Here is a 71,080-nt window from a genome sequence, read left to right as displayed (position 1 = left end):
ACTGACAGCTGTGGGAAACAGCTAATGGCTCACTCCAAAGTTCACAAATACAGCTATATAACAGCTAATATAACACTTCTAAAGCTTACTGCATACTTACAAAGCCAAGTTAGGTGCATCAAGTCTTTATGCTAAGTTAAGCTAACTGTCTCCTCACTCCAGCTCTGTCCTGAACACACAGATATGTAACTCTTGGCAAGAAAGTGAATATATGTATTTCTCAAAATGTCAGATTATTCCTTTAAGAGTGAAATCCTCTTGGCTGTAACTTCAGCAGCCAATTGGTCCTCATCTAAGCTGAGTGGCATACCAGAGCCCTCTACACTGCAGTTGTGTAGTTTACACCTTCCCTGTCACACCGTGGCCAGACTGTGTGGTTTCTGTTTATTTATGTATGAAAAATGCAGGACTATATGTGAGCTGAATTAGAAAGACGGAGGCCCTGCAGACCCACTCTGAGGCCACCAGCAGGAGAACCAACTGGGCCACAGAAACCCTCCATTACACCACAGATTTATTTTTAGCCAACATTCTTCAACTCAACAAAGAAGTCATTCAAGTTAAACCAGTGGTGAATAATTCTTAGTCACTTATAAAAAATAAATCATGGCATTTATTTATATTTATGCTACCGTGCAATCTTACAATCGTTGTGTGCAATGTGTGTGTTACATAAAGGCACATAGTGAATCCTCACATGAAGTCAGTGGGATTAGGAGGAGAAGAAGGTCAGTGCAGCCTCTTCATAAAGTATCCGCTGAAAGAAAAAACAATGGTCCTGCTCATTGGATACGGCAGCTCCGCTACTTCAACAACATTAGAACATTCTTCAGTGGCATTAGAAAATATTTGGAGAGGGAGGGAGAAAGAGAGAAACCCAAGACATAAACACGTGGAGCTGGGAGAGCTAACAGGCACCAGAGGACAACCTGCCAACAGGAGCTGCGGCTTCCAGGAATGTGCACAAACACACCGCTTCTCTATTGCGGGGTATCATCTGTGCCTTCAGTTTCTCTCTCTGTCTCACCTGCAACTTGCAGACGTTTGAAAGCTGAAACTGATATTTTTGAGCTGGAAACTGCTGATTGCTGATATTTTATGTCAGTGTTTGCAAGTTTTATCTGCCAAAATTCTAAAAAATACTTTGCCAGAATACATTTTCCACTAGAATCGTTAAGAAGGGCCTCTGACATAACACATGAGACACTATAAACTCTGAAATAAATCCCATGAAATTCTTTTTAGTGGGGCTATCAGAGCCATTCAACGCTGCTCTGAAAGACTCAGCCATCTGAAATAAGTATGAAATAGATTGAGAGTCAACAGCCATGCTGGAGCCTGAGTGACTGTACTTAGGGACATTGGTGCTTTGAGCTAAATGCCAACGTCACCATGCTAACATTCTTACAATTCATCCTGTAGAGAGACATGAATGTCTGAACCAAATTTAATGGCAATCCATCCAATACTTTGAAACATTTCACTCAAATTGCAAATGTCGACCACACGGTGATGCTGGAAATCAGGGGATCACCAAAGCTATTGAGATTCATCTTCTGGGAACCATGAATGTCTATTCTAAAGTTGAATTATTCTGGCAGATGTTGAGATATTTCACTTGATAAGGTAAAATTTTTACCTGCTGGTGGTGCTAGATGAAAAGGCAGGTTATTACTAAAGTCATTGAGGTTTATCCTCTGGGCAACATAGATATCTGTAAAGACAAAAACCAAAAATATCAACCTCATGTTGGGCTTTACAGGAAAATTCTGGGGCTCACCAACGTTAATATGATTCATGCTCTAGGGAGTCTGAATAGTTGTGCAAAAAATCATGGCTAGCCATCCAATATTTTTTGAGATATTTCAGTCAGGGCCAAAATGGTGGACAGACTAAGGCCATTGCTAGATATTACTAATTTCTGGCTTTGATTGTTAATAAAAGACTACATTTCCCAAATATTTTGGCAATCCAAACTTGGCAAACTGGTCTAACATTGCTCCTCTTGTCCTCTTAACTAAGTAATTACCATTTCTGGGGCAGAAGCTGTGATGGCAGTGTGTTGTTGTTCCTGCCCTGTTCACTTCACCCTGATGGCTCACCAGCTGCTCTCTCAGCAGTGAAGCAGAGTCGACAGCACAGACAGCAGCTTCGTTTACACAACCCCCAATTCCAATTTTTCCCTCCATCAAGTTTGTGTAATTTATTTCATGCATGCCAACCTCGTCAGTATAATTTTCTTCATCACACACCACACTAGACTTTTAGTCACAGATGGTCACGTGCTGCAGAGCACATACACAGATTTAGACCTTTGAGGAGTGATACTGTACAGTCCACAGTTTGTCTCACGCTGCTGCATCACACCATATAGTAGGTCCTGTTGTCATTGTATGTCAGCCTGACCTTTTTAAACTCATGCTTTTCAATATGATTCTGCACCAATGTCACCCAGCTAAACTCTTGTGTTGCATTTATTAGATTACTGCAGGGTATTCAGAGGTGCAAGTCAGAACACTGTGTCATCTGATGTTGCACTTATGCTGCTATCAAAGCCAGGAGCCCGGGAATGCTGCCAAACACTTGGTTCATTAAGAGCTTTGTTACTCCAGGAGCAAAAACAAAATAGTCAAAGGAATGATTTATGTCAAGGTGTGTTAATCATTGATATTGCTCCAGGAAAATAAAATGGTATTTTAAAATTACAGTTCACATGGAACTATTGCATGTGTCATCAAATTTAAAACCACAGTGGTTTAATTGTTGAAATGCACAAAAAATCAGAATGGAAAGGCATGTATTTTGTCAATCGTGTAGACACACTCCATTTAAATTGTTTTTTTGATGAATATAAACTGTAAGTGTTTCTGGCACGGTGTCATTCATGGTAATGAGTTTGAGTGAGTGGCAGATAAAGGCTCTTTTCATTGCACACTCTGGGGCACTAGGGTAGGCTTGTCATAGAGTCTCAAGGCAGAACTGTGCCCTTGCCTGAATGAAAATACAGCATGGAAAGAATTTCCTGAAAAGAAACTCAATCTCATTTGCCACTAAACAGCAGAATATGCACTGGAGGAATCATCAGCAAAGTCTCGGGTTTGAGTGGCTTGTTCCTGAGTATTAAAGAATAGTGGCCCGACAATCAAAATTAGACAAGAAAAAACATGCTGCCGCTTCATAAAAAGGAAAGTTCTGTGGATGGAACAATATCAACATTTTATGTAATTCAAAAATGCTCTGAATATTGGTTAAAGATTTTCCCCAATACAATTATTCAATTCTTTCCATCTGAGATGTTGAAATGTTCTGACTTTCGTGGGCCCTTTTTGTTGTGGATGAGTCTTCCTTCAGTGTAGAAGGTTGGACCGGCAGCCAAGGACGACAGCGGCGTTACTGAAGATGGTGAGGCAGTGGAGGCCATAATCCATGGCTTTCCTGTGCTGACTGGCCTCACAGAGCCCAGCTGGTGTTGGGTTTCCATCCAAACAGCTGGGCTAGGGTGTTTTGTGGTCCTCTTCAGTTCTCTTTGAAAGAGGATCGTCAAATTGAGTCCCTCCATGAGGCCCTGAGGACCCTGCCACTTCAGCCACACTGTGTAGAGGCGTCCCTCTTGCAGACGCCTAAAAGACAACAGTCCGGCGGAGAGCAGCTGGAAGATTCTGGCAACAGGTGAACAGAGCACCCGTGTGAAGGAGAATATCTGGCAAGTGACTTGGAAGGTCTTGAACCAATGTGGGAACTCAGGATGTTGTCAATATGGGTGAAGCATGTCTGACTCAAACGGCGGGAAGAAATAAAAGACACTAGTTAAAAAGCAAGTGTTTTCAGTTCAGGAAGGTTGCTCAAACAGGGTGGGGTGCACAGAGCTTGTGAATCAGATCTCCTACTAGGAGAGGCACCAAGTTAGGTGAAGCTTTTCACTTACCCCCACAGAGGAAGTGGACAAGTTTAGGAAGGGCCTTGACAGTGTGTTGATTGGGCCTTTTCGTCAATCTGACTGATCTAGTGTTTCTCGATCTGGGAAGGCTTCGGAGTTGAAATGGTTTCCTTGTATTTTGCCTGGCCACACAGATGGTGGAAAATAGCTCTGTAGTGGGTTTTCCTTGGCCAGGCAGCTCTGTTTTATTTGGAGTCTTGCGCTAAAGGATGAGTAGCCCAGCTTGACTGGAGCAGGCCCAAGACCTTTGGAGATCGCACAGGCACTAAAATCCATATGTGAGACATATAAACAGCAGCCAGTGTTTATTTACAGCATTTGATCCTACAGCATGTACCCCACGCTTACGGGCCCCACACTCTGGCAAGAGGAGCTGAAGTTTAACATACATGGGTTGAGTAAGTGTAAAGAGCACATACAGTAAACCACAAACTGAACAAGTTTTACAAACACTGTCACCATCGATGTAATGTAATTTTATTATCCTGGACAAAAATATTCATTAACAGTATCTTCTTATTTTGCTGCAGATTTGTAGATCATAGCTACCAAGGACTCTGAGCAGCTCCAATGAGTGCCCACTGTTGATTAAAGGAATAGCTTGACATTTTGGAAAATACGCTTATTCAATTTCATATGGAGAGTTAGAAGAAACGATCAACACCACTCTTATATGTGTCCTCTCAATATGAAGCTACTGCTAGCAGTCGGTTAGGTTAGCTTAGCCTACCCTAGCATAATGGAAATAGAGGGAAACAGCTTCCCTGGCTCTGTCCAAAAGAAACAATATACAGTACGCTTACCAACACCCCTAAAGCTCACAAATTCACACATCATATCTCATTTGTTTAATCCCTACAAATGTTTAAGTGTAAAAGCATCAACTTGCAATTTTGTTAGCTTAAGACAGTTTCTAGTCTTTATGTTAAAGATCCCCTCCAGACATGTTTTAAGATGTATATAAAATACTCTACTTTGAATAATAATTTGTGTCTGATATGGTTTTCCCACAAAAAAAGTTTAATTATCTTGTTAAAATCCTTAAAACTACACCTACTCTTCCCCCCTCATTAAAAATCCAGAAACTATGAATATGCAAATATTGTTCATTTCTAAAGATTAACTGCCGGGCACAAGATATCTCCTACTTCACCATAAAGTCTATTCTCAGTGTTTATGCACTGGAGGCTTCGAGTTTCCACATCACATTTCTGTATGTTGAATATTGAACCAGGATTGGCTCCAAACTAGTTGTGATTTCACAATCATGCTTGTAGGCCTACCCTTTAAAATGTGATTTTCAGTGATCACAGACAAACTTTCCACTTTCAACAGATGAATGTGAAAAAAACTCTGCACATACATCATTCTGCACAGTGAAGCTCAAACATCCAACTGTAGGAACAAAAAGAAAAACAAATTTATGAGTGGATGGGAACTGTAACCTTATACCCTATTTTCCGGACAGATATGAGAGTTCCATCAATCCTATCTAACTTTTGGTAAAAGAGCGCAAATAAATATGTCCAACAATTCCTTTAAATGTGAAATACTGGTGGGAGTGGTAAGTTGTGAGCATTTGGACTTTCTCACATTGTGCAGGGCAAGTGGGAGAGTTAATGTGTGTTCTAGAGGCTACCATCACTCTGAGGATTAAACTGGGACTTCTCAGACCCCCAGCAGAAAAAACTGCCAAATTCCAGTACTCTCAGAGCAGTTTTAAAGACACAGAGTTATGCAGGACACCCACAGCGGGGTTTAAGATGTTACTCTGCCAGAGTGTTAGAGGGGTCACCGCCATATCATACAGATCTCATGTATATGTATGGATTCCTCTATGCAAGGATACAATCAGACACAAAGATATTTCAAGCACTGACCAAGCACCAGCAAGTGTTTGAGAGTTTTCTACCTAATGAAAGTTAGGTAGTCTAGACATGCATTATTTGGCACTGCTGATAGCTAAAAGTCCTTGCTCTCTGGTTTTAAGAATCCAGTGTTCTAAGGTCCCTTTTTTGCATACTCCAGCAGTGGTTTTAGGATGGATAAACGTGGGCATGTGAAATAGAGAAGTCAGCAGAATTCTCATCCTTATTGTGACTAGACACAAGAATAAAATATTTCCATTGAAAACAGGGAAAGCCAGTCTCTTGTTTCTCTGGAAAAACAGAGGATCTTTGAGCTCTATCTCGGAGCGGTGATTATGGTGGTGCAGAGTGGATGGCTGAGGTGGTCGAAATAGGAGCCTTGAGGATTTTATGACTGCTCTGAATCCAGGAAAGGCATGTCTGCTTCTTCTTCCCTCCTAGTTGTGTACCAAACTGATAATCCGAGAGGAGTGTGTCCACCACAAACGAGGGGTTTGCACATATCCTTACCACACAAATTGAAGCATGAGTTTATTCAGATAGTGTAGTTGAGGCTATACAGAGACACACTTCTTCTGGTACTCTGTGCACCTGATTTCTTTGTATTGTCTCATGGCCATACCAGATTGCGACTTCAAACACATCACATCTTCACAAACACCACTTACATTAATTTATGAAATGAAAAGACAATTTTCTAACATATGTGCTTTTGCTTTACATTCAATTCTCCTTTTGTTTCATTCTCAAAATTATCTTAGTTAGAAAAATTGGTAGACTTTCAGACAGACTATTCAAAGCTTATTCCCATAATTGCTTTCCTTTGATCTGACCTGTGAATCCTTGTGTTTTCTATTTTATTAGCTCATTTCAACTGAGTTATGTGTCTTATCACAGCATGTCTTATACCAGTATGTGTGGAAGGATTATACCGTGGCACACATTTTTCCTGCTGAGGCCGGCTGTGCGGGCACCTTGAGTTACAGCCACTTCAAAGTCTGGTGTTAGTGGTCCATTAACCACTAGTAATTAAAGTGTCACTTTAAATGGCATTGAGCACACTGCTCTCCCTGGACTGTAAAAACTGCAGAAGAAAAAAAAGTTGCATAGAAAGCATGGTTTCCTGCAGTCCACCCTCATTACTAGAATAAAGGCAGAGACATTTGGCAATGGCAGGGTAATGATTCCATAGCAGGGCTTTCCATGTGGGCTATATGTAACATGTTGGCTGTAATTTCCCTTCTGTGTTCACCTATGTTTTGTCAGCTAGTAAATTTGTCATGAATTAATTGGGAGATACAAAACTGTGTCAGAGAAGCTGAGTGCTGCTGAAATAACCTTTACTTTAAACACCCATTTCACATAGTCTGAACTCCTTATTTTCAAATGGTCCCACATAAAGTCCAGATGCTACTGGTATTCATACTGTAGGTATTGTGTAAGGACTTGAAAGGACAATACTTTCCATACCACACAAGCAAAGAGCAAATCAAAATATGAAAGTCTCTGGGTCCATTTAGCCTTTTTACAGAGTGAAGATTCAAATGTCTTTTATAGACTCAACATCTGGTTAAAACATGATTAGCAGCCTGAATCAGAGGACTGTATCCTGTGTGATGAGAGGGTGATGATGGTAAGTATGTATACTTACGTCCTAAACTGCCCAGAGACCATAAGGTCTCTCATGATGGCAAATTATTGAAAATAATTCAGACACAGTTAAAATGTTACCCAAATGTATTTTACAGTATGATACAGTATATCCAGTATTAAATATATCATTATAAAGTTGAAATAACTTAATTCCATCGCACTGTCAGTGACTTACTTTGAAGTTCACATATAAATGACACATTCAGTTCAACAGTCGAGTGATTATGACTTTCTTTGGACAGACAAATAAAAAAAAAGGTCTTGGAAAATTAAATTGGGTTTTCAGAGTTTTAGAGGCATTTTGCCGTGCCAACCTCAATATAATAACTGTAAAACTATTACAACCTGAGAAGTGTTGGTATTGGCAGCTTGTCAGAGCAGAGGCAGTAAAACAGTGCCATTTGAGACAGGCTCCTATATGCTTAGGTTTCATTTTCAATTCTATGAATTTGACAAGGACCTGTGGTATCTGTTCATAATCCAGCAACTACACCAATAAGGCACATGCAAGAGAGATATAAATTAGTTTTCGGATACTCAGTGATGTGTGATGGATGCCCAGAATTTGTAACAAAAACTTAACAGTTCACTCTTATTACTTTTCCAGCAGTACAACATATGACGTTTTGGGCTTGTGTCCAGCACCCTCACCACCCTCTGTACTGCATCACTTGGAGCATGTCTGAGTGTGTGGCTGAATTTGCCAGTGTTTAAAAGAATGTATTTCCTCGCCTTCTTCATAAAAAATACAATATCAACCCTACAGACGCACCTGGCAGTAAATCACAGGCATATTTATGAGGCCTGCCAGCTTGTTAAAGGAAATCTCACTGCGGACTCCTCAGGTGGGAGAGAAGCATTGGTCAGCATGGGGGAAGGACATTTCTCAGCTGGACACCAGCACTGGATCACCCGCACGTAAAGGCCAAAAAAACAACATCTGTAAACTGGTTAGAGTCACAGGAGGAGTCCAGAGTCAATCCTGCTTGTTTTATGGTTTTGGTTAGTTTCTCACATAGAGATGCTTTACTACCTGTTATGATATATGGAAATCTCTACTAGCAGTCTGTAAGTAAAACAAATCACAAGTAAGGCAGAGGTCTCTGTTGGGGAATTATTTTTCACCTCTCTTATGCTGTGGAGAGGATAACTTACAGTCTCCTCAACTGGTCGGTTGGTTGCTTTCTGCAGGCAGCTGGGAAGCGTGCCAGAAACACTAAAAATAAAGAAATGAGAAGAATTTAATCCCTATCACAAACACGCCAAAGCCAGGGAGAGATTAAAGGCTGCTTCCAAAAAATAACATTTCTGGAGGTAGACAATAATTCCATTTATTCCACAAGTTATTTTCTTTTTACATGTGACTCTTTCTTAGGTCGCAAATGAAAATTGATTCTTTTGTTTTTGGTTGGTATCATTTTACGCAGTAGCTATTCCACTGAGGAATTTCTCTTGCCAGACATAATTTAAGGTGATATTTTGGGTCAGTATGAAAAGGCTACTGTTTTCTGAGTTTTCATACCTCAGATGAGGAAACTCAGCATCAAGAATGCTGATATCACTTTAGATTAAGTTTCTGCTGTTGTGTGACTAACTGCATGGAAAGCAGCCAATAGTAATATTTATTATAATACATTTTGCACAGAACAAATGGTACACATATACAGTAATAAACATATAACTCAGAATTTAAATACTGCAATAAAGTGAATGAATTAAATCTATGGAAATATTTAGAATGTAGATTAGAATAAGCTTTATTAACGTGCCCTCAGTGCACAGACCACACAAACAAAAACAACGTTGAAGAGGACTACTTACTGTGTGAACACACACACACACACACACACACACACACACACACAATGAATGGATTCATTATTACAGGATAGATAACAGAAACATCTTTCCACTGGGCTTTATCTACCTGTTACTACATATTTCTCTCACTAAGGGAGCAACACCACACCTAATTTTATCTAATGGACTTTCATGCTGTCCCGACACAATAGGTTTTGTTTGATAAGGTTCGAAATTTATCACTCTCTGGTTTATTTATTAACAGCAACCACTTCTGTTCCCCACTGACAGGCGGGGTGAAACTGAAAGTAGTAAAAAGGAATTTTACATGATACTGTGCATATTCTTTTTACATTTGACAGCCCATACAAGTCCACACAAACACTTGTTTGCAGTCCAGCATCCGACATACAACACATTTTTTGTCAGTTCTTTACGAGCGCATATACACTTGAATAGCCACATTGGCTGTGTAATAACTAACCTATTTATGTAGATAATATCTATGTGCATAGTTTTCCAAACAGCTTTAAGACAGGAGCAGCTTTTGAAGCCCCACACTGTAGCAGCATACATGAGAATGGGTATACCCTACAAACAAATTAGTAAAGCTTTTATATGACAAATTGTCCATTTATTTTTGGCTATTATAGAACTCAGACATCTCTTAGCATGTATTGCCACATGCTTAACTGTTTGATTGTTATCCTGAAATTCTGGACAAAAGACCACTAGAGAATACAAAACTTGAGTTTAGATACATTTTTAAAATGCATCAGTTTATGGAAAATGTGAAAAATTAGGGATTAAAATGGAAAATTAAAGCAGTAAAACTATTAAGACCAAACACAGTGAGACTATGAGAAAATAGGCTAGATTGATTAAAAAAACGTTAAAGTAATAGTTTAAGTGTAAACTCTTATAGTTGGACTGTGAAAGAGGGTAGTGTAGCGTTTGAATGTGTGAATGTTGAATGAAAGAGATCACAGTATACTGTTGTAGTATCCAACCGAAGAGCAACACTCCCCTCTGCTGTCCATCAGCTGTTCTCTGCCCAATAGCTGACATCCACTTTCATTATTTCACCAGCAGTTTGGCACATAATGAACGTTAAACATGACACCTGAAGTCCCCCTCCACTCATAAATATGTTTTTCTTCTTGTTCCTACATTTGGATGTTTGAGCTTCACTGTGCAGAATGATGTATGTGCAGAGTTTGTTTTCACATTCATCTGCTGAAAGTGGAAAGTTTCTCTGTGCTCTTTGAAAATCCACTTTTAAGATACGGGCCTACGAGCATGATTTGTGACATAACAAATAGTTTGGAGCCAATTCTGGTCCAATATTCAACTTAGACAAGTTCAATGTGGAAACTTGAAGCCTCCACTGCACAAACACTGAGGATAGACTTTACAGTAGAGGACGTCTTGTGTCCCACAGTTAAACTTTTGAAATGAAATATATTCACATATTTATAGATACTGGAATTTAAATGAGGGAGAAGGAGTAGATATTATTTTAGGGATCTTAACAAGATAATTGAAATGCTTTTGTGGGGGGAAAAACATATCAGACAGAAATTATTAATCCAAGTATATATTAATCAGAGTATTTTATATACATCTTAAAACATGTCTCGAGGGGATATTTAAATACAGTATAGTAAGCGTTAAGAAGACATTTTTTCTAGATATTTCACTTATTGCAGTAAGTCTACAATATTCCGATGCTGTCACTAGATGGCGTGAATGCATCACCACTGAACAGGTGTCAGATTCTGTTGCTATGGTGACGACGCTAGTCACTGAAAACCGTAAGCACGTCCCTGACAACCGCTACTTCAACATTTCTTTTCATGAAACGTAAGTAAAATCTGAATCACAGCTCACATTGTACGTTTTGGAATTAATTAATTCGCTCGTGTTGCTATTTTTAAAAATGAAATTAATAAAAAATGACGCAGGTTGAGTCTCTGTGGGGCAGATAATTTCCCCTGGTTTCCCATGATGCATCGCTTTATTTTGTCTAGTATCTCAGGGAGATGAGAGCAGACTGACACAGCCGCCCTCCTCTCTCACCCGACCAAGGCATCACCGACATGCCCGGCAAGGCAGAACGCACTTAGGTTAGCCGGTGTGGCTATAGTCGGTTCAGCGACATATTTACAGTCTTTTTGTTTTCAAATATTCGACGGCTGTGCATTTTAGCCATAAGGTAAGCCCCCCGCAAGAAGATAATGAGCAGTTATATCCTCGCTAGCTGCCCAGCTAGCTAGCACAATTAAAGCCCTTGTATTGATAGATTGTTTCATTCAAATTCCGGTGTGTTGATCTTATCTTAAAACGTAAATACAGTTTATTTTTACGTATTTTAACTGATACTTGTTCAATTCGGCATTCATCCAAGCAGGTTGACTTCAATGATATTCCCGATGGGTTTGCCTGTTATTGCTGTTGTTTCTTCGTCAGAAAAATCTCAAATCGTTGAATAGCAAGGTGGCAGCTGTATGCGCCCAATGTTGCTAAAACTAGGACTTTTATTGAAAGTGAGCGCCGTTTGATGGATTCATCGTATGCCGAATTTATCAGAAAACCTCCACAATGCCCACAAACCTTTTTCATCTTGTAGGGTCGGTACGTTTCCTTTTGTGTATAGTTGTGTAGTATTTGGGTGTCGGCTTGTAAAGGGAGTTTGGTGTGACGTTTTACCAGAGTAGCTCGCGTCGGGGCTAGCTTGTTTGCAGTTCCTGAAACTGGACAGCAGAAATACAATAACATTAGCTGTAAGGGCAGCCTTTGTGATGACCAGAGAAATACAGTGATGGCAGCCCACAGTACATTAACTCATAAAATAACAAGGAAAGTGGTCTGTTTTGAAGACTTAAAGTTAGGCTGTATGAAGCACCGCTCGGCAGGCCCCAGTTTTACGAGCATTAGCGTTTGGATTGATCATGATAAAGAAGGTCATATCCAGAAAGATATCGCTGGTTGAAGCTTAACAATATCATTTTGTGTGAAAGTAATGATCCTCTGGCAGCTCCTGCCAGGACCAGCAGAGGTTTAATGTGCGATGTGTGGGTTTGGGGTGCTGTCCGCAATGCAGGTGCTGAAATTGAAAGTGCCGTGGAAAGTATTAAGCATCCCTGCCGGCTAATACGTAGCTTACTACTCCATTGTAACTACAGGTTAGTATTTGTAATGTTTATACTGGTTATTTGTTTTAGTTTGATTTGATTCAATTAGTTAGATTTGCCCATTATTATGATTATTATTGACAAGACAGGCGTTTAAATGTTGGCGAGGAGCAGATTGATTAGTGCAGAAACGAATGTCCCAAACGCACTTGGCCGCACATTAGTAGTTATAATATTAGTGAAGACTTGCAAAGAGAAGATGTAGTCCACATTGTCAACTCAATAGGTGAATCATGGACATCTGTGTGTAAAGAAACCGCTTTATTACAGGAAGAACTATGACTGCCAAGCTCTTGTTGTGGCTGAGGATGGTAGCTACTAGCTAATGTTTCATGCTGCTGCAGTTCATTGATTATTTATGTATGGGGAAATGTTGGTTTGTGTATTAGGAGAAGAAAAATATGGACAGCATTTGCATGTTTTGAAAAGTAGGGAGACAAGTCATGCTGATTTGAAATGAATCTCTCTTGCATTAACCCGCTACGTTGCCTCTTAAACAGGGAGAGAAACTTTATTGTCTCTCTTTAATTCACTAGAGGCCTCTAAATTCTCCTTTGTTCCGCTGTCACCTCCACCCTGTGGCATGAAGCATGTTGTCAACTTGGCTGAGGTCATAACTTTGCAAATGGAAAGCCATCTAAGCTATTCTAGGAAAGGGCTGGGATGAGAGATGTGCTTGCAGTGCAGGGTTTACCGGAAGGACTCCACATTACTCATCAATAATAGATTATCTCTTCAGCCTTTATGACACACTGCCAGCAATATTTGTGATTATCAGTCTGTGTTTTGGTTATCACATGTTTTCTTTTTCTTCTGTCAGCAATGTACAAAAAAAAAATCCAACAGACAGTGTGTCCAGTGAGGTGTTATGGGATTTATTATTTATGTTAGTGAGCTGATGATGTAAGAGTGAGAAGTTCTGGGATGTTTTATTGAAGCACGCTTATGTATGCAGGGAGAGGCTTTCTCTGCACTCAGGAGGGGTGTTGCAGGGATCAATGTGCTTCAACTCTCAGCCCAGTACAGTTGTCTGGCAGAGGGTGGAGATGTTGGGACTGAGTGATTGTTTCTCTCTCTCTCTTTCTGGCTTGGCTCTGGGGACAAGGACGTCCAGTGAAGGGAGGGAGGAGGGAGGTGGGGCAAGGCAGGCAAGGGAGAAGCCTGCTCAAGACTGGCAGCCTTCATGCCACACCCAGTGTCACTGTTACATTTATCGATGTGTTTGGCTAATCTACATACATAATTTCATTTTTTAGACTTTCTTTAATTTGCCATTTTAATGCCAGTGTAAGAATTGACCTGTATTTTCTTATCTGACGTCTTTGTAAGTTCTAATAAAATTACTAATACGTAGATTGGATTAATCTATATTACATTAGTGTTATCTTTCAGATGTCTGTTTTTGAAAGCTTACATTGCTCACTATTGTTCTAAATCAATAAATTCACACCAGTGATTGGTTGCTAATTACAGTAAGCAAAAACTAAGCCACCTATTTATGATCTCTTTGCGTTTTTCTGCTACAGTCTTACTGTATAATGGATCCAGCTTGATTAATCATGATAGCTTACATACCTTCCTGCATATTAATATGTGTCCATATTAACTGTATCATTATTATGTTTGCTGCTCTTTTTATCAACAGAAAGTGTTACAATTTCTATATATAGTGGGTTTGTTGAACGGCCTCCATGGATTTCATGGGGGTTATCTAATAGTGCTTAGTTCGATATGTCATCTAAGGCAGATTGTCTTGGCCAGTTCGCAGACAGAACAAAGTTGGACCACATCCCAAAACCAAGATGTTTATGGGCGACAGAGCGAGAAGTAATGGCTTGTTTGCCAAATGGGTTGACTCTTGTTTATAGTCTTCCCCTCCTCTTTTTCCTCTGTCTCCTTCTTTTCTGTCATCTGTCTGTCTGGGGGTTGCAGGGCTGGTGTGTGTCTGAACATAATCAGCCATGGCATCAGCAAACGTTGCGTTGGAAAATCAGCTGCACAGTGCGCAGAAAAACCTGCTCTTCCTCCAGCAGGACCATGCCAACACGTTGAAGGGGCTACATGCAGAGATCCGCAGATTACAACAGCAATGCACAGGTGAGCACAAGTAGCTACTGTACCTCTCTTCTGTTCATGCTGCTTTGGAAAATTAAAGAAACACTTACAGGATGTCTCATGAGAACGTATGAATCTTATAACAGCAGAGCAAACAACAAATATTGTCAGTAACGTTATTTGAATGTAGAGTTCATAACAACGACAAATGTACAAACTGAAGGGATATTTGGGACCAAAAGATGCTGTAATGCTGCTCGCTATTAAACCTTTTAGAGAGAATATGATGACTTACAGGAAATGCACTCAAGCAGTAATGAGTACACCCTGATGCAATACAGTGAAACCTGTATTGATCGTACCGCCAGTAATAAATATAATCCTCCACAAAGGGAGGCATATAAAGATGGTTACCCTGTTCAAAGAAAAACAAGACACCGTTTGCCAGAGCCCCGATTTCCCGGATCCTAACCTGTCACTAAAGCTGCCTCTCAACTCTCACTAATCTTGTTAAATGTATAGTCCACCATATGGAAAGCACTGAGATGTTTTCACCAAACAAGCATTGCTGCTAGTTAGGCTGTGTGAGGAGCGTGCTGTTTCATAGCTGACCTGTAGTAATCTCATTTGATGCAGACATGTGAGTAACCCTCTGCTTTTTTCACAGACTTGACATACGAGCTCACTGTTAGAAGCTCTGACCCCTCAGGTAAGCTTCCATCATACTGTACACATCCATTTTACCATTGGCACGCAATATGTAGAGTTAATACTGATGATGCAGAAATTGAATTACTGTCAATGTTCTGGTTTTCTGGTTTGTCAGTGTTGTCCCTCTGTCTGTGGTTTCATCTACAATGACTGTTGTATGACATAAATTAAAGTAGTATATAGACAAAGTCTTTATTGTCCTGCAGGAAATTTGTTTTCACAGTAAATTCCACCCAACACATTTATATGTATCTGCACACAGCGCCACAGATGATTCTGGATCAATACACTGTGTCAGCGAGGCAGTTTGTTCAGTGCTGCTGCAGAAGAGACAAAACTTTTAAAAGAGAGTTACTTTTAAAAACTATTATTTTCCACTTGGTTTGTTAATGATATTCAGATTTGTAACAACACAAAATGCAACTTTATTTTTACACAAGCAGACTAAAATAGTGAAAGTGCACAGCAGTCCACTAAACCCTGTAACAGTTAAGACTGTAAATCTGTGTTTTCTGCTGAAATAAAGAGGTTTATCATTGGACAGGACGGCCTCCGCCTGTTTCCCGGTAACAAAGTCCCACCCAGGAAGCATTGCATTGTGGGACACCCTGCTGTTCATTAGGGCTCCCACTGCTCATTGCCTACTGCCCCTCCCCCCAGCGTTACCATGGCCATGACATGGAGTCACGACACTGGTCTGTTCAGACTCAGCTCCACTGTTCTATACTGAATTGAAATACTGTACAGTACAGGCAGGGAGGCCCCAGACTGGCTGCATACAACTCTAGTTTAATTTATTTAGAGGCTTTAATGACCCCCTGTTCTTCTGTATAACTGATCAGGAAGCATGTTGCATCTCACCAGAGTCACAGCATGTTGCAGGCTCTCTAACATGGCTGGCCTAGATCTGTGCAGTATTGTTAGAGACGCCAGTGAGAGGCACTATCATGTTAGTGTGGGACATCTCAGAGATTGGAGTGCAGGAAATGAGATTATCTGTCACAGCACTAATGCACAGCCTGCAACCTGCTTAGCACAGCAGGGCTCAGCTGCTCTTACTGGGGTGAAAATGCACCAGACCACTTCAAAAATATTAAGGGAAAGTCATCTCTCTAGTTATCCCTGTATTTTATGTTGGGAGGTGTTTGGGAAATGTAAGTGTAAACGGGACATTGAAAACTTGCACCTTTCTAACATATACATATATAATAATATACATAATTGTATTTTATTCCAGGAATTTGCACATACACAGTGATGGCTGTATAGGCTGCAACTGAGTGGGGTGGGGCAGGGTGGGGGCAGCATTAAGCAGGCAGAGATGAAGGTCAGAGCAGAGCAGTGCCCTTGCTGTCCATCAGAGATGTAATGTGAGACTGGAGCTCTCTGCCCACTGCAGATGAGTCTTCATAGGATCAAACTGTCTCTCGCTGCTGACACACTGTCCATAGTCAGTGTCTGAATTTAATGTACTAATAATTGGTCTGGTATGCGTTTATGTGGGTGTGTATTTCTGAATGTGTGCACCTTTGTAAAGAGAAACATGTTGAACACCTCTTTACTACATGCATTTTCTAATACACACGTCTTTACTACTTTTTATTGTGTGTACAGACAGCAGCGAGGTCCGATGCAGGGAGCTGCAGAGGAGGTGTGAGGAGCTGGAGGCCGAGCTAAAGAAGAAGGAGGAGGAGAACACAGAGCTGCTTAGAGACCTGGAGCAGAAGAACGCCATGATCTCTGTCCTGGAAAACACCATCAAAGAGAGGGAGAAGAAGTACCTGGAGGAGCTTAAGATGAAGAGCCATAAGCTGGCTGTTTTGTCCGGGGAGCTTGAGCAAAGAGCGAGTACCATTGCTTACCTTACCTCACAGCTTCACGCCACCAAGAAGAAGCTGTTAGCCGGCAGCTCCTCTGAGGCCAGCCCCAACGTCAGCCCAGTCACCTCGTACAAGCCCACGCCTCCACCTAAGGACAGGCAGCCTGAAACCCCACGGCGCCGCATGAAGAAGAGCCTCTCCCAGCCTCTTCACCCTGAGCTGACAGAGGTGTACCGGCTCGGCTCAGACGGTAGGCGGCTGGTCCTGAGGGAGACAGTGGATGCCATGCCTGACCCAACACCCTTCCTGCAAGCTGGGAAAGAGTCTCCTGAACCGCAGGTGGTGCGAGAGCGGCCTGCTGTTATCCCTCCTATTTCCTCTGAGCGCTCCCCTGTCCCTCCCCTGGGTGCTACGGCCAGCCCTCGCCACAGCCCTGCTCGGGACCGTCAGCACAGGGCTCATGTAGGCGTGGCACACCGCATCCCACATGGCACCCCTCCCCTGGCCCCACCGCAGGCAGAGCTGGAGACACTGGCAGTGGACCAGGTCAACGAGGAGAAGGTTGTGAGGAAGCGTTCTGGAGCCGACAGGACAGTTTAACACTGCAAACACGCACATGAATGCACACACATATCTACTGTATACACAAAACATACACTACACCGCAAGAGCAGGAAGAAGCCTGACCCACTGTGTAGCCTGCTTTTTACGCAACACTGCAATGTGAAAAGAAAAAGAATTTACAAAATGATCATTTTGTTTATGGTGTTCCATAAAAACTTGTTTTTCTTAATGTACAGTTGAAAAGGACTACTATACAGCATGCCAAATGTTTCTTATTTTCAACCTAACGAGATCTTGTATTATACACATCTTGATTTTTTGCTTCGACTTTCACGTCATTCTGTTATATGTGGTGCATACAACAAATTCTCAGCCAAATATCTGCATCAGTGCCTGCTCGGTTCAACCATACACAAGCTGTGTAGTGTAGTCATGGCTAATAGTTAACTCTACATATCTCTGTCTTTTCAACAATAGTCTGGGCATATCAACAAACTACAGTATATAACAAGATATCTGCAGCTGCATAGGCTAGAAATTAAATTATTAAACAAATACTCCTCGAATGTCTTTCATCTTCTTGCGATATGAGTATAATAATGTTACTATAGGTATGAGCTGCATAATGTGCAATTGAAATTTGCTGGTTCTCACGTTGAAAGAACTGTAATTTTACTTTTCTTTTGCTGACTGGCAAAAACCGCAGAGGTGTATATGTTTAAATGCAGTGTGAAATGATGAACAGGTGTTTGTTTGTGTGTGCGCGTGTGCAAGAGAGAGAGAGTGTGTGTTTGTGTTTCGGAGAGAGATGACGAAGGCCAACTGAAAGAGTTAAGTTTTGGCTTGAACAATATTCACTGTTGTTATTTGTGATACAAGGGCATTTTTGAAAACAGTGCTGTAATAGGATTTTGTGATATAATTAACAGTACTTTATAAAGCCTGTACATTTGTATTGAATCCTTTTTTTAATTTATTGTTTAATAGAGAACACAACAGCACCTCAGATATTGAAAGTAGTTAGCACAGCACCAACATGACAGTAATTATTATCACTTAATAACCTGCTTTTCACATTAACATCACTTGTCCTTGAAGTATATAAATCAATACAATAAAGCAATGCTTTTTTTTGGTTTGGCTACTTGGTTTCTCTATATATGGGTGACAAATTAAAGGAAAAGACAACATGAAATGTCTTATTAAAGTGTTGCTACCGTGATCCTCAAGATCAGCTTCAATGCTACTTGACATAGATTTTACAAGTTTATACATTTACAGAAGGGATGAACACCATTCTTTCAAAGATATTCCCCTCATGTGGTGTTTTGATGATGGTGAAAAGCTCTGCCTGACGTCGTGCAAAGTGTTCAACTGCTACAGGATGGCCTTGACCTGTAGCACAGGTGATCAGTGACATCATAACAAGTGGTGTAATCTTTTACTTATCCTGGGGTGTAAAAAAACAGAAATTATATGAGAACCAAACCCTGCTGATCTGCAGCATTGGATCAGCTGGTGGTGCTGTGCCTTGCTCAAGTGCACTTCTGCTCTGAAGTTCAACAGCTGCGCAGTATCACATTCATATATTTACTGTATTTCACAATACAAAACAATATATTATGCACAATAACAACTTGTGAACAACTGTACTGTGTTGAAAAGGGATGTGAATCACGTTCAGTGTGTTTGTAGTTCATGCATTCAGCCACTAGGTGTCCTCCTCAGATCACATGTGTGGTGAGACTGTTGGTATCAGTACAAAAACTGTGAAGAGCAGAGTAACAGTGCATTTTCTTATTTCAGCACAAACTCAAACAAAAATGTAAGATCTGTCGCTCATGAAAGCCTCTTGTCCTTCATGTCAACATATTAAAACGATTGAGAAACAGGTTTGAACATCAAACTGAAGGAAAAGATCATTTACATTGATACTAACATTTTGCACACCTTAAAATAAGGATCATGATATTATCCAGCAGCCACCTTCTCACCTGGCATAAAGGAGGCTTCATCTATGATTTTTACCTGCATCATTCCAAAGTGGGGTTTTTAATTTACTATGTATTTACATACATACTATTTTGTGGAGAAGCAACACATATACCATTTCCAGAATGCTTCCAACTATATTTCAGATATTTAAAAGAGAACTTTCAGTTTGGATTATCTTTTTTGATCAAAGTTTTTTCAATAACATATTAGATTTATTTTACAGCCTTCTGATCTTCTGCTGTGTTATACAACATTCGTGTGAAATATGCATGGTTGAACTTGACCAACTCATACTTCGGTATTTGGGTCACATACACACATTGACACATTTTAGTAGCAGATGTGTTTATTTTCCCTGTTGGCTTTAAAACTTGACAGTGACCCCTGGTGGCCAATGTTCTGTACTACTATTCCTACTAACTGCTTATTCTCCAGGTCATTAAAAATACGCTACTTTTATTCAATATATTCTACAGTAAATTTAAACAGTTCACTTCTGTTTAAGTGTTGACCATGACTAGTTATTTAAGTTATGTAACAGTATGTTTAAGCTGCTGAAAACGATCTGAACCCACATATTACAAACATTCCTCTCTAGAGGAAGATGTCTGCATCATGCCAGGATGCACCAAGACAGAGGATGTATGTTGATCTCTTCTGTATGTTGTAGTCAACACCTGATTTGCCAGTGTCTTCATTAGCATAATTGCCTAACTATGTAAACCTCCTTACCAGACTGAAAATTTGAACATCTCATCCTTTTATTATTTTTAAGACCTTTGAATCACCCAGATTTTGCCCCACAGGTCCCTGTGCTACCCTGAAGTAAATAAATGGTAAAATGAGATTCGTTTCAAGCAAACATGCAAACCAAACATTAACTGATGAATGGAACAATGTACATTCAGTTCATTCATGCACAAAGAGTGCAGTTTGTCCTCAGCTCAGCCTCTGAATAGCGAATGCCGACACAGACATTAATCATTATGTACAATAAAAATACCACTGCAGATGTGATTAAAATAAATTTTATTTTGAGAAACATATTTGGTTAAACTCACTTAAGGTAAGCTTTTCAGTCCTCGTTTGGCAAACTAAATTTACTTTAGTTTAATATTTACAGTTCAGAAGGCCACTTAATACACTCCACAGGACTCTCAATGAGGGACATTTACACACGTCAATAAACACACAATAACAGACAAATACAGTTGTTCTCTTACACTTTGTCAAAAAAATATCACAAAATTAAAAGCATTCCTAGTGGTGGCACACCACAGAGAATATTTCAGACATCTTAAAATATTCACTTTAATATTCTCTCTGATTCTGATGACAAAGTAGATCTGAAAGCTTTCAAGTTGAATAGAGTGTTAATTTAAAATCCTTTTTGGCATGCGTCCACAGCAAAGGCATTCTTTATTTCTATTAACTGAAGGAAAGTGATGAAAGTGACTTGCTTTCATCCTGATACACAGTATAACAACACCTGCAATTACTAGTTTGCAATTGCCACTTTAGTTCTTTATTTTTATTTCTATGAACTCTAGCTGAGAGAAAATGTTGAGATACAGTTTATGTTGATGTGTTGATGCAGAGCTTCACACTTGCCATGTTTTGACTGTGTCATCACTGTGCAGGCTCTAATCTCTTGGTTGGCGATTTCTTCTGCTGTAAGCCTAAAACAAAAATATAACCATATGTTACAACAATTATTTTACATTTGTTAAATTAAAAAACAGGGAAAGAAGAAAGCAAACCTGAATCCATTAGAGTTAACTGATTCAATTCTTCCTCCAGCTGTTCAGTGGTAATATTCAGCTGCTTCTGAGGTACAGCAGGCAGAGAATTAAGCAGGTTGTCACCTGTGACGCTCGGCTCCCAGACAGGTCCAAGACGATTTGTTGGAATTTCAGGTAAACCTATATCCGGCTTGGACTCATCCAACAATGATTTCAGTTCTTCCTCCAACTCATCTATGTCTTCATCTACAAATAAATTCGACAAACTTAGATCTTCTTGATGCTTAAACATACTGAATAGTAATTAAAGACACTGTACTCAACAGAATGGCATACCTGCGCCGGTCACACCGCCAGATATAGTTTGGTTCACCTCATCTTGAGTGTCACATAACTGTTCAAATGAGAGAAAAGATACATTAGGGATAACAAGTGTCAGATTCAATAAAAACTCAATAAATGGCTTTAAATATATTCTTACCTCCTGGATTTGATCCACAAGGCTCTCAGCACGTTCCACCGTCACATCCTTAAGAGAAAGTCTAAGTGCAGCCACTCCAGCCTGATATGCTTGCATAACCTACAGATGAGTTTAAAACACACACTTACAGTACTGACAGACAAACTTGGTCACAGTTGCTCAGTAAAGCTGTGAGTGGGTGTAGTGAAGTGGAGTGATGAAGTTCATTCTATCTCTTACCATCTTATCAGTCTGTGATTGGGCTATTCTGTCCAGGATTCCTCTGATAGACTCCAGCTTGGCAAACAAGTTGTCTGCTCTCTTTTCTACCCTCTTTCGGCCTTTCAAACACCTCAGTGCCTGTTGGATAGACAGTGGATGTGAGCACTGAACCAAGTTCTGTAGGATATGTATTGGCACATAATAAAACGTGTAATTATAGTATAGACATCAGCAGTCACCTGTGATTTCTTGCCTTCCCGAAGCAGAACCCTTGCTTCCTCTTTGCACCTACGCAGAGAGAACACAAAGCTTTAATGATAATCACAAAGTCTGACTTCATGAACCATTTCAATTCAATGCAGTCCATCTGACCAGACTAATAATCCAGCATTGTTGCGGCATAATTGTAGCCAAAACACTTGTTATTTAGGAGCTGAAACAATTTAATTCTGATTAAATAACAAACCCAAAAAGTCATTTTCTAAAATAATAATGAATTCCCTGATGATTGATTTAAAATTTTATGATCACAGCACCACAGGCTTTGCTCAAAAAGTTCCTGATAGATCAAATACACAATCAACCAATTAATTAGTACTAAACATTCTGCTTTAAGTTCATATTTGAGTTGATGTACTTGTCAGCTTCAAGGCCCAGTTTCTCTACCCGCTCTCCCAGCAGTTTCTCACTGCGCTGTAACTGGTAGATGCCTATATCCACATCACTGACAGGACAGACGCGATCCTGCCCTGGCTGACAAAACTTAACAATCTGTAAAGAAGACAGATGAAGAGGGACAAATGAAAAAAATGCCTTTAAAGACTGTGAATGAACAGCTTGTTGAATGGTAGGTTATAGTTTACCTTCTCGCCTTCGTGCAACGAAACCATCACTTGTTTGTCCCTCTGCAGCTGCAGGAGAGCCATGCAAAGGGTGCTCTCATCAGCACAAACATCAGAGGAGAGTGTGCAAAGCTCTTGAAATGAAAGTATGGAGCGGCTTGCAAATTCACTGCTCCGGTAGACCCTGAGTAATTCTGCTGCTTTCTCCTGGAAAGTATAAAACAAGCTTTGTGTTTAGCAGCTGCCATCAGGTGGAAATAGGGAAATAGAAACCAGTCAGCATTGTTGCAAACACTAGTTTGCATGCACTATTTCAGTTTTTGTTTCAATGCACACAAAATGTTATTTAGTTCATTAATTTATATCAGAGTTGTGCAGGAGATCTGCAACAATAAAAAAAAACCTGAGGGGACATTAACACAAGTGGAATCCAGATGAATATAATGTACTACATCTTACTGTATTCAGTGAAAGTATAGCTAAAAAATGCACTAATGGTGGCTCAAGTACATTAATAACTGTGTAGTGTGGTGCACATTAATGTCAACCTCATGACACAAGTTTGACAAACCTTCACTAATTCGATGACAACAAACGACTCCTCCAAAGGCACACGGCTGCTTCCCAGGAGAGTGGAGAAGGTCCATTTCAGAGGCTTCACCAGCAGCAGGCCAACTCCCCAGGACAGCCAGCCACAGTCCACATTAGCAGCAAACTCTGACTCCCTCTGAATCTTCCCACATCTGGAAGAAATTAAAATAAAACCACTGATGCAGGATTTGACTCAGACGGACAGCAGTGAGCAGTGACACAGCTGACACAGCAGCAGTTACCTGGCCATGGACTGGATGACAGTCGGCAAGCCCAGCGGTGATTTCTCTTTCCTCCTGAAGCTCTTGTTCAGGTCCTGCAGGTTGACACACACGGTGCCGCGGTCCCTGCAGCTCTGTGTCACCACAGCCGTCCAGAAGTCCATTTTACTGTCCCAGTCCGTCGTGTTCACATCCCGATTCTCCTTGAAGTCGGAGAACATAAAATTCATCCGCTCGTCGTCGTCCCACTCCGGTGGCAGGGTCGTTTCAGTGGACTTCGACATTTGTAATATCTAGGTCGAAACTTCAGCTACGATAAATCTGTTAATCGACTTGTTATGTCAAGCTGTCAGGCAGCTAACGACAACGTTAGCTAGTTTAGACGTTGATAGTTAGCAAGCAATGTTCAATACGAGCTGTCACATCAGCCAGAGACAAAAATATCACCACCTAACGTCAGAGAGAAATAACTAGTGAGCTCAAATATTATATGTTGAGGGAAAACCAGAGCAGTAACTCACATGTCACTGCCAGCCGTCAAATAAAACTATTACTTCGCCATGAAGCACTGAAATGTGTCTGACACGCAAAGTAGCGTTTCGGATATCAACAACATATCGTTGCGCGTGTTTTACAATTCAGAACAGTGCGCAAAAGCGGAGCTAACGGTCTCAACGTGCAAATACGAAAATTCCACCCACGCAGACACACTGAAAAACAAAACAAGCGCACCAAGAATTTCACTCACAAACATCACGCTTGCACCGTTTCTGCGCATCAGTCTTCTCTCCAGAAGTAATTTCGTTATTTTTCATTTAATTTTTCGCTACTTCACCTTTTTCTGATTACGGCACAGAGACAGACACCATTTCATTATTTTTTTATCATACACCATCATCCAGGTTTACAAAAACAGACTAATGTGGTTCGTTTCCTACTTCTTTTAGGCTGATTTGTACTGTAATAAAAGATAAATTAGTAGAGGCTTTGAAGACATAGAAAGACACAGGCTCTCTCAGGGGCCGTAAAGCAGGATTTAATAATACCCCCTGCCCACTTCCCAGCCCATGTGCAAAAATACACAGCAACAATTGAATACAGGTTGTGACTGTACATTTAAAAACACAGAATAGGGTTATGATTAATAGCTTTAATATACACTCTGTAATTTGTGTTATGTCCCCTAAATGGTTTATTTGTTATAGTCCCCACTCCCCAAATTTGCTTTAGTACTCCCATGGTGCCCTCTCTCTCCCAAAATGCCACTGTTGAACTGGGAGGACACAATAACAAAATCAGGAAATCTATGAAAACTTAAATTATGGCGAGAAAATGAACAGAACAACATTTAAATTAGTTTGCATTTTCATTTCATTTGAGGGCCCATAAGTGGCTGCTTAAGTTTGCTTATGCCTCAGGCCAGCTCTGACCCCATGTCATTAATGCAGTAAAACATTATATGCAAAACAGGCATATAAGGGTATCTCTCATATAAACATAATCAAGGATTTAAGGTATTGCAATGATAAATATTGCTTGTTTTACATAGTTATATCATTTGTACAGTGTCATGCAAAATGCTACACAGATAAATTACACCTTGTAACTTAACCGCCATAGTTTTACACTCACTTGCAATATCCAGTCTCATCCAGTGAATAATTCAGTAGATGCACATGCACTTCATTTTCACATTAGTAAAGTACAATATACAACATAATACCAAAAAAGAAAGACATTGGCCAAGGGATATGGTTAGCTGAACAGAGGCAGTGACATGACATTTATGTTGGCCTGTTACTGATACTGTGAATTATAACATGATTTCATTCAGATGTTAAGGGATAGTGCATAAAATAGATTAAACAATCATTTAATTAGTTACCTTGCTTAAAACATCAGCAGACCTTTAGTTACATGGCTTAAACATTTTGCAGTCTTTCATTTATTTGGCACGTGTTGATAAATGCTCAGAAACACCTCCTTTCTCTTTGACTCTCACATGTCTACTTGGCACTCAGATCCACCACCAGGTGCTGGTAGGCCAGGGTGTTGCCTTTGAAGCTGGCAGCCAACAGGATGTCCTTGTTGTCAACAGATACCAAGCTGAACGCCCGCGGGGCTCTCATGTTGAGCTCCTGGAAGGGCTGAAAGCGCTGAGTGAGATCATCCCACAAGTAAACCCTGGAGAAGGAGAAATCACTTCCAAGGAGGAGGTACTGGCGGAGGCCCACCGTGAAGGGATACACTGCCATTGAGCCCCGAGAGGGAAGAGTCTGGATCTCCACGAAACGCTGCCCTTCCCAGCGGAGGATCTTGGAGTCGCCAATGAAGCGTGTGAGGCAAAGGTAAAGAACTTTCCTCACCCAAAAGTGCTTAACCATCTGTACGTCGGCTAACTCAGTGATTTGGGAGTAGAAAGCAAACTGCTTCTGGCTTCGGTTCCACTGGTAAACCACTGGTGGCTGAGAGGCGCTGGAGAGGATGAGGTGAGGCTTTCCCCCAACGTCAAGGAACTCCACATGGGTGTCCCGATGCCAGGGATGGAGGGATTGATGGGAATAAAAACCATTGCTGTTCCATCGATAAATGCTGGTTGAGCCGGCCTTGGAACTGTCTGCTACTACAAAGTACCATTCTCCATCCAGCTGGAAGGTCTCCACAAAGTTGGGCTTCCTTACCCGAGTGGTGTCAATGTCTTGGATCTTTACAAAGCGCTGTGGGTCCTCTTCCCACCTGTTATTTAACATTAAAAAAAACGTGTCATAGTATTCCAAGAGCTTTTTACAATTCAAGCAATCGTCTTGGGAAATGTGCTTATTCACTTTCTTGCTCCAGCTCCATCTACATATTTACCGCACAGACAAGAGAGTGGTATCAATTTTCTCAGCTAACTCTCAGAAATAAAGTTAAAGTTGAGTCTTAAAGTGTATTTCCTAAAATGTCAAGCTACTCCTTTAAGGTCATGTTTTTTAATACAATGGATCAAATTTCAAGCCTTACTTGTATATATGAGATCCACCGAAAAGTTGAGCCACAACCATGTAAAGTGTGTTGTTTATCACCACTGGTTTGCAGTACACAGCAGAACGAGCTGCAGGGGGGGACACATGGAAGTTAAAAAGCCATTCGATTTTATTTAGAAAAAATAGCATGGTGCAATTTTATACATTCATAGTCAGCAACTTACAGGTAATGTTATGAAACCTCCTGAAGACCATCTCCACATGATCCCATACGTACAGAGTGCAGAAACCTGAATCAGGCTGAGCAAAGGCCACAAACTGATCTCCATTAAACTCATAAGACTCCACTGACACAGAGTGGAAGGGGAAGGTTTCATAAACAGCGAAATCTATAGGAGGAAAATACAGAATGACAATATTTATAAACCATGAAATGACATATTTTTGGCAAAATGTTCAAAAAAAGTCAAGGATTAAGGTGAAACCTGCGCTGATGCAGTTGAAATCTCGTGGTGCGAGATCATGGATTCTGCGTCCCTGGAATTCAAAGGGGCTGGCGCAGTAGATGGCAGGAACAGAAGTGTTTGTCTTTTCCATCCAGTCCACCAGCCACTTGATTTTACAGTCACAGTGGAAAGAGTTCCCTCGGAGGTCTCTGAATAACATTAAGGGAAAAGAGAAACTCTCAGATTCTCTAATATAGGTCTTCCAAGCCTCCTCTCAGTAAAGAGTCTAAACAGGAAGGAAAAACAGACAAAAAAGTGCACTAGCATGGTCTGAATCAGAAACAAACCACACACTTGAGCCAGACAGTTTTGCAGATGAGTGTGGTGCTCCACTAAACCCTCAGGGAACCACGGAAAACCAGTGTTTTATAGTGACAGATTGCAAGGTCAAACCTCTCGGGATGTCCAGACACTGTTTTGATTTCAGAGTAGGGACACTTACAAATCTGTGAGGATGTCTAGATGTTTGAAGAGATCTCTAGGCATCTGCTGAAGGTTGTTGTTTGAGAGAGATCTGAAAAAGCCCATAAGAAGGAATTGTTATTACTATGTTTTTATGGATAATCTGTGTGTCTCTGCTCAGGTTGACAGCAGACATAATCTCCAATGTGGTGAAAATATCATGTTTATAAAGAAAGCATTAGCTTCTCAGTTGGTATATGGTGCAAAGTGATATCACGCCAGGATTGAATTCTTTAGTATGGTATGTGCTTTAGCATGTGTTCATGTTTTCTTCATCTTATTAGATCAACAAAATACTCACAGATGAGTCAGGGATTTGAGTCCTCTGAAGGTATACTTTGAGAGAGTCTGGATGTCATTATTTTCAATGAACCTGAGAAAGAACAAATCACTCATATGTCACACAGTGATGACAAACTGTGACATTCAGCCAGTGTGATAGAATGTCATCCATGTTTGTAAAGGAGCTTGTGTTGTCAGTGCGGGCTACAAAAGGAGTCTGACAGTAAGCAGCAATTATATCCAGTAACAGCAGGATGGGTTTACAAAAGGTAACAGCCTGTCTATCTTTAGGAATACGTTTGGGTTGGCCACAAACGAGGCTGTGAAAATACAGATCAATGTTCCTTATTTGTGTTTTGTTTGTTTGTTTGTGATTTGTTTTGCCCAACTGATTGATACATTAAGTGTACTAACTGCACAGAAAAAAAATCAATGACTTTTATGCTAAAAGCTCTTTTAATGCTTGTGGTCAAAGTGATAAAAATAAGACTGTGAGTGCAGTGTTTATTACAAAGGTTTACGTGTCAGCATCATTTGAGTCCATCCTGTCTTTGTTTTGTCTATTGATTGTCGAGGACATACAGCATGTGCAGACTCTGTAGAGGTGGCTGGATATGAAAATATGGCTTTATTAGCATTCACAGCGGGTAGTGGCGGTAGTGGTGGTGATGCAGAGAGGCCTGATGGCTGGGCTGCAGCCAGAGCCAGAAAGCTGCACACTCCAAGCCCATCAGCTAACTACTTTCTAAAGCCCATCAATTCACAAAATGGCATATTCAGCTTTATTTCACTACAGAGGCAGTGTGCTCTCTGTCATAAGAGGATTTATTTTCAGTTTTACTTTTGGCATTCTTTGCCATACTGCAGAGTCCACACCTGAAATCTTATACTGCAGCATTAGGTCAAGTTGATTTTATTCATCAAAAAAGAGAAATAAACCAACCAAGATTTACTGGAGACAGTGCAAAACTGAAAATAGCTCATAATCCTGCTTTAAAGTGAGGCTGTGTCACTTTAACAGTTACAATACATAATTACAACAGCATAATGGTAATTGTTAAAAATATAATTTAACAATAGCACAAGAAGAGAAGAGTCAAAGTCAGAAACCAGACTAATTAATGTCAGCTATATAGCTTAAGTTAGCTAACATTAGCTAACATTAGCTAACATGACCACTGGTCATACCAGACCAAGTAAAGCTATAGCAGCAAAGTCCCTGAGTGTATTGAACTTCTATTTCTTGCAGATTTTTTTTAAATTTCCACTTGTAAGACGAAAACTCTTATTTCAAAAGTAATAATCTTACTTTAAAACTGTGCCTTTTTTGTCAGTACATATAAAATCATATAAGAACATTTTATTCATATTTCATTAGCAAGTTATTGTCTAAAAGACTTAATTCAGTCAAAATCATTTTGCAGTCGTAATACATTTGCACTTAGAGACATAAAGTTAGACACTTACAGGTACTGTAGGTTGGAAAGACCAGCAAAGGCATCGTCAGCAATTGTGGTGAATGTGTTGGAGTTCAAGAGCCTAAAGAAAGAAGGAAACAAAGATTCAATGCGAGGCAAAAGTTCAAAACAACAACATAAATATATCAGGCGATTTATACTCATAAACACATGCAGACCTACACACAAAAGTCACACACACACATTTGCACATACACACTCATGATTGCATCTGAGCAGATAAATAGCCCTTTGTGTGGCAGAGCAGAACTGAAGGGACTCAGTCATTGGCAATGACACTGATACAGAGCCACTTTACTCTTATTACTGCTATGTCACCACTGTTTTCAATCGCCATTCATTTCTAGTAGCTGAAGTCCTCTCATTGTCACTGCAAAACAAAAGATGTCTGCGTGTTCAACAACATCGACTGTGTGAAAACGTTACCTGTGAAATAAAGTGTTACCATGAGTTTAACTGGTCGTTAGAGAGACACTGAAGGTTTGTGATGTTTTAAACTTAATAATCTGTTATATTGAAGGTTGGAGCACTCACAGGAACTGCAGCAGGTGAAGGTGTGAGAAAGCTCCCTCTGGGATTGTTGTAAAGGCTGCATTCACCATCGTCCTGTCCAGACAAACAAGCTCATCAGCCAGGCTTCTAGATGGCAGGATGCAGATGTTACAGAGCTCACAAATGTGACGTCATGTGGTTGATGGTGGAAAATTTCTCACAACATTGACCATTTGATCATTTTTATTCCCTCTGAGGCCATTCTTTTCTCAGGACACATCTGTCCTTGCGGTTTGTAAATCATGGAGGGCTAAATCTCCTCAAAACTAGGCCACATAACTTCCCTTCTTCACTTCTTCTCTATTGAGAAATGAGGACACCTCCAGCAGCCTGTGCTCTTGAATTCCCTGGACTGTTTCAACTCAATACTCAATCAACGGGGTGATGGGGGTCAATATCAGATGAAAGGGAGCATGTTGTAACCTTCTCAGCAAAACATAACCTTCCTCCATCAAGTGTTAAGCTTTCCATTTCATTATACTGAGTGAATCTCTCTTCAAGATTGAATCTCTCAGAGGAGAAGCAGGTCTCCTGCAGTCAGATAGGGAATCTATTGTTAGTATTCCTCCCTGGAGCTCTACAGGATTTTACTGCTGTGTTCCCTTAACTAAGTTCAGCATATGGCAGAGGGACATTATTAATATTATTACGCAATGCTGTCTGGTGTACATCTCTATGTCAATGCAAAGACACATAGCATCGAGAATACAACAGAAGAAAAAAAATGCCTTTATTGAATGTTAGGTATTTAAAAAACAAGTAGGGATTTCATGCATCATTACATAATGAGGGGTGACATCAGTGATGTAGCCATCTGTACCAGCCTGCATACTGCTGCGACTTCATACAGGTTATGAAAAGATGCTTTTGGTGAGTGAAAGACACATAAATATATTTTCCACTCACAGAGAGATGATTCCAGGGGGGAAGCTCTTTGGTATAGCCTTGGTATCCACACAGAAGGCGCTGTCTTTGGTGCAGGAGCAAGTCGCAGGACAGCGGGGTATCTTGGGGGCTCTCCTGGCATTTGATTCCTTTGGCAGACAGAGAAACAGGCACACAACCGACAAGCAGATCAGCCTCAGCCATCTCGGTCCGAGCTCCAGCATCCTTCGGCAGGCGGACAGGGGAATCTGTGTGACTGAGCTTCTTGAAGTTTCAGTCAGTGGCAAGTGGCTTGTTGAGAGCCGATGGTCACACTGCCTACAACCCCAGCAGATTTGATAATGCTGAGCACAGAGTTGAGAGAGAGGGGATGGGTGAGAGAGAGGGAGGGAGGGAGGGAGGGAGTAAGGGGAGTCCTGTGTATCCCCGGTGGGCGTGGGTGCTCTGCAGCTTCCCTGGATGTGTGCTATCTCTCTCTGCCTCTCTCAGGAGCTGCTGTGTGAGTGCATACTGCAGGAATGACGAGCAAGGCTGTTTTCTCTGCACTAGGACCTGTAGGCAGCGTCGCTGACACTGAATTATTTAGTATCACACATGCAGGAAACCTTTAAAACAACAGCAGTAAGGGGGGGTTGGTGGTAGGGAGGTTGTTGAATAGACTGCCAGGAGTCTGTTCTGTGGACTTCTTATCAGGTGTGAAACTATGTCAAGCTGCTGCAGTCATGAGAGCAAGCAAGGAGGTATTAAGCATGCAGGAGGAAATCTCTGTGCATGCATTCAGGTGGCAGTGGCTGTGTGTGTGGGAGGTGGTTTATATTCTCAACTGCAACCAGTGCTGAGATTTTCAAGAGGCATGAACGTACACACACCCAAAGAAGAAGAAAAAGATGCAGCACCCATACATTATATGAATCTCTTATGTAGCACAATAAAAAATAGTGTTATACTAGAAAAAAGTGCAAGATCTGGTAGTTTAATAACAACTGTATTTCAATATGACTTCTAGGGCTACAACTGACAATTCACTTCATTATTATTAATTAATCAACCAATTATTTTCTCGGTTAACTGACTAATTGTTTGGTTTATAAAATATGATCAGATGGTGATCAGGTGACATCTTCAAATATCTTTCTTTCCAAAAGCCAGAAGACATTTCAAGATATCAAGATTCTCAAATATGAGAGTGAATTTTTGCCTCTTTTGTTTAAAAAAATTACTCAAATAATTAAGTGGTCATCAAAACCATTCCAGATTAATTTTCTGCCTTCTGACTAATTAATTAATTGACTAATCATTTCAGCTCTAATTACAATGATGAAACAGAAGATGGAAAACACATTTACTCTCATTTTAGATAAAGGAAATGTCTCCTTTTTTGCTTTGATGCCATCAGAACCACTATCTGTGAACTATAGCTTATTCAGTTTTAGATTAAGTGAAACCTTTTTGAAATTCGATTCAGCAGTAGCTCACTGCAGTCACCAAAGAAAAAAGGATTAGAGGCTGTATTTCATAATTATGACCTCCATATCTCCTAAGTATGACTGACTATCTCATAATTACATGAAAACTGTCTCATGTTTATGAAATAAGGTCTCTAATTTTTTTTATTTGGTAAATGCAATGTGCTTCTGTATAAATGCCACACAGGTGATCAAATTCATATACTGACACCTTATCTTTAGCCTAAAGAATTAGATCTAACAACATAACCAATCTTTCTGTGTTTTATGACTTTTGGCAGTTCCTGTTCAAAGTTCTGCTGACCCTCTTGGTACATTCAAGAAACACCTGAAAACTCAGCTCTTCCATGAACACCTCAACGCTTAACCCTTTTAGCGCTTTGTTGATTGTTGCACTGCTTTCTTGTTGCGTATGGTATTTTTTATACACTTGTCTACTTCCTGTTGTTTTTTACTTTATTTATTTATTTTTTTAAAATAAGGCTTGATTGTCTTGCCTTGCCTGTAAGTTGCTTTGGATAAAAGTGTCTTCCAAAAGACAAAATGACAAAATGTAAGGTTGAAAAATATTTATTTAGGTCAAAAAAGGCAAAAAAGGCAGTTTAGTTGGAAACCTTTTTTGACCACCCTAATGTGTTCTGTGTGCATAAAACTACCTTATATTAAATAATACATGTATCCTTTTTCAAAATACAAAATGTGTACATGCATTTAAAGGGCAACATGATTAAAAGTACATTTGTTGAAAAATGTTTGTTTGTAAAAATCATTAATCTCCAAAATGTCAACTTTCATGAACCAATGACAATCCGTATTAAGATAATCCAATAAAGGTTTGTAAAGGGTTTTAATACCCATAGATGCAGGAATTTTTGTTTTCAACACATTAAGCTGCATGCAGTCTTTAAGTTTTTCTGAAAACACTTGTTCAACTGCTTGATGATTCTCAGTACTGACTCCTGACACAAGAGGGAGATGTGGTCCATAAAATAAAGTCTGTCTGGACAGGCGGCTGTGCAGAGAGTGGCTGAAAGGCCACTGGCAGGGCTGCAGCCTCAGTGCCAGGCATTGCCAGCCTTACCTCACAACGACTCTGTTGTCACAAGCAAAGAGGCCCTGCAGCATACTGTCTGCCATCAACACACTGTCCAGGCCTCTGCACATTGTTCCCTGTCCAGACAGGCAGCAGAAATACAGCATGTGGTACTCAACATCTGATCCAAAGCAGCAATTTTATGTATCATTGTTAAATCAAATTATAAATTTACTGGCAACAAATTTACTTTCTTTCTTTTTCTTTCTTTCTTTCTTTCTTTCTTTCTTTCTTTCTTTCTTTCTTTCTTTCTTTCTTTCTTTCTTCTCATGTCCTCTTGTGTATGCCTACTGTAAGCTATGAAATGAAATAAAGAGCATAAACTTGATGAATAAAAAAACAAGAGCCCAGAATGTTAGATGTTTTCTTTGCTTTGGGGCAGTTTGATATTAATCAGAGAGCAAATTCTAAAATATCAGATGTTTTTGAACAAAAGCATCCCTCCCACAAACCTGTGATGCCACACTGTAACGAACATTTACAAAGAGAGTGAATCAGTTACTAAATTATGGGTGGTGCCTGTTTGTGCCTTATCCAGTTAAGGAGAGCCATTTCCTGTACGGCAGCAATTTTTATGGTTTATTTTCTTTTGTGCTTTGGTGCAGTCTGTCTGTGTGTGTCTTGAGTTGTTTTGTTCAAACTGTACATGTGGATTTATGTAAGTTAGGCTCAGTGAGGAGCAGTTAATGCCTGAGCTTACTCCTCGCAGAGCTCCACCCAGATCCAAACCTCGGGTGGGAACCAGCATAATTGCATGGCATAGAGAACGGAGCATGAAACAGCAGCTGGAAACTCGAACATGCCCGCTGTGAAGCAGAGGAATCTGAAATGCTGCAGAGATATTAATCCACAAAACTCCATACACAAACACGCAAATTACAGGTTTCATTCTAAAACACTATTTTGAAAATGTGCTGTGTGAAATAAATTTGTTATCACATCACAACTATTTTATATTTTGCATTTCTGACAACTTGTATTTCTGACAACAATGTATCATTTTATTTAGGAATTAAATGCCTTGAATTATGACAGAAAATACTGTATATAGATTTCCAGATTTTGTCAGTACGTGATGGTCAATGATCTTTGAGGATTCAGTGTGTTTCAACAAGCGATGCAGCCTCAGCACATCCCTCAGTCTTGTATAGCATTAACAGCTGTGCCTCATGGCCTTGTTTCATATCAACTTCTCAAGTAATAAAGGAAAGTTCAGCCAAGTTACCACTCACCCTGAGAGCTCAACATTGGAAGGAGCACTTGGCCACGCTGTGTTTGGCAAAAATTAGTCATCAAACATCACAAAGTGTTCCTGTCTCCTGTGCCAAACTCTCACCCTCTCATTATATCCACTGCTGCCTGGCACGTACAGAACATATTCTAAAACCACAGCTTTTCACCTCTTCATCGGTCAGCCCTGCCTCACTGGGAATCAAGCCTGTTTGGATAACTTAAACTCAACGTCACAGCCACATTTAACACCGACTGCTCTCTCTTTAGTTTTCAAACCCACATCCTATTGTGGGCCAAGGAGCCTGAAAAGACCTCTATGTCTGTCTGTTTCCATTTCTTTTTGGGTTTCACGGTTTGGCGTCCTGGCTGCACGGGAAGCACAAAAAACAAAATAGGAAGAAAGACCAAATTTGTTTCACTTCAGTTCTTCTTAGGGAAAATCCCAGCCGCTCCAGGCAAACGTGCTTCATACAGGAGTCACAAAGGTGTTGAGACTTCAGTCAGACATGTACCTACACGTCATGGTGTTTCTATACTGTAGATACTGTTGGACACATGAATGTAATCTGAATGGAGGCAGTTCTTTGCACAAAGTGATTAACAGAGGTGGAAAAGGGCACATATAAAAGTGATTCTGAGGTATTAAATCATTAACTTAATCTTCATGTGCCTTCATGAGGCCAGCTGATAGATACCAGTAATTTTGTTGGCCAAGACTGAGGACAAGTTGACGTCAGATGTCCTCACTGATGAGTCCGGAGCAAATAATGCATTAACACATGACCAAGAAATTTAATAAGGTAAGTGTTTGTTACAGCAAGCATCGTAAAGCACAAATCTGTCATGTTGGATGAATCTGTCTTTAATAAGCAATTGCAGCGTCGCAAACACGCCAATTAAATCCTCAATTATTTCATATTAGGCAATAAAGGCTGAGGTTAACTCTGTTAACAGCGATGAAACCTGTGGAAGTGAAACTGCAAGACAAAAGGGAAGATGCAACGTTGAGCTGTAGGCGATTTTAGGAAAAACATCCATCCCAAATTGCTCTTGTTCTTTGCTTCGCTCTCTAAGTGCGGCTCACTCACTGGAAGGTATGTCAGCCAATCTCATCCCAGGCTCAATTCAATTAAAGAGAGTACAAAGACATGGCTCAGGGGCGAGTGATATGATTAGAGTCCTGTGCACAACGACGCTGCCGCTTTGATTCATACCCTCTCTTATCTGGTCACTCACAGCACAAGGGCCTTCCAGCTCAGAAGGAGTTGAGACAACTGAGCTGAGGAGGACTCCTAAAGGTGGGCTGCAGTATCCTCAAGGGGCTATAAAAAGCCTCCTGCACTCATCTGTCACAATCAACGACTCATATCTTCATTATCTTTGCAGTGGAAATAAACTGCAGTCACAAAACTAGCAAGAAAACGCAAAATCTGTTTCTCAGACAGGGGTTTTCTGTTAATCAGCATTCTGCATTTTGATTCTCAGGGGATCATAAAAATCCTCCAAACTGAAGGCCATGCTGCTCTCTTAGTTCTCCATCAGGACAATGCAAAGGAGCAACTGTACCTCACAGCTCTCCCCTCCCCACACCCTCGAGCCAGGCTGCCATAAAAGACAGGTGATACGCCTCTTGGGACAGGGATGTGTCGAAGGAATGCGTGTGCAGGTATCCTGCTGCCTGTGGGGACTGTGGAGAAAGGCCCAACGCACTAGTTGATCTTGCTTGATAAAGGCCCTGACAGGCCCAGATTATATGTCTCAGCCTGGAGGAGGTGTCTGTGTCTCATTCCTGCGCTGAAGAAAGTCGATCTGGTGGGAAAGGGGCGGGGCCATGCCTGTAGGCATCAGTTTTTGTACGGGCGCCAACACACACCTTGTCGCGCAGACACCACTACTGCTGCCCCTTCTCCACCCCCCTGCTAGCTCCACACCAAACGAACACCCTCACCCATCTCATTTACCTGACCACACCCGTGCCTCCAGACGCTATAAGTACTCTCTCCAAAAATCATGCCAGCTATGTATTTTACTATCAGTCAATGTGCTGAAACTTGCCACAAATGTTCTTAACTTCAGTCTTGTCTGTCACTTTTTCAGACAAACACTTTACAAACAAATACTACACTGGAAATATTTAGTACCTACAGTGTATCAGTGAAATACTTAGTGGGTTCTTATCTGTAGTTACAAAAGAAAAAAGTACAGGAAATAAGGCTGTACAGTACAATTACAATACATTTTAAATGACCTAATATAATAACCAAGTTTTGGGTTTTTATTAGTAATGCTATAGCCTGTATACCCAATACTTATATTGTAATTACTTTGAAAAAGAGGTGAACAAAAGACCACTTTACTCTACAGCCCACCCTTATAAGCCCATTATAACTGTAATTGTTCATGTGTCACATTGAATTGAATGTGTGTCTTTTTGATTGTTTTTTGGTAAATATTTTTTCAGTTACAGTTACCCTGTTTTCCCTAATTGTTGTGCATTGTTATCCAGTTACTAAATTATGAAAGTCTTATGTACAAATTATGAAGTCTTTTGTAAACAAAATGTGTTACCCACTTATCTTCTTCCCCTGTAATTACATATTTGTCCCAGTAAGTATTTTAATCATACCTTATATTTACTAAAAAGTTACACTGTAATTTGCAGGTTGTAATCTAAAGTGTTAAATCCAACTTTAACATTAGACATGTAGCGCAGGGATCAGATACTTCTTCATAAACTTATCTGTTTATGGTTTTTGTGATGTGGGGAAAGGAAGGAAAGGGGCAGTGACTCACAGACAACAGTGAGACATGCAGTGAGTGACAGGCCGTGCCCCAGGCTCACCCTTTCTGTCATATCTGTCCCACAGAGCAGGCAGGGCATCGGGGACCTGTCATACAGACAGCTATCTCACAAACAGGGGCCTGGGCCCTCAGTGCAGACACACACATCAACAGCCAAACAGCACAGACGAGGCGAGGGCACCCACTGCCTTCTCTGTCATTTCTACCTCAGGAGGCCAACATTGGGTTCATTGCCAAGATTTCACCATTCTGTGACAAAATATTTACACCATTAAAGACATTACATATTTTGTTTGCTGTACAGTATGTTATTAGGACTGAACTACACCCAAAACCGCAGCAGCCACATTTAAGACACAAAACAGCTAGCTGTTCATCATCTTAAGTATTGGAAATTAGGGTGGGGAATCTGTCACAGTGAGCAAACAACACAAAATTGAAATTCCTCTTCTGTTTTGAAATCGACAATCTATGGTGCACCAGAGTTAAGCCCGTCTGCTGCAGTTACGCACATACACTTCATGTCTGAACCGTCTGAGGTCTCTTTTTTTTATGTGCTCGGGAATAGGGAGGAATGCCAGGACTAGAGATGTTTGTCTCCTTCACCTTGCGTATGGACGCTGGCCAGAATGATATTCATGAGTTCCAGTATTGTACTCCGCTAACCTTTCTCTCTGTCCCCTCATGTGCATTGACTGCTCCCCACCACTCAACTCCCCTCCTTCTTTCTCATAAATAATCGCTTCATTTGTGAGGAGACAGAGGTGCACAACAACAGGCTGATGTCACCACTCCTGTTTCCTGGAGGCTGAAATAAGCAGACACACACACACACACACACCAGATACACACACACCCTCATCGCCAGTGCCATCATCACCACCAACGTCATCCTCCAAAGACCCTCTCTCCTAACTGCAGCTGAGAAATGATCTCTGATTGACGACGTGTCTCCTCCACAGGGTGGCAGAGAGTTGAAGGGCAGGTCATCTGTCAGCGCTGACAGGAAACACACAGGGTGGAGAGATTAATGGAGAGGCTCAGGCTTTTCTCTAGACCTGGAGATGATCATCCCAAACTGGAATAAATCAAACCATCTCTGGTAAACAAGAACACACAGCAATTCATCTAACAGGCCACGAGGGAAACATGCAGGGGTCTCATCTTGTTCTAATTACTGGCTTTAATAAAAGATGTGTTATTTGCAAATAATATGGACATTTTTTTTGATTTATGTTTTCAAGATGAGGGTGTGTTCATGCCCACAGTATGTGCTTAATAAGAGCATTTACAAGGCAACAAAATCTTGTAACTGCAGTTAGCTGAAAAATCTAAATTACTAACTTCAATAAAAAAGAGGATACATCTGCCAAAGAAGAAATACAGCTAATAGTGACATGTAAACAATCTGTTTACAATGTGACCGTCTGTCTGAAAATACAAATATTGTCAAATTAATTACATGTGACAGACAGAAACAAAACAGACCAAAAAACCCTACAGTTCCCATAATGCAGCTCATTAACATCTCTTCCTTTCCTGGTAAACACTGCAAATCTTTTGTACTTGTTTTTAACTGGGAATTCCCAGTTTTTAACTGGGAATATGAAACTGAGACTTTCTGTTAAAAATCAGGAATCTCAAACTCAAACTGAGATAACCACAATGATCAGAGTTGTTTTCTCAGACTTGACAAAACTTCTCCACATGCAACAGAGGACCTCACTGTCATCAGCTGTTTTCACAAGCTGAGTAGTAGTGCACAAAGATGAGTAAAGTGATCTGGATGTGTAAAAAAGGTGGAGATTCACTTTAATTTTATGACAAGTATACAGTAAGTATCAAAAATTTGTTTCACCTTCAAGGCATTGTAAAAAGAATAAAGAATATTTGGCAAATGTAGGGTTTTTAATGCTCTTCTTATATGATGGGTGGTTACGCTCATCCACCTTGTCTGTCAACCTCAAATCAGTCTGGTCTAATTAATTTGTGGGCAAAATATAGATTACAGATTGATCTGTAAGATCTCCAACACTAAATGTTTGGGTTGTTAATAGTTTGTCTATTTTGCTGTAAGATAACACCTGTTTTGAAATTCCTAACCACAGTTCTGTAATTCTGTGCCATTCCCACAGAAGGTGTAATGACACACATATTTTAAACAAACAAGAAGGCATACAATATTTTAAATTTATGTTTGGTTGAACTGGAGAAGCCTGGTCCATTTCAGAACAGCTTTTGTAGTCATAAATATTCTCAATGAATATTAAGTATAGAGCAGAAATATATCTTTTAGTTGTTACAGCTAACCTTTATCACTGATATCATTTTGTTTAACACAATCTCTTGTCATAGTAACTTTACACTGAGTGCATGGATCATTTTTATTATATTCATCTCTGTGTGTATCCTGCATAGAATGTAGTTAAGGACAATAGCTTGCACAAAGGGACAGAGTATGACCAGAAGTGAGGAAGGGTGTTGCTGGTGCTTTAACGTACCAATTATAGCCGGGTAATATGCTTGGATGGCAGAAATTCCAGTATTCCCAAATCAATTTACATTCCCCAGTCAGTCATCAGATAGTAATTTCTCTGAGAAGACAAAAACAGGACATAGCAGCGCCTTCTTCTTTCATCTCAGTGATTAGAAACCATTTAATGAGACACTGTCACATTCCCTAATCATTACTGCTAACAATAATCATACTGACACCTCCCCCCAGAGACACTTTTAGCTTCATAAATCAACAGCTATCAACAGAGAACTGGCAATTTAACTGTTGCTATACTGGACGATATCTGATGAACTTTGATCCACCAAACTCTTCCTGTGCCATCTGTCCAAAGTGATAATACCCTCCACCTAATGGCACCTCTGCTCCTCGCTCTGCACCATTAGCAGGTTATAAAGCAAGGCTTCTCCTCTCCTTTCTGTTCTTAAATAGACCTCTTCATCATCACCTCAACCACGGCACACAGATGAGACTTTTATTGCTCCCCGTTTCCAGGAGTGGATGATATTTTTCCCAAAAACAATAAGGTCATATGTTTGTTTGAATCCAGGAAGTGTGTGTGGAAATCGTAATAAGTGACCTTGCAGCCTTGGAGGCCATGACGTGGTGTTGAGCAGACAGTATAATGGTGTTACCTTACAAATCCCAGTGTCCTCTATTTAACAGCATTCACAGATACACTGCTCTCCTCCTCTGCTGAAATACTGTAAGGCTAACTGCGGCGTATGACCCGAGCTGTAGGAGCTGGCTTTTAAAAAAGGTCAAGAGCCAGTCGCACTGTGCGGCTGAGTTTAGCCTGTTGCATGGAGACTGCAATCCAGGTGATGCATCAGCCAATGGCAGGAAGCCAGAGCCAGACACGGGCATCAAGGTTGGTGGAGCTGATGGATGGAAGTGTAGCACCAGCACTTGCCAAGCCATTCACACGGCCATAAATTACATGTTTACTGCCGGCTGTGGCTCTCTGCGCTCGCCAACATTTCTTCTGATGTCAGCAGCGCATTATCATATCTAATCAGCCCCCAGCAACCCGTGTTAAATGGGTGGGAGATTGAAGTGGCCATCGTTCCATCTCTGTAAACATGATTTACATCACAAACATGAAAATGTGGATATTTATAGACCCGTTTATGGAGTTCAGTTCAAACTCTGAAAGCTTGGGCGGTTTGTTTTTCGATAGCATTTTATTTAATGTAATCCTTTTACGATGACATACGTGTTCTGCAACCCTTCATCAGAAATTATATGGTAGCAGATGTAACTCCTGTTAAAGCATTTACAGTAGAAGATAAGTTCATCACACGGAAGGCATGCACAGTGGAAGTGCATGACGTTGACTGAATCAAACTACTCTGGGTTTTAAAACAAGAATGGCGTACAACCAGGAACATTAAAAGTTGTGACCATCCTTGAAGTGAATGAACAATCTTGAACGAGACCAGATAAAATTATCCACACATCCTGCTGTTTTCAATCACTCGCACACACTCTCTCTGGCATACGCACATACATGCACACACAGACACAGACACAGACACAGACACAGTCACGCACACACACAGACGCATCAAAAATTCATAAATCTAGCACTTCTGCTGGAGAGAAACCCCAAACACTGAGTTACACTGTATTGCCGTTTGTGTCATGAAAAGCACTTAGAAGTTAAAAAATAGAAAAACCAATATATATTTTTCCATTGATGATTATGCAATAAATTTAGGGGAATCAAAGTTGTGATACAGGAAAAAAAAAACAAACAAAAAAAAAAACAACTGGCCATGTAATCCTCAGCAATTTAAGAAATTCTCATGTAACAACTGCCCCTACAGACTATATTCAAAAATGGATCAAACAAAAGCGTCCTTGTACAAAAGAAAATAAATCAATTATGGTAATAAAAATAAGAGTACAGTGTAAATATATATTCATATTTATAATTTTCTAACTGTATTTACAAGAAGATAATGAATAATGCAGTGGACCACGGTGCTGCATGTCCCTTGGTTGTATATTCTCTAGATTTGGTCGGGAAAGCAGAATGCTGTCCTTCACTGTTGATGAAACGACCACGGAGGGTAGAAAGCAAACAAACAAAAACCCTGACAATCGTAGTCAGTTCTTTCGATTCTCCTGACCCGTGGAATGCCCAAAGAGGAGAGAAGAGTGGGAGTCTGCTCTCTTCTGACATGGTGACAAACTGCCACTCTGGATAATACAAAGTGCCCCATAAACATCGTCACCACCGAGAACCGGGAAACGGCTGCTCTCTTCAGTCCATGTGATCCAACACGTTCTACAAGGCCTCTCCGAGCTCACTTTCTCACAGAGCACCAGTGTTTTTTAGCTTCATCTCTGGGAATGTGGGGAAGAGTCCAACCCCATGAGGCAGGGAGCGGAGGAAATGTCAATGTTTGTCTGAATGGAGATGAGGTATCAGCGTTTCTTAATGGCTGCCCCGTTGGAGTGGGGGGGGAACTTTGGCAGGCAGGGCTCCTCGGCTCCAGCGTCGTGGGAGAAAACGGAGTCCTCGCCGGAGGAACAGGTGGAGCTGCGGGTGTCGGGGTAGCTGGGGGAGTATTGGTCCAGAGGCACGGACAGCTCCAAATACTCCTGTATGCACAAAGGGAGAAAGAATGAAACAGTTGACTTTCAAAAAAGACGTATCTGCTGCTTCTCTGCAAGGTGAGGAGAGGAGGACTGACCTGGTTGGATGTCATGGCCAGGCAGCGGTCTAGGTCCTCTACCAGCTGTTTGAATGTGGGTCTCTGAGAGGGTACAGCATGCCAGCAGTCCCTCATCATCATATACCTGCATGACAGAAGAGGTTAAGAATCAATCAACTTGCTTTTTGTTTCGCAGCATTAATCTCCAACACCAGGTTTTACATTCAAGAATGTTACATTGTTCTGAGGACATCCAGCTGTAGCTGAAGAGTGACAGTAAATACAGTTGAATCTATCTATCCTGTTGTCATCCTGTTTGTCAATGTTGTATTTCTGTAATTTTGTTATCTGGTCTATTGTGTACACACAACATCTGTTGCATGTCTGTCTGTCCTGGGGGAGGGATCCCTCCTCTGTTGCTCTTCCTGAGGCTTCTTCCAGTTTTTTCCTTGTTAAAAGGGTTTTTCTTTTGGGAGAAGTTCTTCCTTATTTAAATGGAGGGTGTAAGGACAGGAGATGTTGTATTGCTGTGCAGATTGTAAAGGCAAATCTGTGATTTGTGATATTGGACTATACAAATAAAATTTGACTTGAATAATATGGTACATTCAGAGCTCCCGCAGTCTGTGAGCTTTTCATTTTATTGGTCGTCACACAAACAATGTTAGGGAACATTATTACGTTGCTAAGCACCTGGAATTTTTCTAATATACAACAGCATGGCTAATGTAAATGTTAATGCCAACTCTGTTTGGGCCAAGCGTGCCACACAGCAGTAACCAAGGTTTGCTTTGATTTAAAAGCCAGTTAGTTACTTTCAAAACAATTTTTTTTTTACAGTGCCGTTAATTTTCAGGTTTTGTTTGTGCAGGCTACATAAACCTTTACGGACTAAACCAAACTAAACGCTGGCAACTTCTGATACTCTCTGAAACAAGAAGTCAAATTGGAAAAAAGTTCTCCAGTCACTTTTGCTATTGATGTAGGCAGCATCTGGTTTAGAGTTTAGTTGGGGACAAACTCAGAGAAAAGACTTATTTAGTTAATGTGCCAGAACATGTGCAATTAATGTGCATCAAATTAGGACACTCGGTTTGGACACATTCTCAGTGTAACTCTTTAACCATCAGTTACTGAAAAAAACTTTATTTATCCAATATGATCTGATTCTGATCTGATTCTCCAGTATGATTATTACAATTTCAATACCATTTGCATTCATGCATGAAAGAATCTGGATGCAGTTTACAACTTTCCAAATACCAGTATAAGGATGCTTCAGCTGGTTTTAGTTGACTTGGGGCAATTGTTAAATATTGGTTTGTTGCTCTTCAAGCAAAATTTTAAATTTGACTCCCTGGAAAAATAAATAAATAAATAAAAACACTCATAAATTTCAAGACATTTTGGCCTTGCTGTGCCATTAAATACCAAATAAGGAAATGCTGGATAAGAGTTCAAACAGTAACTGAACAGACAGAGAAAAATGCAGCATGTTTGACTTATGATGCATAGTGTTTCCTTACAGCTCATGAGTGCACGTGGAGGGCTTGTCCATGCGGTGGCCTTCCTTAAGCAGCTTGAACAGCTCTTCCACAGGGACGCCTGGGTACGGGGAGCCTCCCAGGGTGAAAATCTCCCAAAGCAGCACCCCGAATGACCAGCTGGAGACAGAAACAGATAGGAAGGTCTTCAGTTTTCTGCATGAATAAATGTTTTCCCTCACATTCCATCAAGACTGAATCGGGAAAAAAAAAGCTATGACACGTGATACTCACACATCACTTTGGTGTGTGTATATCCGGTCAAACAGCGCCTCAGGAGCCATCCACTTGACTGGTAAACGACCCTGTGGGAGAAGGTATGCGTGTTACAACTATTTATGTTCCCAAAGTTGTGAATAACATGAAACAAATGAGAAGAGAGCTCACATTGGTGGTCTTCTTGTAGTAATCAATGTGATGGATATCTCTTGCCAGGCCAAAGTCAGCTATTTTCATCACGTTGTCCTCTGTTACCAAAACATTGCGAGCAGCGAGATCTCTGTGGATGCACTGCACAAATGAAAACAGACATTATTAGAACTGAATTCATGCTAATGCTAATTAATGCTTTCCCCCTTGTGTAAAACGACAAGAATTGTGCTTATATAAGGCAGTTTGTGGTGCCTTTCAATACCGAGGAAAGTAATACAATAGAAGGATGTTGCTTTACTTGATTCTGCAAATTTAATATGGAAGAGTGAGAATGGCTGCTTGTGCTCGATACCTTCTTGGAAGCCAGATACTCCATGCCTCGGGCCACTTGGTAGGCACAGGACACCAGGTCTTTGATTGACATGTTCTCCACAGGGACCTGATCAGGGTTGTAGCAGTACTCCATGCCCGGTGGACGCCGAGCTCGCAAGTACTCCCTCAAGTTCCCCTTGGATGCATACTCAACAATCACATACAGAGGACCTATAAACAATCGGAAAAAAATATGAGAATTATTTAATCGTCATAAAAAGATGCCATATAAAAGACAATTTTAAGTCGAGACACAAATTTTATTACATAAAACAGTCAAAGCACTAAGGAAAGGGTCAGAACGTCTCCAAAGCAAACTATCTCTTTGGCAGAGGTAATAAATTCTTTGAGATCAAGGATACATGCAAATAATTTACTCTAAGGTACATTTCAGTGTCAGAACAGCTGGTAAATAAAGTGGAGTGAAAGAGGAGATTTGTATTCCAGTGTAGAAGCAACATTAGAGGGTCATTAGAGGTCAGTTTTCCTTTAGTTTTTCATCAGGGATGATTGGAGAGAAATGGCAGCGGCTGTGGTCAATTCAAACTGTGAGCTCGGAAGCCGGTGTCAGAATCGTTTATTCATGCTGTTCTACACATCTCTCAAAGTAAGGTTCACACCAGAGCTGTTGTCTGAGGGACAATAGTATGTGTGTGTATGTGTTGGCCTGAGCGGGTCAGTCTGTCTGTCTGGTCCTACCATCCTGTGTACAGGCTCCCAGCAGATTAATGATGTTCTTGTGCTTCCCAATGATCTTCATCATCTCCATCTCTGAAATCAGGTCTGACAGGTCTTTCTCTGTGGCATCAGCTGGAGGGGAAGGGAAATAAATCATATTAGGGTAATTAGTCGATGTTCTGTTGATGAAAAGGCTCAAAAATGCCTCGCAGTAATCACCTTGACCAAGCATTCGCACTGTAGCTCTTACATAGTTAGGTTTGTCTTGGAGAACATTCCCCGGGGAAAGGTACTTCAAGTACGAGACAATAAATGCTACTTTCCCTCCATCCTCACTTCCCTGTACAGTTTAATGAACACTGTTTTATATGGGATGTCAAGGGTTCTCATAAATTTTTACTCTGCTCTCCCATTTGTACGGTGGCTGGGATCCAATGGCAGATGTCTCTCAGTATCTGTTCATCACAGCTTTGGTGTCAGAAGTTTTCTCGTCCCTGAAGGATGGACTTGAGGCTTCTGTTAAATATATTACTATGCAGTGAAGAGTTTTCCACCCACATCCACTGTATACACACAAGACTGTCTGACAACTTTAAAATAAGACAGCTTACTTACATTTCAACATTTTGACTGCAACCTTTGTCACACGGTTTGGCTTCTCTTTGTCGAGACCCAGTGCTTCTCCCATCACCACCTGACCAAAGCAGCCTTCACCAAGGGGCTTCCCAAGAACAAGTCTGCAAGGGAGAGAAGATGCAAGAGAAAATATTTTATGGAGTCTAACACCATCTGTATATGTGTGCTTACAACTACAGTGTTCTACTGTACTTTAAGTGTAAGAGAAACTTTGCTTGTGCGTCTGTTTGAGTATTTTAAACCACTAACTTTCTGGTGCGAAAATCCCTTTTCTAACTGTAAGGTAGATGCTGCCCTGCCTGAAGCTTCTGTCCAGGACATACATACCTGTCCCGGGGAAGCTCCCAGCGGGGATCCTGGGGAAGTTCATACTCAGACACCCCTGACAGCATTGGAGAGCCACTGGAGGAAAGACGGGAGGGTCGAACCAGCATCACTCCAGAGTGGATGGAGGAGCTCGAGTCCACAGACACCTGAGGTAAAGAAGGCTGACATTACTCCCCTCATAGTGAAACAGACACCAGCAGCAGGAACTTATTTAGTAAAGTGATCAAAAGAAAATGGAAACTACTGAATACTGAATTTCTTAAGCATGTTTATTGTAAGAACTGTGTAAAAAAAACCACCCAAACCACTCAGGAGTACCATGCACATGGAGCAGAAACACTTCTTGAGTGCTCACACCTACCTGATGTACAAGACCTCAAGGATCTACAATGAACCTGAAAGCTCTATGAATTCATGCTTTTAGTAGGGTGATTGCATCAACATACATATAAAAGCTTTGAATTCATACAAATCTGAGCCAATGGCATGGCGTGAGAGAAAGAAGAGAAGAAATGATATAAATATTCCAAACCCCCTATCTACTTTCTGTTACCTGTCTGCGCAAGGGGATGCTTTTGGCCAACTTGTGGACGGCCAGCTGACTGTTGAAGTCACTCTTCTTGGAGGAGGTACGAATCTTGACGATAACTGCGATGGCGATCATGACAGCGATGAAAAAGAAGCCCACGCAGTAGATGACCACCTCCAGGTAGGTGTGATTGGCTGGTGGATAGTGAGGGACAGCTAGATGGAGGAGGGGGGGACGCAGGGTGACAGGAGGCGGGGGGGGGGGGTTGGGGTCAGCTATCATGAATGAACTGACTATACATACCCAAGCACACTAACCATACTCATGCTTTCAAACACACAGCAACACCAATAAAACACATGCCCACTCAAACACACTGTTGCCATGTCTAAAAACCAGAGCCTTTGACAGACATGGGTACAAACTTGACCACAACAATAATCACTTCTTTCAAGCACAGAGTTTCAATTCCTCTGTCTTTGCCAACATGAGAAATGACTCTAGTCTCTTGAATTACTAGGAAATAGTTGGGAAAAACCCAAACAACCCACATTCTGTATTACAATGAGTGTGCAAAGGTTCTGACTTTTATACACAGCACTGACACTTCACACACAAACTTTCAACACTGCACGTCATTTCTACTTTATCAAATGTTCTAGTTCACATTGCATGTCTATCTGTAGGTCTAAAACAGCATGCTACAAAACATGAGCACAATACAGTAGTTTAACTGTCTGACATGATCAATTAAATTGTTATGTCCAATTCTAACTTCATTTATAATTTTGTAATGCGTTTTTTTAAAAGAGTAGTGAGCTGTGTGTTGGTGCTGGTAATACAAGCGACAACCTGCTTGGTAAAAAAAAGCCAATAGATTTACGTGCTAAATTGAATTTATAAAATTGCTAACACCTGTCAAATTCAGATCTTGTTTTTTTCCTCCCGTTCAGTTAAAAACACCAACGTTTATACCAATATTCGGGGTGTAATGGATTCCACTTTTATGGAAACAGTTCGGTGCATACCTTGGCTTGGGATGTGGCTTTGTGCACAGGAGTTAAGATGTTAAAAGTACCTGCTCTGAGGGTGTGTTTAAAAAAAAAAAAAAACAACAATTATGGATTTTAAATCCTGTTGAGGTCATTATTGATTAAATTAGATTGTAACAGGTGTTAGGAGTAAAGGGGGCGCGGTTTATAGTTCCTCTTTCTTCCTTTCCCTTTCCTAAACTGGACTGGTTTTCATTGAGAAGATAACAAGGTGGTGTGGTTAAGCTGCGGGTTGATAAAAAGGACACGGTGAGGTGCGCGCGCAGCCACTGGAGTAACGTGATGAGGCTCAGCTGGGAAAGCGCGACAATTGAATAAGTGGTACGAGTTGAGTTAAAGCCCAGAGACGTCCTTTTAGAAGCGTTTTCGAGACCTTACAACTTCACACCTTTCCTGCGCCCGGATCCTTTGTTCTTCGGAGACCCATCCCCCAACCACCAAAAACTGAACTGAACCGCCAGAAGGAGCTCACGGCCCACGAGAGCAACGCCCAGCGTCGGCGAGGCCGAGTCGGAGGGACTTGAAATGCTAGTCGGCTTGGAACCTCGATAAGGTAACCCACCTCCAGATTGTCTCTCTAATATTGGAAACCAGTCCGTCTTCCTCTGTGTTCTTCCACATTTTCTCCTTTTCTACACCCTCCAGGTTAGGACTAGTATTGGTTCTTAATACTGAATCCCCTAGACTTGACTAGTTCTTTTCTTTCTTCTTGAAACACCCACACAAAATCAAATACAATATCAGGTTGTAACTTATTTTCTAACTTGTTTTAACTTATTTCAATACAACTTTTTATTTATTCGACAAGGCAGTTTTACTTGCCCAGGAAAAGATGTAAATTGTTCCAAGGGTTAGTCAAGCTGCCCATATGCCTTTTCAGAACTTTTTAATAGTCAGGTTTTGTACACAGTTGCAACAGGCAACAATGAGCAATATTACACACTGCAATCTGCTGCCTTATGTTAGCACGAGATTATCGCTTACAACTCATTTGTGCTGGAAGTACTACATGTTGGACTCTTTCCAACTATTTGATCTGTAATACATCCCAAACCAAGGGTGCCATACCGACTGAGATATATTGTTACACCCCTAACCAACACCAGCAACACAAGTGAGCTGCACTTGTGTGAAGAGGCTGACTGACAAGCAGCTTGATAATTGGACAAATGCCCATTCCAACCCTCAGGAATGAGACACATCCACTACAGCGAGCCAATTATCAAAGCCAGCCGCTGTGCTCACAGCAGGAAATGACATCAGGAATACATGTCATTTGTAGCGCTTGTCAAAGGAAATCAGCTTTACACCAAATCCAATGCAAACACCAATTAAAGAGCAGAATGGTAGAGACAGTTCAAAGTGAAATCTGATCTGCGCTGCCAAACAATCCTTCTGTAAAAGGTGAAGTTCTACCTGGCTGAGACCATTAAATATACTCATGTGACCTTTGTTTTTTAAAACAATTCTGGCCTATTTTTATTTGTTGATTTACTTCATGGTTGACCAGGTAGGAGACAGTTCATGGGTTGTTTGGCATTCTTTGATTTCATTTAAGATACAGCGGAGCATGGCCCACATTCTCCCATCTAGAGAGTTTAGATGGAGCAGGAGCCATGCTGAGGACAGAGAGCGAGGGGAGGGAGTTTTAGTACTGGTAACTTGCCCTGGCTTCCTCTCACATTTTCAACAGAATTTAAGTCAAAAAAGATCTCATTCTGACAAATGTGAGGGTGGATAGCCAGGCTGGAGGAAAGGGAAAGAAAAGAAATTCAGGAGCGAGAGAAAGAACCACTGATACCTTCAAAAACAGTCAACCATGCAGAGTGATGAGAGAACCCGATAGAATTGCCCGCCAAGCAGGTATACTCCCCAGCGTCATCAAAAGACACATTTCTCAGTTGCAGGACTTCCATTTCCTTGTCCGTGGTGTTAAGGCCAGCAGTCTAGAAGATAACAAAGGAAGCAGACCCAACAAGAGGCCCAAGAGGGAAAGAGGACCATGAGTAAAGGATTGTGAAAGAGAAAAGGGATGGAGGAGCATTCTCCTCCTCGATCCAACACCATCTGCCCAAAATGTACCACTGAGAGCACCCCTGTCAGGAAGAGCCCTCCAGTCTCTGTTAGTGGAGGAGCTGGTTAGGTTGAATCTGCACTGCTGAACCCAACATTGGGCCATCCCATCACCACATCAAATACCTCAGTCTCATCTCTACATGCAAGAGATGGGCAACATGGAAAACTCCAAAGCAGAACAGGGCACACTCGCACCTCAACACATCTTACACTCTCACTTCTGTAGATCATGTGAGATTAGACAACCAACAGGAGGTCTGTGAAAGATAGGTAAGCAGAGGAAGACAGCTGGAAAAAACAGAGGCAGTCCAGACTGAGAGGGAGAGTCTGTGAGCTGTGCATGGAGGACTTTGAAGGGCAAGGGAGCGAGAGTAATAGAAGAAGATGGCAGAGAGGCCCTTATTAGGAGGGCACAGCACAGGCATGGGGGCAGGAATGAGAAAGGGTCCAACATAAACCTGAGACTAAACACTTTCAACTGTTCTGCTGGGAATTTTCCATAGCGTCATTTACAGTCAGGAGCACTGAGGCAGGAGAGAGGGAGGGAGAAACGGAGGGAGGGAGGAGAGAAACAGCTGAGGTTGTCTCAAGTTATACGGCCCTAGTTTTTCCAGGTGGTCTTAGAGAAGCGCCTCCACCGTGATGTCCCGCTCTGCTGTGTAGTGGTTACCTGTGGGCTCATATGTGGTGACAGTCAGCCAGGCCGACTGATTGGCATCTCCTATATAATTGGACACTTTACATATATACTCTCCGCTCTCCTCCTCAGTCACATTGTAGAGGGTCAGCACCTGAGCGTCCGAGCTATTGACCCCAGAATGCTGGAAATAAAGAAATGTCAGGTGGAGCACAGACAAAAAAAGTAGCAGACACAGGATCAAACTTGAGTAAAGAATTCAGCAAAAGCACTTTTCACTTCAATTACACTAGCAAGATGAAGTTCAACTTTATGAAAGGATCCATTATACAAACAGTACTAAGTATATAAGAAAAGAGCAGTAATAGCAGTACAGGAAAATATCAATATCAAAATACTCCTCATTTAGCAGTACAGAAAACATTTCAACTGCCTGGCTTGTTGCGACACGATTGATCAGATTAAGCTCCTACCTTGAGGACACGGACGTACGGTAAGCCATCAGGGCCGACACGGCTCCCGTTAACCTCGATGTGTTTCAGCCACTGGATATGAGGCTGAGGGTCGCTGAACACTTTGCACTCAAACTCCACATCGCTGCCCACCACGGCGGTGCGATTAGCTGGCAGGCCAGCCTGAAGAATTGGCCTATGGGGAGAGCGCTCTGCAACACACAACCAAAAACACACATGAATGTTGGTTTAGATGTTTGGTGGGCAGTGAAGCAAACACGCAACATTTAAGACAAACATCTGCAGTAACTAAAAAAAGTACACATGCCTGAGTTATTTTCAAACACAAGCCTAATAAAAGCTCCGCCATGTCACAGCTCTGTTACTGGAAGGGGTTGATTGCAGACAAGGTCACCAGCTTCATTTGATCTGATACTGTGAAGTTTCACAGGTCACAAACTAGAATTTTTCATATGGAGAATTAAAGCAGCTATTTCCCAACTACATGCTACTCATGTAATGATAAAGAGTTGGCCACAATAGATAATATCAAGCAAGTAAAATGTCTCATCTTGAGCTGTTACTGTGAAATAAAATGTTCTTGCAGCTCCATTTTGATGACTGATAACTCTCCAAAGTAAACTTACGAGCCAAGAATCTGGCGGCATGTCTGGGCTTTTCTGAACAAGACATCCAGAGGGACTAAGTAAGCACTTGTGACAAAACTCTCCCGTCACTGCAGCAGTATCACTGCTCATCAGGGTTTCAGCCTCTACTGAGGTCGGGCCAAGCCCAGGGGACAACAGTGATTGAGGAAGTGGAACTGTGATTTATAGGACCAATGGTGTGAGAGCGAGTCACAGGGCAGGTCCAGGCTTGACTGATGGATCCATTACTCATGCCGCAAGTAAACAGGCTTAATTTATCAAATGGTTGACGGGAGAGAAAACCCAGCTAATCCTTCATGAACAATACAATGTATATAATACATGTACTTTTTGGTCAATGATCACATTTGATCTGTTGATGCATAAACATTACAGTGAAAGTGATCCAACATGACGCAAGAGCCTCCACGAGGTAATTAAACCATGATCAAGATTGCTTGGAAAGGTTCATACCAGCAACATGAAACACTTGGAAACAAGACAACACTTACCGACAACGTCTAGCTGGTAGGTGTGATTGATGCTGCCATACTGGTTTTCCACCACACAGGTGTAGTTTCCCTTGTCAGAGGGCACTACAGATTCCATGATGATGGTCCACACATTATCACGGACCTAAACATTGGGGGGAAAAAAGGGAACATTGGCTGGTATACAACATGGGTTTGATAACCAAAAACATAAATATTTATCATCAAGTCCAGATAGAACATCTGTTCATGGTGAAATATTCACTCGGCATACATTCATTATGTGACAGAGCAGGTAGCATGCACACAGATTCTTTAATGTGTTGGTGACAAATAAAATAAAATAAAAAATCAACTGCCACTGCGAGTCAATTTAATTCCCGTCCACTATAGAAATGGTTAAAATAAGGAACATAACAAAAATATAGCTATAAGAATTGTACTTTAAGTTCTTGATTTCAAAACTTAAAAAATGTTTCCACCAAATTTAATTAGCTAAAATACAGCCAGTAGTGAGACAATCATGGCAACAGAGACGGAGCTAGACTGCAGTTCTGCATTTGATCATTCAACAGCAAATGAAAGAACCCATGTGAATTCTTCTCCGTCTGCTTTCTCCCAATATGAATGCCCATAGATCAAATTTTGTTCATTTTAAAGAAACAGCTAACAAGCTCAATGATGTGTGATGTGATGATAACAGGATACAGGTCCAATGTTTTAAGCACTGGATCTTTGTCCTACTAACAAAGACCACTGGAAAATTGGGTACATGTTTTATATACATCTGCCCCGACCTGTCTTATTAGCACCGACTGATGTCTGGCTCTTTTTTTTCCAAGACATGTTATAATTTTTCTTCCATAAATCTGCCAAGACCGGCAGTGTGTGATTAACCAACAAACCTCTAAGGCAATGGCAACATCAAACATGAATATACAGAGACGGAGCCATACGGTTTCCCTCATTTAGCTAAAACGTGATGAGGGAGTCCAGCTGCCTGCTGCCAGATGTGTTGTGCTTGGCTTCATACATGTGGTCTACATTATTCCCTCCCTCCTGCACATGTCTACGTGCAGACGATATATATGAACAATAGAAGCCTGGCCATAAAAGCAAGAGTGTGGGAGGGATGAGAGACGTCCCCGGCCGCTGCTTCAGACCTTTGCACCTTGACTGAAAAAACAGCAGCCAGATGGTTAAGTGTGCTGCCTGGCTGGGCCGGGTGGGGGGTGAGAGGGGAGCAGGCAGCTGAGAGGAAACTCCTAAATGTTTCCCAGCTGGGGAGGGAGAAAGGCTGGGGAAGCACGAGACAAAGCTGGACTAGCCTACACCTTGATGGGAAGAGCAGATGCGGAGGAGGAGGAGGAGGGTTGTTTCTTGGTCTCTGTGAACATGCACATGCATCCCACACCTGTGAGGCAACTGCTACTGAATACAGCAATGGGAAGTCAATGTAAAAGGTACAAAAAGCACCATATTAGTAGCCTCCTATTACAAAATGAATGTATCATGTGTTGGCTGATAAGGTTGTGGAATATTACAATAACTGGGTTTTATAATCCCCTTGTGCTCAATAGGAAATAACAGATGACATTAATGCTTAGACCAAATCTTAAAAACAGAATGTTAATGAATCTCTGGCGGTCATAAACACTTTTCATATGGTGAAGGGAAGCTGGCAAATGACAAATCCGGTCGATATCATTCCCCTGCCACACCTCTGCTAAGTAAACCTGCCTACAACTCAGAGACTGGAATATAATGTCTTATCAATGCTATAAACTCGCAGTTTATCAGCAGTTAGTGTCACATTTGAATACAGCCTACCTGGAAACGGGAAGACATTTGCAAAAGGAGTGATCACAGCACACATCATATATCACAGTCACAAGCAGTACGTATCATGGTAAATTTACTGCAGCATGGATGTAATTACAGAGAAGACGATGCACTGAGACGAAAATGAGGACAGCCAATGGTATCCTTCATCTAAACGGATGGCTAGGATTGCCCACCTGGAGGTATTATTACTATGGCACAACGTTCCTTTTTATGGCATAGGATTTCATCTTGCATTTTTTTGTCTCTGCCTTTCACTTGCAGAAAGTGTTCCTTACTCCAGGGAAGGGGGCGGTGATCTAATGTGGAGATGAGATCACTGACACATCCCCACTCAATGTGAAAGAGTTTGGTGTAATTCAATAAGAAATGCTAAGGAGGGCGTAGGGTCACTATGAAGAAACAAATTTCCAAAAATATTTGTTACTAACCTTGAAGCCTCCAATGCGATGGTCTCTCTTGAACTCCTTGCCATTCTTGTACCATTTCAGTGTGGGCGTTGGGTTGCCACTGGCCTGGCAGCGGAACTTGACAGTCTTACTGGCTGGGACGGCATGAAGCTTTTTCTCCATTTTCTCTGGATGAGCCCATTGTGGGGGCATTGCTATAGAAGAATAAAACAGAGAAATAATTAGCTAATTAGGTCAAGTGTATTTTCTAAAACAAAATATATCAAACTAAAGCTCAAAACTCATTTTATGCACCCTAAACCTTGTGTGTCTTTTACTGTATAAGAGACATTACGTAATACATGCTCACCCAAAAAAAGATTGCTAAATTATAGTCATAGGGCTTGGCAGTCTGTGACTGGAAAGGTTCAAGTTTCTCCAAATAGAAAAGTCACTTTTTAGATGCGGTGTCTTCAAAATCGGTTCAGTTAAGTAAAGTCATGTTGTGTAAATTTCAGGGGTAGATAAAGCTCTGGGAGTCACAACTCAAATCAAGGTCAGCATGCCTGCTGCACTTGTCAGCTCCTGGATTCTTTGGGGCAGCGCGGCCAGTATTAGCCAGATGATGAAGCCTGAGTGACTTAATTGTGCCACAGACAAATTATGTGACATCTAAGGTTAACCAATGTTAGTCACCGCATGTAAAAGCTGTCATTGAGGGAGTAAAAACCCTCTGATTCAGAGTGAAATCATTCACCCACATGTGACCCACACACATGGTCGACTCATAACTGAATCATAAAGCTCTCAAATCACTGACCATTCATGACAGTTACTAAAAACCCTCGGACTCTGGGCGAATGAGTAATAACCATTTGTTGCAGCAGCATTAGTAACGTGAAGGGATCGGCACACTTACGCAGCAGCTTTTGACTGCCTAACAGTTTGGCTTCCTCAGATGAAGACTTTTCATCGTCATCGTCATCCTCAGACGAGGCCAGGGTATCGACTGATGAAACAGAGAGTCATTTGTCAGGTATGCCAAACAATTGTTACACTGATCAACAAAGTATTTTGTTAGTGATACAACAATTTTAACAGATGTGAAAAAAAAACAGATGCATTTGAATTTTTGTATCATGTAGGTTTGTTTTTATTTCTCCATGTAAGGCCACAATCTTAAAGAAATGTACTTACTGAAGACAGGTATAGTATGTTACATTAAGGTACTTAATGGCTCTTAACTGCTCAGTTAAAGGATGTGACTATTCGGTGACGAAAAAGTAAATAAAAACTAAAGATGTGCTCTGATCTATTTATGACTTTACCTGTGACGTTGAAGTAGACGCTATGGTTGCCAAAGGTGGTGCATGCGTACAGGCCAGAGTCCGCCAGCTCCACAGTCTCAATCTCCAGCTGTCCGTTGCGGATGCGTGTGTGTTCTCCATCCACTACGGCCACATGGTCTTTGGTCCAGTTGACAGCATGGAGGGAGTCCTTGGCAGAGCAACTCAGATCCAGACGATCCCCGAGATAGAGGGTGAACAGCTCTGCTTGCCTTTCCTCGGAGACTACAAAGGAAACATAGGACATGGTTTTATCTTTAACAGCTGGGTTATATGACACTGAGTAACTAGAATACAATTACAAACACAATCATATGGCTTCATGAACACATAAGAAAGTCAATATAATTGGCCCAAACTAACCGTGTCATACATAAGTCATTCATAACAGGATAACTAGCAGGATTAGTCCTACTCAAATAAACTGCACAATATCTCGGACTGAATAAATAGTAACTGACAGGTTACAGAGTGTTTAAAATGTTTAGAGAGCTCACACAAAACGGGGCTGTATCTGTAGTGTAAACACATCAAAAAGTACTTCAATCTTAAAAAAGGGTCCAAGAGACAGTAAAAAAGTCCCTCCTTGATTTCTTCCTGGCACACCGCCTGCCTAACCTCTCCCTCAAATTAAATCGCATCCCAAATGAGTCAAGGCCCTATCGTCAGGCAGGCAAGGAGCTACTTGGGAGAGGAAGGTGAAATTCAATTAGAGGAATGAAGAGAGGGGAGGCGTCACGGAGCGAGACACCTGAGCCCCCCTGTTCTAAATGACTACATAGTCAACAAGGGGGAGGGGGTAACCTAATTATGCTGACACGTTGTCCATCACAATGGTGTTGTTTGTCTAGTTACAAAGGTAAAGATCGTCACTGGCCAACTTGCTTGACATTCTTGCTCTTGGATCACACTTCCATGCCAAAAAGGCCCACGAGGTACGCTGTTCTAATTAACCGAAATAGCATCCAGATTTTGTGGACATTGGGTCTGCCACTAATGATAATTCTCAGTATGTTTAGACTATAAAATGTCAGAAAATAATGAATAATAACAATCACAATTTCCCAGAGCCCGAGATGACGTCTTCAGATGTTTTGTTTTGCCCGACCAACAGTCCAAAACCCAAAGAAACTCACTTTGCAATGATATAAAACAAAGGCAATCCTCCCATTTGAGAAACTGGAAGCAGAGTGTTTTGAGTTTTTACTTGAAAATGTATTTATGACTAATTTTAGTTGCTGATTAACTTCCTGTCGATCGACTAAACAACTATATACACACGTTAGCTGACATGCATGATGTTTTAGCCAAGTAGCGTCACCAAAGTAATCCCCTCTAGCGGCACAATAATGTGAAATCAGTCATTTTACTCATCCCGCTTTCCCATTTTCTTCATAGTCTCTTCTGCACTGTAACAAGACAAAATGGACTAGATAATCAAATGCCATAGTGGCTGGTGAGCAATCCCTCAACATGAGAATATTCTGAACTTTTTTTCAAAGCACCCAGTGTGTTTGCAAACGCATTTCCTCCCAACAGGACGTACATCTATATGGCATAACCTCAGGACAACATCAGCAAACCTGACTAATCCCTCCTACCATCACAACAAAGGCCTTCGAACAATAAAGGGGAAGAGGGAGCGAGGGAGAGCGAGCCAGTGAGCATGTGCACAGGAGCGAGTGAGAGAGGGCCTGCAGCGGCAGGTTCTAGTGCCAGTTGCTATGGTGACCCCACTTGGGCCTAGTAAAGGTATTTCCTGGATCACATATGTCTGACAGGCCCTTAATCCCAGCAGGAAAAGGGGCCAGGGGGTAGGATCAACTTTCTCCTCAAAAACAAAACCAAAGGGGGGAAAGCAGAAGAGGCACAGTGATGGGCTACAACTATCCAACCTGTACACAGCCTTAAACACAAGGTCTCTGCGCTGTGTGTGGGGGCCTTCCACTATGTTTCTGTCCTTGCCCTCTAAATGGAGATGCCACTGATAAAGCTGTGTCAACATCCCAGCTGTTAATCTGGCTGCAGACATCATAAAACGCCCGTAAAAGCTGTAAAATTTACTTGTTGCTTTATTGTAGGCCACAGTCAGGACCATTTGTGCTTCTGTGACAACCTACTTAAAATTAGAGTAAGACATAACACAATGTAGTCAAAGCAACCCAACCGCCATCTACAGACAGAGATAACATTTTTCTGACTACTTCCGTGTAGAAACATCATGATGAAAAACAGTTACACACTTGTATTGCTCGCATTTATCTTATTTATTATTTTTTCTCTACGCTGAGGTAAGTACCAGCTTTCCAGCATTTCCTTTGAATTTGAGGATGTTTCATCTCAGTTAATCCTCCTGATGCTATGATTGGATTAAAGCGGATTAAGGACCATATTTTCAGAAAGCAACCCATCTGGAATGGTCTCTCATGTGTTCCTCCAACTATTTGGAAACATTGATTGACATGATTTAAAATCAGCCTAATTACATAAATCATGAAAGGAATTTTGGTGAAGAAGAAAGCACCGAGAGGTTTTGAACAAGGGGGGGAAAAAAGCTCACTAGTCTGTAAATTCAAGACCAACTAAAAGGAAGAGTTGGCGCCAGTCTATGGAACCTTCTCTGGCTACAAGATAGGAAGCAATATGCCGCGTGAATGACTTCTGGGATTTCCTGCTCTCTCTGGAGTGATGGCTGAATGCAGTAAAGTCAGGCTGGTTGAGGCTCTGCGGTGGCACACACAGAAAACTGCCATGGCAAGTCTCCTCTGCTGATGTGACCACTACAGAGTGAAGGGGTGGGTGACGTGCAGAGGGGATTGACAAGAGACAAAAGGCAGGACTGGCAGGAAGCAAACGAATAGGACAATGCCTATAAGCAAGCCCCGAAAAATTCACTGAGTGAGTGTCCTTCCTGAAAGCACTCCAGTGGAGGACCTTTTCACTCCTAAATGAGCTGCTGACAATCAGCATGGATTAACACTTGGGAGCTACAAGGATTACTGTGTGGTGGATAGTTAACCATCCCAGTTTCTCCAGTGTTATTCAAATGAGTTCAGCTACATTTAGTCTTACATTACAGCTTTAATGGCCAAACACAGGGAGACCAGGATATGTTAAAAGGTGAAAATCCATGCAATTCTTGTTCTATTATTCATGTAATTACTACTATCTGGTTTGTCTTCTCAACCAGGAAGTCACAGTCCCCTACACTTTAAAAATACACTCAAACACAATTGCTGGTTTTTCTAAGCTAATTCTGTCCAAACTAATTACCAGGTTACAGTAAAGTGGACTATTTTTACTGTTTCCATTGCTGGTTAAAGATGCTTTGTACTGTAAACTTTGTGCCACTTAAGCCTCTTTCACACATAGTTCCCAGTAAATTACTGGGATAACCTTTCAGGCACCACTAAGGGAGGGGTGGTGGGGGGGAGGGGGTTAGGTTAGGTTGTGTGCGTAGCGAGTGTGGTCGAGAGAGAGAGAGAGAGAGAGAGAGAGAGAGAGAGCATGTGTGTGTGACGGTGGCTGCCAGACTGGAGAGGAGAGTATGAAGTTAACAGTATAATGTTAGCTGTGAATGTCAGTACAGTGTGTGTACAGTTTAGGCTATTTGTCAGTGAATAAATGCTCCAACTGCAGCTACTTTTAGAGATGTTTCTGGTAGAGCGACATGTCCACCCGCTGAGCCCCATTTATCAGCAGGAGTGACAAGTGAATTTTAAATCCTTAATTACAAACCAGTTTGCCGTCTCTTTTCCACGGATCTGACACCCCACATCTCAATTCTTCATATGCCTGCTCACCCAAACTCTGCTCCGTGCTCCATAAGAGTAGTAAACATTATGGATATGATTTAGATTGTGATATTAAACATAAGATAAGAATATTAAATGGAACATGATACTGTGATATTGTTGCACCAAGCAAACATAGACTTTTAAAAAGGGAGCCGTTGCTTGAATAGAGGAGACATTACTATTTTTTTTTGCATTGTGCTTCAGTATTTTAACTGTAATGTTCACACTCTTTTGTAAATGTTTATTCACATAACTAACTGTAATGCTTTCATAAAGCCATATCCATTATTCAAAGCTCCGTCAGGTTGGAGATTGTGAATAATCAGCTTGAGCGTGGCTCAGCGTCTGACGGAGCTTTGAATAATCGATATGGCTTTGTGAAAGCGATACCGTTAAAGTTACATGAATAAACATTTACAAAAAGAGTGTGAACATTTTATTTAAAATATTTAAACATTCCAAAAAAATAGAAATGTCTCCTCTATCGAGCAGAGTCTTGTGATTGATTTGCTCGCTTTGTGTGAAAGCGTCTTTAGTCAGACGGATGGAACCCTCTACACAATCGTCCCTGCAATGTTACTGCTTTCATTCACAACACAGCTGTACTGGCATTTTCCCAGAAATGTTACTAGTTCTTGAGATGGGAAATTGGCAGTACAGATTCAACTGAATATCGATCCCTGCTCCCATCCCCACATGACCCCATGCAGGAAATGTTCCTAAACATTTCAGGGACAGCAGTCTTTAGATTGCACTAGAAAGTTTCATTTCAAGAGTCACATTGGGGTGGATTGCATCTTCCAAAAAGTCTAAACCACTTTCCTTTATTGTTCTTCTATCTTCAAGTGGAAATATGTAAGCAGGCCTACTATATGAATTTGAACTATTTGTCTAATGCTTTTTTCTCATTATCCTCTTTAGAATTACAGCTTCTTTTTCAAACGCTGTAAAAGGTTTCATTCATAAAGCAACGTTTTAAAATTTTAATGAAGGAGATTTGTGCATCAATGTTGAATATTTCAAGAGAGAAACATAATGCATGCAAGACATATTTTTCCAACCCCAAATTTTAATGCTGCCCACCACCAACACAGGGTTTATATTAAAAGAGGAACCCTGTGGTGCTGTGCAGCATAACAATGTTGATTTACTATATTAATTATCTCCATCATAATATAATTCCACTGACACATAACAGAACAATACCCGGTTGTTTATCCTTGAGCACGGATATTTTCTGACACGCAAGTAAAATTATTATCCATAGTATCCCTATGTCTTGTTTTGAGCTGTGTTTCTCTGGGCCCCCATCACTGTCTTAAAAGAGTCTTTCTCAGGACTGTGGCAGCTCCAGATCTGAGGAGCCCTCCACCAGAGGGTCAGAGGTTCTTCTACTGTGACTGACAGTAGAGAGTCAAGTCACAGAAATCCACAGGGAACACCATATAAATAACTTCTGACATTTCACTGTCACAAGGGGGGAATAAAACCCAACTTTGAAATCATTTTCAAGATAAAATCACAGCGTCTGAACGTTCACACTGAGGACATTTCTAAAGGGGCTACAGTCATTCGAATGCTTGTTCACGTGGCCGCTGAAGAAATTCAATGAAGTGAATTTGTTTGGGGAATATTCTTTTCGTATGTGAACAACACACAACAAAAAGCCCCAAGACAAACAAAGAAGCACGCATAAAACATGACCACTTCCATATAACTATTTTGTTTCCCCACCCAAGACAAAAGGAATGCAACCAAATGCTTCTGCTGTGATTGTTTGTCGACAGCTGAAGCCATCCGTCACCCAGCAGGGAAGCGGGGGGAAAGTGAAGCATTCCCAAGCAAAAGTTGGGTGGGGGGAGCAGGAGGAAAAGCACAGAGGCGCATAGATAGTACCTGGCCATTTGGTGATTAAGAACTGGGTGGGGTGTAAATGCATCAGACTCCCCCACCCCTGAGGAAATTTATGGCTCACCTTAGAAGACAAACATTCTCCTCAGAAACCCTATCCTTGAGGATAAGGGAGGGCTCAAAGCAGCATCTTCTTTCCCTTTTTTTTCAAGAAACTGGCTAGTTTATAGTTTCCCTGGCAGTTAACTCCTCTCTCAGTGACAACAAATACCTTTTCATTACAAAGGAGGAGAGAAGCAGGGACTTCTAGGTAGTGGGGCTGCCCCTGGGCTACAGATGGGAGTCATTTACTCCTCCCTGTCCCACTGCTGGCTTAAACACAGCCGCACCAAGTTTATTTTAGGGCTTACTGCCCAAGAGAGACCCTCTTGCTTAATTACTCTAATTATAATGCTGAGCTTTATCATATTCTTTTGCTGCTCTCCACTTCCGACTGCGGAGTGTAAACATCCAAACCCATCTACCCACAAGTCCAGGCAGCTATTACACTGTTGGACTGTATCCAAGAGACACATTTTTAAGGATTCAGTTTCAGTGCTTCTTTCCCCTTTCCAGAACTGAACTTGTGTAACAGCCAGATCAGGCCGAATTCTTTATAGAAAGTCCTAAGGTTGTACAGTCCGGTTTAAGAACTAAATAAACTCATTAAACTAAAAGTTTTGTCTGTTAGATTTGTTGGGAACTCATTTCTGATAAGCTCATACATATACATTGAACTGGCTGGCATGGAAAGACAGAAAATATGTTACTAATAGTCAGAAACAGAGTTCAGCTACATCTGACATAGTGAAGTACACTCAAACAACATCAGACTCGGGCAAATGGGGGTGGTGGGGGAAAGACTGACGCTACAAAGGACAGACTTCACCGAGCCTGGAGTGTGTTAGGATTACATTCCTGTACAAAGAACAAAGCTTTGATTATCAGTGGGCTGCTTCTCAAGGCAGGAGTCAAGATAAGTCAAACTTAATAAGTTTATAAGTTCAATAAGTTGCATGTTACTTAATAATACAGCAACCAGAGCAAGGAAAAAGAAGTGTATAAATGAAGTCTGATGAGCTTTAAGTAATCAAAGCGTCTTACCTTCATCAGTGTTGGCAGGCCGGCACTGGGTCCTTAAAACTTGGGCGAATAAAGCCAGAAACAGAAGTATACTTGGCCTCATCAGCATCCTGCTGAGGGAGCTACAACTGTTGGCTTTTCTGCGACTGGAACTCCATTCAGACCTTTGGGGCATCAGCGGCGGGTCATTCACAGTGCTAAACTGTGAAAAACAAAAGAAAAGAAATGTATAACCACGTGAGCAAGACTCATGAACTATTTTATCAGGAGGAAAAAAAAAATCATTACGTCAAAGTCAATTCAGGGTACAAGTTTGTAAAAGAAAAAGAAATGTTTGTTTGGACTATGCCAGAAATAAATCCTGCAATTTTATATGCAAGAATTACACAAGACCAAGAACAATGTCGAAATGGCTGCTCTGTGGCTCCTCCAAACAAACCAGTAGAATGAAGGCTACACTTGGCAATCTATAATTTTGTTGACAAATCAAAAAACAAACCAAAAAAAAAAAGGGTTAGTCAACGAGGTTCAAGGTAGATACTTCAGCATTTAGGCCATCTTGTACAAAAACACTGATAACAAATACCAGACTTCCTCTGCTCAAGCAAACAAACAGTGGATACATCTTGCACAGTTTGAAGGAATAAAATGTTTTGTTTTCAAAGCTTTAGAGTAACCGCTGAGGTTTGATCTCATGAAGACTGCAGTTTTTCCCCACTGGCCCACTTGGCCAGTAGATCAGAGTTTTACTGGTCCCTTGTTTATTTTCTCATGAAAATAACTCTTTTTTCCATCATTTATTTATTGTATACATAATATGTACAACAGAGAAGTTCCCTTTAGATTTGGTTGTTTTGCTTCAGTTATAGATATGTAATGATATATAACACAAATATAAAGTTAGTCACATATTGGATCAGTAAATTAATGGTGTATAAATGTAGGTTTCTCCATATTTTGTGTAGAGCCAGAGGGTATGGTATGCATAGGGAGAAGAGAAGAGAATTTATGATAATAACATTTCAGTGAGTTGAGAGCATGTTTTGGATAATTTGACAGTCCCTTTAAAAAACAAACCCCCTCCATCGGCCTTTGCGGGGAATCACCAGAAAACTGTACAAAACATGCTCCAGTTGCTGTTTTCCACCCAGGAGTATTGTTGCTTCCTCTTTATTTTCATAGTCTCAAATGTTTTTTTCTCAGACATTTTTTTCAAGTAGCGTTAAGTATGAACAATGAGTATGATGGATGAATGACACCAGGGCAGGAAAGAACCAGTTTAAAGGTTTACCCCTGACTCTGACTGGCCAATCATTTTGCCCTGCATAAACTTTAACTGGCCCCGGGCCATCAGTTACAGGGCTCAACATTAAGGTTTGTAGGACAAATGGAAGAGAAATTGACTTGCCCCACCGGACAAGTTAAGTCATAAAATAAAAAAATAACAAAAAAATCCAGTGTGTCTTCACGTTATGTACCACTCATTACTCAGATATTTAGTTAAATGACTACATTCAGAATATTGATTTGAAACAAATGCATTTTTACCCACAATATGTTCAACTCACAGCTCGGTGTGTAGGTTGTGTGTGTAATAAGTGTGTGGTTGAGAGAGACAGAAACAGAGTGTGTGTGTGACAGTGAGGCAGAGTATGAAGTTTGAAGTGTAGCTGTGAATATAGCAGTGCAGTGTGTGTACAGTTTAGGCTTTTTGTCAGTGAATAAATGCTACAACTCTTGCTTGTTACCTGCTGATTAAAATGAAGGCAGCTAGTGACAATGGGTTCGCCTAACCTGACTAGGCTCACTTCAGGTGAACCAGCTATTCTCATTTTAGTCACAATCTCAGTTGCTCCTAAACAAGAACACGGAGAAAAGTGTGTCTGCCTAGTTTCCCCTGAGTTTTGCTCAGCACCTACACTGTATTTATTCCTCTAGTCACTGTCAGTGTGAGTAAGTCTAGGAACAGAACCGTCATGCAACTAGACAGTCTATTCACTTTCAAAACCTGACAGTCAATAAGTACTGTAAATGCACATTTGACATTTTTTTGGGCCTAGGACATAAGAAACTCACTCACGCAGAAGCTCACTATAACATTATATTTATGTCATGTTTGACCTTGATCAATGTTAATGTAAATGACTAACAATAATATAATATAACAATAAAATAGAGCCCCTCTTCTGCCCAGTGTGTTTGACTCTTTGGCTGTCAGTGCTGTCAGCAGCTGGGCAGGAGAAACGCTGCACTTAGATTTTATAACTGAACTAATACCAGGACACACTTTTTATTTCTCTAACTGTGTGGAAATCTAATGTTTTCACATCACAGATGTTGAACAATAGCATTAAAGTCCCAGTGAAACAGAAGTCTGTACTGTGTTTTTACCTGGACGAGTGAAAGGTAAATTTACTTGTCTGAAGGACAAGTTCATGTCGAGCCCAGGGTTATGTCGGACCCTGGACTGTCATGACGAAGAGAAAATGCCATATCAAGTGTTCTTTTTTTGCTGCTAGACCTCTGTTAAGACTTGAAGGATGAACAGTGCCCTCCAAAACAGGGCACCGTGCAGTGAGTGGCCCTAACATGCACACCTGCTCGCATCATCACCTCTGCAGCATCTGGCCACAGATATTAACACTTGCCCCTAACCCCCATAACCCCTTGAGGAATTTGTTAAAGACCCAAAAAAACTACAGCCTGTTATGTGACACCCTTACAGAGAGACCGCCAGGCCATCACTTCCACACTCACAGATCTATCACCTAACAGTTGGTTTTGGTCCCAAGCCTAAAATGACCCCTGCAACCATTTGCTCCCATGAGCTGTCAATAAGTGTAAAACAAATGCTTGTTTTTAGGGGTCTTGTGCTCCAGTCAAGTCCAGCCTGAGAACACAACGGTGACTCTTAAAATCAATGTCGCAAATAGATCCAAAATATTAAAGTCCATTCTATAAGACAGCAACAACAACAGCAGCGCCACATCTGGGTCAAAGAAACCCCAAGTCGGTTTACGCTTTCACACAAAGTCATGTTCAGATGCAGCTGTGGTTTCCTTTAAGAGGTAATCGCTTGTGTGAGTGTTCATCACTGAAACAGTCATTGTGTTCCCCTCAAAACCAATTCAATTTCACTTTCCAAGAATGGTCTAGTGTTCCAGCAGCTGAGCTGGGTCAGGGGGGTCCGAGGGGGATAAAGAAGCTTGGTCATCGCGGCTCTGTAAGCAGTGAGTCAGTCTTTGGGAAGGCTCCAAGAAAGAGCTTCTGCTGCCAGACAGAAGGAACCGCAGAGAGCAGCCGACCACGTTCCCTAGGCCCTCGTCACTACGACAAGCGTCCGTAATTGAAAGAAGAGGAAGTTGCTTCTTCAGAGTATGACACAAAGCTTTGTCATCTTCAACTCCCATGAGAGTAAGAGTTAAACATACAAGTATTTCTTACTATCCACACACATGGAACACTCATCTTGAGGTCACTTTCACAGGCTGATATTACAGGTCAGATATGGGCCACATTTATTTTTGCTGAATTCAAGTTCAATCTAATTTCATTGTATTGGTGTTATTATACACACAAAAATGTTGCATCTGGTCTTAATGTGTTCAAACTACTATGTATAATAATTTCAATAATTAAGTTTACCATTACCTTGTACCTACTGTCATTTTTATAGTTTGTTGTTAGACATTTAAATATAGATATATATATATATATTTTCTCTTCAAAGCTCATCAATAACCAAATTTAGGGGATGTCTGCCAAAGTTTTTTTTCATGTTTAATGTGTTTTTTTCTTCTTTTTTTATGAGTGAAGGTACTGTCCTGTAAAAATACACAAATAAGCTGATTTATTGTTTAGGCATTTAAGTAATTACTTGGACTTAATGAGAGCATTTACAAGTCTTTTCATAAATCAAGACAACTTGCAATGCACTGCTTACACAGTTTATTAAAACTCCAGCAAGACTAGTAAATCTTTAAGACCCAGTATGATTCTAAATTAAACATGTTCAGACCAAGTTTTCCCTATTTTCTTAAGCCAGGTGAATGATTTAGGATGCGTTCTGTTTTACTGCTATGTCAGATAAAGGGAATACAATGAAGACATATTAGCCAACAGATCTGTCCAACCATTCAGTCCTGCACTGTGGCCACTGAGCTGCATCTACTGGGTGGATAAAATGCTCCTTGTTCACTTCCAACTTATGTAGGACATCAGAGCAAGTCTAAACCCCTCAGCTGAAACTGACACACCAACACCTGTCTATAAATGTGGTGTTACATTGCTTCTTTTTAATGCACATCCTTCTTTTCAAATTTACAAAGTCATCACCAGCAAATGTTGATGATGCAGGGAACACAGCCAGAGTTTTGTTGCTCAGTTTTTAAACCATTTTGCTTATAAACGTATAAAACCAAGATAGATTCAAATATACAAGAAAACCCAAGAAAAGTGATCTTTGGCAAACAGACAGTGACTGTGAGAGCACTAAAAAATACCCGCAGTTAACAAGATTAAGACGTTTTGCTGAATTACTAAAGTAGTTGTTTTTAAGAGGGATTTCAACACCAAACAAATCTCATGTTTGGGAAAACCCAAATTGTTATTCCAAGCACTTAAGAGATGACAACATTTAACTGAAAATCTCCCAAATAAAAAGGGGTTAAAGTAAACCATTTAGAACACGCAAGGCACATTTAGCTTCTCTCAATATACAAAGACAAAGGTTACAGGCCTAACCCGTAACATGGCCTGCACCATAATTACTGTTCACTGCCATCCATGCATAAAATTCCTCCGCTCCCAAATTCTGTAGCCCGTTCCCAGTTAACTGTGCACTCGCAGCCAGCAACAGGCCAGTCTGCACACGGCTGCAGTTTAGCGGACATAAGAGCATCAGACCATTTCCCTAAGGCTACTGTTTCCACAAAAACAGACACTTCTGTTTTTTTTTTCTTTGCAGCCACACAATCTGAATCAGTGGCTCGCCACCGGCGTGCCATGGAGGGAGATCAGGTGTCATGAGATTACACTCAAATGTAAAGACAATTAATGTTAAGCTGGCAGGCACGATGCCATTTGGTTGACACTTAGATCCAAAGTGCCTTTTAGTACACTCAGTGCATATCAAGTGTTTACGTTTTCCCCCAGGGAGGTTAAAGCAGGATACAAAATCCAGGCCATTTTTTTTTTAAATATGCACAGAATAAACTGTACCTGAATGAAACCAAAACACACAAACACACACAAGCAAATAAAAATCTAAACATCTTTAATATCTAAAATATCAATCTACATACTATCTATTAGAAAAATGTACTCTCAAACACAACCAGCAAGGAAATGTTTCATTTCACACCAAATCTCTTGACGGTTTTAGCTATATTAAATACAATCACAGAGCTCAAGTGACAACAATTCTGTGCCAGGGGAGCAGCCTAGTAAATTAAAGGGCAGGACTATTCCTCACTTCCCATTACAAGGTTCAGGAGAGAACATTTTTTTCCCTTCTGGTGAACTCCCTGTGGACATGCCAGTTTTCTCAACCATCCATCTTCTCCCTCTCCCTTTATACCATAACATTTAGAGCTTTACATAACATCAGGCTGCCCCTCCAGACCCAGACTTCATGACAGATGTAACTTGGTAATGATGGCTGTCCCCTGAGAATTTAAAGATGGAACTTCACTGCATTTCTGAATAAGTTATTTCTCCTGTTGTCTGAAAGAAAGAAATGTTGTGAGCTGAATTTAACTGAGAAGGTTTAAGAGAGTTTTGTCTGAGCCTTTGACAAAGATGGACAATGTTAGACAAAACTAAGGATGGATGAGGTGATAGAGACCAGGAACATTTCTGTAGAGATAAAACAGAACTGAAAGCACGTCTGCAAAGATAATAGTTCAGATAAGTAAGTTACTATAGATCCAAAAAGCCAAACTGCATTGCTGAGGTTTGTATTTTATTTCTGTTTTCTGCTTTTTATCCTTAATTTAAGTAGTCTATTTTCAAGTAAAGTATCCAACTCAATTAAAAGGTGCCTGCTATGACTTAAATAAGAAAAGCAATTTTTAGAAGGACTATATTTGAAGTTGGGCCTTGTGTCTTAATGTTTGTAACTTACCATGTTATTCTCAGCATGGAGGAGTCTGAGGTGTTACTATGCTTTCAACGTACTGTATGTATATAAATAAACATTAAGCTAATTTCCAGAGCTCATACACATTTATTAAGAATAAACAGGTGGTTGACTGACAGTAATGAAAATATCTGATAGTAAATTTGAGAGCCACAAATCTTTAATTAGCCCCTTTTTTAAGACTAAAGGTTAGCTACTCACTGAAATCAAAGAGCTAAAGTTAATTAACTTACAGCGGGAAACATTTGCTAACCAGTAACACGTAAACATAAATGTTACAGTAAAGTGAGGCTAAATCAAAGACTGGAGGAATAATAAAATACTAACTCACCTTACTGGCGGGGGGCTGTGAAACAGCCAGTGTTGGTCGATATTGGAGGCAGAAAAACTTTCCGAAAAACAGTATATCCAGACTTAAATGTGCGGCTCCTTTTATCGACGTTCACTTGCTCCAAAACTATCAACGTTTAGCTAACAAGTTGGCGCATATTTTTTGCCAAACTTGTGCAACAGAAGAAAAGACTGAGCGTCCCCCCACTCCGAAAAACCCAAATAATCAACGGAGCGTTAAGTTAAGTTGAGAGTTAAGTTGATAAATTTTCTAAATTGAAAGCTGTGCTGTGATTTCCTTTTCTTCTCTTATCTTACCTAGCTAACGCAAACTGGTCCAAACACTACGCTGAGTGCAGCCTATGCGGTGGTTTTTTGGTAAGTTAGTCCCTTTATCCCAAATCGTTTCGCTCACGATGAAATCAAGTCCTCGCACCTCCGAAAACTGTGTCCTAAAGTTGTTCAACTCACTCTAACAAAACATCCGAAAACAAGGTGTCGTTTGATGTTATATTCTCTCAAAGGAGAGGCACGACAATGAATCCTAGAAAGTATTTTGACCATTCCTGGCGGATAACTCTGTTAAACAACGAGAGTCCGGGCTGCTCCAAACCTCCCCCCTTCAATCTGAGAAAATGCGCATCATCCTCCGGACCGAGATCAAGACAGACAGAGTGACACACACAACTTCCGGCCTGGCATTTACAAGCAAAACACAGAGAGAAAAACACCGAGCACACTGCAGGGACACAAACTGCCTTCTCAAGCAGTGGTTAGCTGGATAATTTATGCAGAGCTGCATTAAAAAGATTTATTTACAGTCTATTGCTATTTTTCAGATGATTAGATCCATCTTTATCTCCTATACTATTGCACTTAATTGTTCACATTCTACAGGTAAAATATGAGTTAGATATTAGATATTTTTAAAAAATTAAAGGGGAAATATGTTGATGCCGTATGCCAGATTTGGATTTTGGAAGAATTGGAGCCTCAAAAAGTGCAACAATAGTTCCTTCAGTCCAAGAAATGAAGTGTGACAATGATACCTCCATCCCAGACAAATTCTCCCTGTCCTCCAGACAAAAGGCAAGTGGGGGTCAAGGTGCCATTCGGTGAGTGTTTGGTGGCTGACCGACCAGTAGGGCTTTGAACATCAAACCAGATGAAAACCCATGTGAGTGTGTATTTCCAAAAGCTGCATAGAAGCAAGCATACCTGTTGGTAACTCACATGGTGCCCCTTCCCTTATTTGTTGCCCCAGGTGACCGCTTATGTGGCCTGTGCCATGGGCTTGGAGGTATTAATGTGTGGATGATGCATTTGTTGAGGATATGCTGTAATTAATGGTTCTTGTTTACAGTTATAATAGAAACACACCATTCAACCAAAACGGAGAGAACACAGTAGTGTTGGTTTCTTATTCCAGACAAAATATTACCACATAACGGTGTTTTGTCTGTTTTACATACTTCTCACTTTTCATTGAGTATACATTGGAAATCATATAATGTTTGTCGAAGTTGTTTTATTTTGAGTTTCCATTCAAGTTATCTAATGAAAAAAAAACAGTTTTGTTTCTTAACCTCATGTCTCAGAGTGAGGGAAATCATCTGGAAATATTATTGACACTATTGCATTAAGTTTAAGTTTTACAGAATCAATTCACTCTATATTTAATGCATCGCCTGTTTCAACGTTATCTTTGCTGTTTTGCTTCACAAAAATGCAGCTTTTTTCCTCTTTGACGAAAGTGTGGCTATCATTTTGAAGACCCCATTTCCGGAAGTCCGACATTATTTAGGCTGTTATTTTCCAGCTTGACGCAGGTTTGCTCGGGCTGGTAGAAACCTGGCTCCCCCTGCCATCCACA

General features: G+C 40.9%; 4 protein-coding genes across 7 annotated transcripts; 1 reads left to right on the top strand and 3 right to left on the bottom strand.

Moving 5' to 3' along the window:
* The first annotated feature begins 11,047 nt into the window (after positions 1-11,047).
* ccdc92 (coiled-coil domain containing 92) lies at positions 11,048-18,746 on the top strand. Of its 2 annotated transcripts, XM_044366203.1 has the most exons (5): positions 11,080-11,121; positions 11,289-11,473; positions 14,385-14,549; positions 15,175-15,216; positions 16,833-18,746. In XM_044366203.1, exons 3-5 carry the CDS (start codon positions 14,414-14,416, stop codon positions 17,636-17,638), a joined length of 984 nt encoding a protein of 327 aa, XP_044222138.1. In that variant the 5' UTR covers positions 11,080-11,121; positions 11,289-11,473; positions 14,385-14,413; the 3' UTR covers positions 17,639-18,746. The 2 variants fall into 2 exon arrangements, with proteins under 2 accessions (XP_044222146.1, XP_044222138.1); XM_044366211.1 differs by lacking the exon at positions 11,289-11,473 and having other exon boundaries at positions 11,048-11,121.
* Positions 18,747-20,609: 1,863 nt separating this feature from the next.
* Positions 20,610-24,295, bottom strand: chmp7 (charged multivesicular body protein 7). Its single transcript, XM_044366193.1, has 10 exons — positions 23,697-24,295; positions 23,435-23,606; positions 22,885-23,070; positions 22,659-22,792; positions 22,261-22,309; positions 22,040-22,159; positions 21,821-21,919; positions 21,676-21,733; positions 21,358-21,585; positions 20,610-21,276 (listed from the first exon to the last, which is right to left on the bottom strand). Exons 1-10 carry the CDS (start codon positions 23,957-23,959, stop codon positions 21,227-21,229), a joined length of 1,359 nt encoding a protein of 452 aa, XP_044222128.1. The 5' UTR covers positions 23,960-24,295; the 3' UTR covers positions 20,610-21,226.
* A 393-nt stretch (positions 24,296-24,688) lies between these two features.
* Positions 24,689-31,140, bottom strand: lgi3 (leucine-rich repeat LGI family, member 3). Its single transcript, XM_044366181.1, has 9 exons — positions 30,828-31,140; positions 29,904-29,975; positions 29,359-29,430; positions 27,911-27,982; positions 27,590-27,661; positions 27,127-27,296; positions 26,866-27,030; positions 26,679-26,769; positions 24,689-26,411 (listed from the first exon to the last, which is right to left on the bottom strand). Exons 1-9 carry the CDS (start codon positions 31,028-31,030, stop codon positions 25,682-25,684), a joined length of 1,647 nt encoding a protein of 548 aa, XP_044222116.1. The 5' UTR covers positions 31,031-31,140; the 3' UTR covers positions 24,689-25,681.
* Positions 31,141-41,080: 9,940 nt separating this feature from the next.
* Positions 41,081-69,859, bottom strand: fgfr1a (fibroblast growth factor receptor 1a). Of its 3 annotated transcripts, XM_044366167.1 has the most exons (19): positions 69,209-69,859; positions 62,760-62,940; positions 55,951-56,193; positions 55,542-55,631; positions 54,665-54,837; positions 52,413-52,536; positions 51,275-51,465; positions 50,803-50,985; position 49,272; positions 47,061-47,230; positions 46,508-46,653; positions 46,160-46,281; positions 45,566-45,676; positions 44,847-45,037; positions 44,510-44,632; positions 44,357-44,427; positions 44,105-44,242; positions 42,618-42,723; positions 41,081-42,525 (listed from the first exon to the last, which is right to left on the bottom strand). In XM_044366167.1, exons 2-19 carry the CDS (start codon positions 62,911-62,913, stop codon positions 42,349-42,351), a joined length of 2,514 nt encoding a protein of 837 aa, XP_044222102.1. In that variant the 5' UTR covers positions 62,914-62,940; positions 69,209-69,859; the 3' UTR covers positions 41,081-42,348. The 3 variants fall into 3 exon arrangements, with proteins under 3 accessions (XP_044222102.1, XP_044222094.1, XP_044222085.1); XM_044366159.1 differs by lacking the exons at position 49,272; positions 50,803-50,985 and adding an exon at positions 49,890-50,034 and having other exon boundaries at positions 47,061-47,251; positions 69,209-69,856; XM_044366150.1 differs by lacking the exons at position 49,272; positions 50,803-50,985 and adding an exon at positions 49,890-50,034 and having other exon boundaries at positions 47,055-47,251; positions 69,209-69,855.
* Positions 69,860-71,080: the final 1,221 nt, after the last annotated feature.

This window comes from Thunnus albacares, chromosome 2, assembly GCF_914725855.1.
Source record: "Thunnus albacares chromosome 2, fThuAlb1.1, whole genome shotgun sequence".
Lineage (NCBI taxonomy): Eukaryota > Metazoa > Chordata > Actinopteri > Scombriformes > Scombridae > Thunnus > Thunnus albacares.
This window is presented reverse-complemented; position numbering and strand designations above follow the sequence as displayed.

Bases quoted from the DNA above. Each gene is read 5' to 3' on its own strand.
- ccdc92 (XM_044366211.1), top strand. From the start codon at position 14,414: ATGGCATCAGCAAACGTTGCGTTGGAAAATCAGCTGCACAGTGCGCAG. The intron at 14,550-15,174 runs GTGAGCACAAGT...CTTTTTTCACAG, and splicing joins ATTACAACAGCAATGCACAG to ACTTGACATACGAGCTCACT. The intron at 15,217-16,832 runs GTAAGCTTCCAT...TTGTGTGTACAG, and splicing joins TAGAAGCTCTGACCCCTCAG to ACAGCAGCGAGGTCCGATGC.
- chmp7 (XM_044366193.1), bottom strand. From the start codon at position 23,959: ATGTCGAAGTCCACTGAAACGACCCTGCCACCGGAGTGGGACGACGAC. The intron at 22,793-22,884 runs GTAAACTATAAC...TCTTCTTTACAG, and splicing joins CGTTGCACGAAGGCGAGAAG to ATTGTTAAGTTTTGTCAGCC. The intron at 21,277-21,357 runs GTTTGCTTTCTT...TTTTTGTTTTAG, and splicing joins GTTAACTCTAATGGATTCAG to GCTTACAGCAGAAGAAATCG.
- lgi3 (XM_044366181.1), bottom strand. From the start codon at position 31,030: ATGCTGGAGCTCGGACCGAGATGGCTGAGGCTGATCTGCTTGTCGGTT. The intron at 27,983-29,358 runs GTAAGTGTCTAA...GTTCTTTCTCAG, and splicing joins CTTTCCAACCTACAGTACCT to GTTCATTGAAAATAATGACA. The intron at 26,412-26,678 runs GTAAGGCTTGAA...GTTAAATAACAG, and splicing joins GGTGGATCTCATATATACAA to GTGGGAAGAGGACCCACAGC.
- fgfr1a (XM_044366167.1), bottom strand. From the start codon at position 62,913: ATGCCCCAAAGGTCTGAATGGAGTTCCAGTCGCAGAAAAGCCAACAGT. The intron at 46,282-46,507 runs GTATGTATGTCC...TCTCCCTTGCAG, and splicing joins TGGGAGCTTCCCCGGGACAG to ACTTGTTCTTGGGAAGCCCC. The intron at 44,243-44,356 runs GTGAGTATCACG...TTCTGTCTCCAG, and splicing joins TACACACACCAAAGTGATGT to CTGGTCATTCGGGGTGCTGC.